The sequence below is a fragment of the Athene cunicularia genome, assembly GCF_003259725.1.
Source record: "Athene cunicularia isolate RWA chromosome 3 unlocalized genomic scaffold, athCun1 chr3_part1, whole genome shotgun sequence".
Classification (NCBI taxonomy): Eukaryota; Metazoa; Chordata; class Aves; order Strigiformes; family Strigidae; genus Athene; species Athene cunicularia.
This window is the reverse complement of record NW_020799097.1, coordinates 80,088,200-80,149,886: the sequence shown is the minus strand read 5'-3', so window position 1 is coordinate 80,149,886 and position 61,687 is coordinate 80,088,200. Positions and strand designations below refer to the sequence as shown.

Sequence of the window (61,687 nt, the reverse complement as noted above, 5' to 3'; positions counted from 1 at the left end):
GCGCCGGCCCGCAGGCGGCCCGGGCCCCCTCACTGCTCCCAGCGTGCGCGGGGCTCTGCACAGCGGCTCGCCGGCGGCCTCTCCAGCCGCCGCTCCAACACACGGGGGCACTGATGGATTTTCGGAAACAGTTCTTGGGAATTACTTTTTTTTTTTTTTAAATAAGGAGGCAAACAGTGTTTTCTCCTTGCCTTGCCTTGTGCTTCCCCTAGCTGGAACAAATGAAAAAATGCAAGCCGACACAGATATCCAGGGTGGAAAATGCCGGCCCAGACTGTTCAGTGTCACAAAAGTGCTTTACTGTGAGGGGACAGTGGTTATACAGAGCACGCCTGCCTGTGCAGCAGATGGATGCAATCCCCGATACAGCTAACATAACCAAACTGACTCCGTTTAGTCGATGCTAAGACCAAGCAGAATATAGCTCTCGGCTCTTACATGGCCCAGTTGAAGGCTTTGCGACCCCGTGGTGCCCTGGCAGGAGTGAGAGGGGCACAGATGTTGCCTAACCTTTGCAGAAGCGCTGGGATATTCTTCTCCAGGCCTCACAGCGCACCAGCCCCTGTAGTTACAGCAACAACCTTGTGACAGCAGGATATTGGGCAAATCCAGGGTCCCCCTCTGCAATTCAGGAAAATGCCATCAGGAGAGGCCACCAACTGCACTGGCATGCAGGGCCTGGTGCTGCAGTCAGGCACGTTGTACAGCTGCATTCATAAACCTTTTAGGCTCCATTTTAAACCCAGTTAGAGCTTGTCCAGCTCCCTTCGGCTCTGCCAGCTGCTCTCAGGGGTATGCAGCAATGGAGCTACAAGGGAGCGGAGCCTGGGCAGTGCATCGACCAGGAGGATGGTCACAGAAATAGCATTCCTGATGTGCCTACCATCACACAGCAGTTTCAAAGATGAGCGAGGAGCCCCTTCTGAGCGCGCCTTCTCACCACACTGTGCTGCGCATGGTGCCCTATACAAGGCAGAGGTACAGGAGCCTTGCCCACATGCTTTGCTGGAAGAAAACCAGGCAGATGCAGCAGATATCCCCCTCTCAGTGCTATCCTGGGGATTACATTTGGGAGCTTCCTTGCTCTTTTGTTATCCCCACTGAGGGCTCCAGTGGCAGATGGGTTGTCCCTCCTGCCTTCTCCTGTTGCCTTTAGTACCTCTGTGGTCGCACAGCTGTCCAGCCATGCCCTCAGCACCACCTGCTCTAACAGAGGGTGTTTCTTGGAAAATAAAAGGGGACAATTGGTATAATAACACCTGTAACTGAAGATGGCACTAGAGAAGGCTGCAGTAGCAGTGCTGGCTAGAGAGGAGAGCCCATCACTCCCCAGTGAATGGGTCTCTGTTTTCTTATTCTCATATTCTGCTCAGTCTGTACAAGCAGATGACATTAGTGGATTTCATATAAATGGGCAAGGTCTGGGGTTTGCAGCATTTGCCTTCCATTTAGAAATTGTTATTTTGCACAGAATGTAATTTTGAGCCAACCTGCACAGTTTCAGCTTGGCAGTTTTGCTTATGAAAAAAGGCTGGTGTTGTTCATTTTAGAGCAACAGTCATTTACATCTTTTCCATCCCAAAGAACTTCTGTCCACAGTTTAGGAAGAGACAGCTATATTGGAGGTACAATGGATACTCTCCGATGGCTTCCCTTCCTGGTACAGAAGGAAGGGTTCACTTTTTGTAGAGCTGAACTTCTGGGGTGCCCATAAACCTGCCACCCTGTCATTAACCCATGTCTCAGCCATCACACATGAAATGCCAGAGCGACAAACACCAGGTCCTGGCATGCAGTCTGTCAGTTCCCATTTTCTGCATTTTTTCACTAAACTGCACTCTTCAGGGCAGGCATCTACTCTTCATATCAGCCTGCAAGATGTCAGCACTTCGTGAATAACACAGTATTGAAGTAGCTGCCTCTACCCGTCCTCTCCATTGTACCATACTGGTTTTAGGTCCTCTATCCCTTGCTGGCATGAACATGAGTGCCCAGCCACCCATGTGCTACAAGGTAAGCTGCACCTTCACACTCCCACCCCAGTTTCTCCTTTGCAGCACAATCCCTCCCATCTGACAGTTTGCACGTACATCCCACAGTGCCTGACGGATTGGCAGCAGTCAGGCTTGGAAAATTACTGGGGACCGTTTGTATAGAAATGCCTGTAACAGAAGCATGTAGAGACACCCAGAAACGCTGATGCTGAAAATCACACATTACCTAAGGCCGATGCAAGCAGCAGTGGTGGCTGTCAGGCATGTTCCCCGTGGCCTGCCACAATCAGTCTTCAGGCTTACAGTGCAGCAAGTACCAGACAACAGAGTGCAGTGTACCTCTAGGCGAGCCACCATCCCAAACCAGCTCCAGACACAGTCAGCACCTCTTGGGGATGATGCTGAGACTGTCCTGGGTGAAGGACAACTCCTCCCTCACCCTTCCAGCTAGAGCCAAGCAGCTCCACTTTTGCCAGACAAGACTCATTGCCTGTCCTCAACACAGCAGCTCTGGATATTCTCAGCGTAGCTGTATAAACACTATTAATTTTTAATCCTAATGAGTTTTGGCTTCGATACCTCATGTCAGAGACTTCCATGGGCTGAGAGTAGCCAGTTATTAAATGATTCCTGCATGAGGAACTACAATATTTATGAAGCTGATACTAACACAAGAATTTCCTCTCTTGCGTATTTTACTAGTTTTTTCCCTTCATTAAAAAAATACAGACAGACACCATTTGAACCATAACACTGAAATTCTAATCATGCTTTTTCATTTGAAAGCACTTTTCCCCTGAGGATATTAGTTGTGCTTCTTAATCCTTATTATTACTCTCCTACAGGTAGCAAACCAGGTGGCCAGGTAGGTCCATAGCTTCAAAACACGGCAAATGACCAATCAGTGCCAAACCCCAGGAGTCCTGATTTCCTCCACTACCTCTGTTTGAAGGGGAGCACCAGAACTTCTCACCAAGGAGGAGGGCAGCCTGGCCTGGGAAACAGTCTTATTTCTGTCCGAAAGAACCACAGCAAAGTCAGCAGCAGAGAGATAACCTGACTTTTATGCAAAAAGTACCAGGTAATGAAAAATGAGCGTGGACGTTATTTTGCAGAATGTGGTCACAAAAAGATACAGGGTAATCACATGGGTAGTTTACACACAGTTTTGACTTGCAGTCTTTTGCCACTGCACCTCTCTGTGGCTCTGGGCAATAAGGGGGGATAGCGGACAGTTTATGTGAAGTAGGAGTGGAAAATTACATGTCAACACATCTTTCAGATTGGCAGACTGGCTTTCAGCCGAAGCAGGAGCTGTCATGATCTGAAATTGGGCTGCTGAGCTATTGCTTCGTGAAGTCTGGAGGAGAGAGAAAACAAGGAAGAGAAATAAGCTGTTTCTCATAGAGAACTGTGTTTTTAAAATATTTTACAGCATAAAATCCAAACCAGCAAGAATATTTTGCCAGGCAGGGAAAAAACACAGGTAAAACTCTGCTTTCACCTAGATCAGTGAAACTCTGACAAATGCTAGGGGTAGCTGTCCCAATCACTTCACAAAACAAGCCATCAGGCTGTTAATAGAAGCCTGGTTAATCCTGCAGATGCGGGTTCTTTGGTTTCATGGGCTATTATCCCTTTTAGGTCTGCACCAGCTGCCCACAGGGTAAGACTGTCATGAGAGAAGGATCAGAGGAGCCGATTCAAATGCTTTGTGGGGCAGGTTAGCCAGCCGTAGTGCACTTGGCTACACAAGTCCCCCAGAACTGCTTGATGTTGTTATCCAGAGCTCTGGGAAATTTGGTCATGGCCAGCATGGGCTGCAACCTGACAAGGAAGCCCTGCAACCCCTCTTCCAGCAGCTCTGAGCACAAATCCTGTTAGTTGTGCAAATTTCACATTTTTCTTGGAGAAACTTGAAGCTTTTTACCATTACAGCTCTGAGTGGCTGTGCCTCCAAGCAGAATTCACAGCAATCTCAGCAGCTCCTCTGAGACTCATTGAAGGTTCACACTTTCCATTAACCTTTTAAGAAGTGAAAAGAGTGATGTATCTCCTTGGGCTGTGTGCTTGGGATGTCCAGGAGCAGGGAGAGACATCTCCTGCTGTGGAGTGTCCTCTGGCTGCTGCAGCTCTGAGCCCTGGACCGGACATCCAGCAAGGCTGGCTCCTCAGAGCCACGTGGCGTGAAAGCATCTCAGCTCCCAGCTTAAAAACTCTTACTGTGCCAAAGAACAAGGTCCCTACTGGTATCAGCCTTTTTTTCTCTCTTTCTTTTCTTCCTGGCTCCTACTCCTTAAGGTTGCAAGGTTGCACACCATTGCTGACAGATCAAGGGGGTCCTAGCAAGGGAACAGATCTTACAGCCAGCAGTAACACGGTGCTTGTCAAGGCACTGCTGCCAGCAACACATATGCAGGCTGCCTACTCAGAGAAAAATCTCAGTTTACATGCCAGCCAAAGAAGCAGCGGGAGAAATGGGAGAGATTCCCCACCTGCAATCTTTTTATCTCCTGCCTGAGTGGCCCCAGTGGCCAGCAGGCTGTCTGATGAGCCTGGGTCGCTGCCCAGCTGCTGCCTGTCCCATGGCCGAGGTGAGGAGCTGGCTCCTACCCATGCAGCACCCCATGGGCAGTGCAGGGCACCCCACACCCAGCTGCACACCATTCCGCCATGGATGTGGGTTTCCCCAGAGGTGAGCACAGCTCCTTATGAGCAGCGGGGGCACGGGTGGAGGTGGCTTCGTGCCAGCGGCAGTGCTTGCCCTGCACCATCCCACTATATCCCTTCTTCCCAAGTGGCCAGTGAATGGGGTGTAAATCCAGATTCAGCTGCTCCCTGAAAATCCACCTGTATTCACTTGCCATGTCTAACCAGCACAGCTCCGTGGCTTTTTGATTGCCCCCACCTCACACACTGCCTTCCCACTTCCCACCAGCTAGCCTCTCCCCGCTCCAGCAAAGTAACCCTTGTTCCCCCATGTCATCCATCAAATCTGCTTGCGTCCCCCTGGTCTGTGCAGGCTGCCAACTTGCCATTCTTTCCTACAGAGCAAAGTGTGTTTCTTCACAGCTGGACAGCAGGCAGACCCAGAAACTGTCACTTCTCATGGATTTCCTGGGTTCAATCCTGCTTCAGAAAACCAGCTCTGGGCTTTCTCATGCCTCTGGGCCCTAGGCCCTTCTAGCTCATTCCTTCATATCTCTCTCTCTCTCTCACAGGAGTCTGCACAGTGTTGGGGACATGCTGATTTACTCCCACAGGGACAGGGCTGGCTCCACCTCTGGGCCCAGCTCCCAGGCTTCCCTCAGCAGAACAAGCAGATTTGGTCCAATGTTTCAGATCATGCTGTAGGGACAGGCACTCTAGCCACGGTGAGGAGGCAGGAGGAGTGCTGAAAGGCAGTTTCCATGTACGTGTCCCCTGCTTTGGTCCCCTTTGCCTTCTCTCACCCCCTGTTTTGCTTTCTTCCTCTCCCTCTCACCAGCTCTGCTTCACAATGTCATCATGGCCACATTTCCACCAGGAACAGGGAGAGAAGCTGGAGAAGGGATGGGAGGTATAATGCTGTGGTAACCTGCAGCCACTTCTCCTTCCCCATGCTTAAAGGGGTTAGTTCAAAACAAAGAAACCCAGTCTGGGGATGTCTGGGTTCTGAACACCTGTCAGAAATATTTCTGAAGTTCTCCTGAAAGAAAGGATAAGCAGGGATCAAGGCAGTTCTCCATGTGGAGGGATCTCACTTCCATAAAAACTCAAGGCAGAACTAGATCATGCTCCAAGTGGCAGAGCCCAACACATTCACTTGCAACATGCAAGGCATTGTCAAGTTCATGGTCTCAGTAACACCTACAGGATGCCACCTCCATGAGCCAAGGCAGGAGGCAGCCTGTGTGCACCCATTCAGGGAGAGACAGGTGATGGAGAAATATCTGAGCCCACACTTTCCTCCAACCTTATCTCAGGCTCATAATGCTGCACAAAGCTGTTCTCTGCTCCTACTCCTTTCCCTCTGGAGCTCTGGGACAGCAATCCGGCCACTGGTCAGGATTACTTTTACTGTTGCTCCTGTTCACGTTCTTTTTTCAGTCCCAGGCACATCTTCCTTTCCCCCTTTCATCCCTGGACCACAGTGCAGCACCCAAGAAGCTGGTACAGCATTTGCCACAAGCAAGGGATTACAAACCTCTGGCATGGACTGGCCACCTCTGAGAGCCAATCCGTCACTGGGGGAACACAAATTTTGGGGAAGAAATGGAGGTACCTGTTCTGCAACCTGCTCCCCATCTCACAGCAGTAAGGCAGTGCTGCTGAAATGATCAGTTCTGAAAGATCAGTGCTTCAGACCATCACCACTGGGCTAGCATTGCCTCTAGTGCTGGGACGGAAGATGTTCCTGTGGCTTTGGGCAGGTTTTTCCAGCATAGGAACCCACATGCCTCACCATTCCCCACATGCAAACCTGGCACCTGCCTGTCATGGGGCCCAGTGTCGGTCCTGAATCTAACACCAGCCTGTACAGTGATGGGTCTCAGTTTCCCAAGAAGTGTTTACTTCTTAATGTTGGGTAATAATAAATACATCGTGGAAAATAATTTAATGCTTGAAAAAACGTCACATATTTTGCACTGAGAGGTCTAAGGAACAAGCCCAGCTGAACTGCATATTCCTGAATCTGATTTTAAATGCCAGAAATTAGTGGCATCTCAGTGTTGACTCTTGGCTGACTTCACTGTCAGTTTGTGAAATCTGTGTAACCTTATCTCATTGTTCCTCCCCCTGGAAACAGTAGCTCTTCAGCACAGAATAAACCTCACCTCAACGTAAATTCCATTTATGGACCATAGTGGCACAACCGTCTTCTCTGAGATCATCCATTGAAGATTGCCACAGCCTTCTACCTTTTTTTCCAAAGCACCTTCAGCACCAGTTCAGAAAAGGCTATGTGTTAAAAGCTCTTCCCCAGCCCACCTAGAGAAGCAGCCTCAAAGGACCTGCTGGCTCCAGCTGAGGATGAGGGGTGAAGGAGGATGCCGTGATGGGGCAGGGGGCAGGAGGAGGGCTATGTGGGGAGCTCCCCAAGAGGGGGCTTTCTTGCCATCAACAGTACCCGATGGTGTGCAGGAGTCCCAGCCTCTTGACAGGGCAGTGCTGTGCCTTGCCAAGGCTCAGTCCCAAATAAAGCCAGTCTCACTGAGGGCTCAGCTCTTAACAGGAAGAATGCTAACCTGCTGAGCTGAGCTTTTAAATTGCTTCCAGAATTGCACAGGAGCAGCAAAAAGAAACTGGGAAATGGTGGTTGGGAAGGTGAAGGGAGGCTTGGAAGAACCATGAGCAGTTGACTGAGGGAAGGCTGACGGCTCCCCCTTCACTCCCCGCTGGCACCTTGGTTTGTCCTCTTTTCTACCCATTTGGGAAGAGTGCTGGCTTGGAGGGTGAGTAGTTGGGCCCCATCCTCTCTGCCTCTCTTCTGGAAGCTGCTGCATTCTCTGCCTCTTTAAGTGAGAGTAGGGGGGACCTCGTGGGGAGCCTTCCTGTGGGGAATGTGATGGGAGTGTGCAGTCTGGACTCAGGGAACAGCATCCCTAATATGGTCTCAGCCACGCTGACTGGCTGGAGGCTCCTGGGGGAGGAATGGAGTCCCTTATAAAAGCACCCAGGTCCTCCCATGAAGGCAAACCTCCCTGGGCTTTTGCAGAGCTAGACTGAGGCTTGCTTGATATGGGAATTTCGTTCGCCCTTTGGAGATTATCCAGGCTTTCTTGGGTTTCACATGGTGCGAGGTGATGGCCTGAGCTGTGTGTGACCTGGTGGATGCCAGCAGAGAAAGCCCCTTTTCAAGCAGCACGTGGCTCCTGTCAGTGTCACTCTGCAGAGGAAACCTGCTGGCACCCCCATGCCATGGGCACTCTGCCTTGCTCCCTGCTCCCGGCTACCACAGCAGCAGCATACACCTCAAAGGGTGCAGATCAGTGCCACCACACCAGCCCCCACCTTGTTTCTTCCCCCCATGTCAGGACCTGCAGCAGCTCTGATTTGTTTCTCCTTCTTCTAAACCTGCCCAAGTGCCCATTCATGAGCTGCTCTGATCACCTTATCCCATCCACATCCTAAGCAGCCTCCTTGGCCTCAGAGGCTGTGCATGGGACCCCTCTTGCCCTACAACGCTGAAGGGAGCTGGATCCTACCCGCGCCAACATGCCCAGCACACAGCGTTTCTCCACTGCCTTACCAGTGGTGGGGAGGCAGCAGCACTGGGGGAGCCAACTCTGACAGCCCCAATGGGGCCGGGGAGAGTGCTGAGCCAGCAGTGGGTCACCTGTGAGCTGGGGTGGCTGGTGCACCCAGGTCCAGCCCCAGCTGTTTCCTATAGCGTGCACATGGTGCATGCTTGGAGGCATGCGTGTGCCAGGTACCTACTGGGATGTCCGCCCCAAAAGTAGCACCACCCCCCCACATGGCCAACATGAACAAGTGGCAGAAAGGACGGTGCTCTTTTAACAAGTCTTCCCTGCCCTGGCACATCAGGTAAAAAAAAAAAAAAAAGAAAAAGAAAAATGAAGCAAAACATTTACTCATTTAGAGAGCGAGTCCCTGCCTTGCCCAGAAATACAAACTCATGAGCTGCCGACTGTGGGGCAGCCACCACCTTGGCAGCAGCAGGAAGCACCACGAACATGCCCGCAATCCTGCTGCAGCTCCCGGTTTAGAACAGGATAGTCAGGGGCAACTGCAGCCCCACTGAAATAGCGCTTCAGAGGGGAGCTAGCTTGAGCAGCCATAGTTTTAAATTAAAAAAAAAAGAGCCTTGAACAAAATGTCACCACCATGAAGGCATTTTCTCAGGTCTCACAGAGGGGTGTTAGGATGGAAACGCATTAAAAGCCTGCAACACCTTTAAATGGGCATAAAATGTGCCATCAGCAGCATGGGATCTATTTTTAACCCTTTGGAGTCTGCAGATGTGCAAATTCCATGTGTACAGGTCTATAAGAGAGACATGTGATCAGCCATTTGGCTATAGGACTGGGAAACGCCAGTGTAGTCAGGGTTCATTTAGCCTCCAACGAGGAGGGAGATTAAAGTCTTACCATGCCCCTTCTTTTGGCTTGGTAGCAACCCCAGCTAACAGCCTGAGCACACACGTATGTGCTAAGCACTATCGGCCGGACACCAGCTTTGCAGTTTTCCTTTTGGAAAGGGTAGTGCTGGGTCTGGGTTTCTAACCTCAGTGTCCTGCCTGGCTCTGCCAGTGGGAGGGAGCTGGCAGTGGTGCTGCCTCAAGGCAAGGCGAAGCAAGACAAGGCACCCGGGAACAGTGAGATACACACTGGACAACCCACTGGTAGCCACTGCCTGCAGGATGGGCTCAGCCTGCCTGTCAGCACCACCTCAAAGCCAGCAGGGCTGGTCAACAGCCATCCTGGCCTGTGGTCTGGCATTGCCCTGTGCCCACCGTCCCTTCAGCATGGGCAGTAAGCAACAGGCACCCACCAACATGGGTCTCATCCATTTCTGTAATGAAACCACCAGCCTGACTTGGTGCGGGGCGGGGGGCATGTGTGTGTATCCGCAGCTCCTCACGTCATCCAGCATTTTGTAGAATCTCCCATCATCTCTTAAGGGCTTCCTTGTCACTTCCTGGGAGAAAACGGAGCTGCTCAGCAAAACACAGTACTGATTTAAAGTACAGAAAAGCAAACACTACAGACATTTCCCTAGGTCTCTCCAGATTTAAATTTTAATACATTTGTCTCCAGACACCTGCTTGTCCCCTCTAGTGCTCTGCCTCCTAAAATGCTCCAGCAAAGCAGCCTCCTCACAAGGACAGCCACCAAAAAGGACAGCCGCTCTCCAAGAGCAGATATAGACCCTGTGGCATCCTTACAAAAAGGATACCTCAAATCTGCCATCACATGGCTTAGCACCAGGATTTCGGTTCTCAGAGAACAGGGAGTAAGTGCAATCCATGCCCAGTGGAAAAAGCCCCAGCTTGAAACACTGCATCCCCCAGGCACCAGAAATTATCTTGAGAATGGTTTTGACAAACGGATGCCCTTGAAAAAAACCTGTGTGCCACTTGTGAGCAGCTCCCCTAGAGAGTGTTGACATCTGTGTATATTGTTTATAATGAATTATCTACTCGGCACGGGAAACCTGTTGGCTCTGGAGAGTGGTGTTAGGCTGACTTTCATCTCCCCAGCTCGCTGGTGTGAATCCAGCCTGAGCCGACTGTGAACCAGACCTCTGCCTGCATGATTCACCGTGGTGCCCTGAGTCCACGGCAGCATTGAGGGGGGAAGGCAGCTGGACCCCCTTGTCCCCACTGTCCCATGCAAAACAAAACATCGGTGTCCAGAAACAACTCTCTAAGTGTCAACCAGGTTGCACATGGAGAATTATGTGCTGCTTTCCCCTCTGAGGGGACTAAGGGCACTGCACAGGGCTGGTTTTGGAGCAGCAAAGGAGTTAGCTGTGCAGCTTGCCAGGTCCTGTCGCAGCACCTACACTCATCTGCCACCCCAGAGAGAAAGAACTGACTGCTGCTGCATCCGCCACTCACCCTGGATCAGGGGTGATGGACAACGTGAGGAAATTCGGGGGATACAGAACTAAGAAAGCTGTGATGAACCTTGTCACTGAAGAAGCTCATATGAGCTACAGACTCACTGAGAGGAAACACAGGTGTTATCCACAAGAAAAATCTGTGCATTTTGCTAGCAGAGGCTGGTGAGGTGGGTGGCTTTACTCCTGATACTGGACACCTGGAGTCTGGGACTCTGGGTTGTATTCCTGACACTCCTACAGCCATGTGGGCATCCCCACCATCTTCAAGCTCCTGCTCCCCCACCCATGCAAGGGCTGAGTGGCGTCTTCTCTGGATGTGAAATATTAGTTCTGTTGTAGTTGTACAGCTGTCTGAACAGCCCTACGTGACTGCTTCAGTACACTGTCCCTGTGGTTCTCTGACTGACTGCCTGCCCCGAGGCCTCTGAGGAGGAAGGTACTCAGCAAAGCTGAGTGAGTGCTGCAGCAACCTGGCCTTGCTAAGATGGGCAGGAAAGAAACTGCCTTCATGTGAAGTCCTTAAGAGTTGATGTCTACCAGAAAGAGGTTAGCTCCAGGAGGCACACAGAAAGGAGCAAGCAGGAATAAAACCAGTACCTTCAGTCACTAAAGTCTCAGAAACAGGCAATTCTGCAACCCCACCAATATGCTTTCCAATGAAGATTACAAACATGCTGGACTTGCCTACCTTGGTATTCATAATTTTACAGCTCCCCCCTAAGGCTCTAAGGAAGATAGAGAAGTATATCTCTTGCAGAAATTGCCCTCCATCCCTCCTCTATCAAACCTCACCATGGAGAGGAGTAAGGTCGCATGAACCCAAGATTCTCCCTGGGCATTGCCTGGGGGACAAGTCTGGCCAAGTGATACAAGTAGAAAGAGCCTTTATTAAATATAATAAACAATGAGCAATTCCATTTCCCAAGATATGGTAGCTGTGGCAGCACAGGGCTTCATGGTCAGCTGAGGCAGAGGGCCACCATGCCTGGCTACTTCAATGCCACCAGAGAATGAAATTGAAAGGCCCCATCTGACATGATCCTCTTGCAGAGGACTTTTGATTACCTGTCTTTTTGCACAGTCATCCCAGATTCTTTGCCTGTCCCATTGAGTCTAAATACTGATCTATGTGCAGGGAACTTTGTGTATGTCTGTGTATGCCATCAAACCGTGTTTTATTAAACATGGGTTACAGGCTGCTCCTGAAGCACACTGACTGCACCACCTTTCCTTCTGCAAAGGCAGTTATGAGCCTCAGGGCCCACAGTAGCTCCAAAGATGAGGATGTATATGTGTCTCACCCTCAGTCCTGGTCTCTCATTTGCCTGGTCATTTGCAGGCAACCCCCATGGAAAAATGACTGTCAGGGAAAAAGATGATCATGCATTCATCCAAACCACCCTTTAAAGCTCTTTGCATCTCCCTCTTTGCCTGTTACCTGTAGAGTGGAGATGGGCAAAACAGGTCAGTGCATTTAGTGGCATCACTGCATATGCCATGCGCCTGTGCCTTATCCCCCCTGTCCTCCGCCTGCTTGATGGAGAGATGTGCACTGCTCTGCACGAGTCACGGATTTGGGCATTTGAAGAAAACACCAAATGGGACTCCCTGCACAGCCCAGCAGCTACGGACAAGGGGACTGGCTGGGTCCTTGCTGAGGACTGAGGGCCCATCTCTGCCCCCCAGAAGGCAGCGGCAGGCAGGGCACAGGGACCCTTTTCCTCCCTGTTCCCAGGAGTAACACAGACGGTGCCAGAGACCCTGTGCCAGGGGTGGACGCTGACACGGTGTCCGGGAGGGCTCCTGCAGCCCGGCATTTGGTAACACGCTCTTTTCCCTGGCTCCAGCTGGAGCCCTGGGGAGGAGGACGCAGCTCTAGAGATGTGCCCGCTCCCTCTCCTGCGTGTCTGAGCCCTGTCAGCACCGAGGCACCCCATGGCCAGAGTCAGCCGGCGGGCAGCGACCCGGAAAGAGCTCTCACATGCAGCAGAGCCCTGGGCAGATGCCAGCGGGGACCCCCACTGAGACTCCGCTTCTCTCCACTAGCAGGGGTTGGCACCAGCTCCAGCAGCTCCACGCCCTCCCTTCAGGCACCATGCATGGGAGGGAACCAGCAGCTTGATTGCAGTTGTGTCTGTGGGCATGCTTCCCTGGGATAAACTCACACTGCCCCTCCACACATCCTAAAACACAGCCCGGGGCTTGGCTAAAATGAACCCTTGCTCTGCTCTTCCCTTCCCACCTTTTGCCCAGCAGACTGAAGTCAACAGCCCCTGCCTCCTGGACTTTTTCACAGTCAGAAAGCCAAATAGCCCATGAGTTCTGTGTTTCAGGAGGTGACAGGCATGTGGAGATCTGCATGCCCTTTCTAACCTCCCTTACTCTTCTAAATTATTCCCTGTGTCCCATAATACGCCATCAGAATCCCTTCCACAATTTGGAAGGCTTATTTAGTGAGTCAGATATAGCACGGCATGACTTTATAAATAGAGAGGGGCATGGTTGGGGACTGTGCAACATGACTCACAAGTCAAACTGCCAGTGAAGAACTTATCAGACATTTGCTTTAAATATTCATTTAGCAATACCAAACCCTGCTCATGGTTACACTTACCATATAAAAACACCATTCCTATATGCAGTCAGTATATTTACAGTAATTTCTCTAAAACTACTCAGAAGTCATTTTGCTGGTTAGAGATAAACCACGGTTGGAAAGGAAAATACCTCCTTGGAGCTCGAACCTTCCCTCACTCCCAGCTCTGCAACTCAGCGCTCCTTCCCAGCACAAAGCCAGTGGGATGACAGTTATGTCATGAAACATTTTCTCCTTAAATGCTTTTTTCCCCATCCATACACATTATTTGTCAAAGCTGCTACTCCTACAGAATACCTGTGGTCCAGACTTGGGCATTACTGCTTTTCAGTTTCTTCTATACCCTTATTTGCTCCACTGGTCCTTAATTCAGACTGATTCTTCCACAGAAAATAGAGAAAAATAGACGTGAATTATGGAATCAGCAATAAAATCTCTACAGAACAGGCAATAGATTAAATGCATATTTCTTACACATTTCAGGAAAATAATATTTTAAAAATCTTTTTCTTCCAGCTGATCATTTCATGGCCTTAAGCCATGACAGGTTCTGGATTTCCATCACTAAAATTAATTATTCCCTCTTTCTCACTTCTTCTTCCTCATGTGATTGCTTTAATTACTATGACTTTGTTTCTTAGTCTGGGACCTGATCATGCAAGCACTTAAACGTTAACCAAATCCGTTGTTCTCTCAGCGGCTTCAGTGAGGATTACTTGCATAAATCAACTCCAGCACATTTGCAAATAATTAAATCGAGGGTTTGTCTAACCCAGCAGAGGGTATCTGAGACTGGATAAATATGCTGAAGCTTTGCTGCAATGCTGAAATAGGCCAAATCTAACCTGCACAAATAATAAAACTTAATATGGAGTGTAATGTCAATATAGAACCCCTGGAAGCCTTCCCCATCATCCCTCTGCCACAGATCATCCCAGACGCCTTCTCCTTCTGTGGCCATGCCTACATGTCCACAGCTCCCAGTATTTGTCCTGTCCTTGCCCAGACCCCCCCTGAACAGACATGAGTTGTCTGCTGACCTTGCAATATTTTCCATGTTATTCTTTCTCTTCCCTTTTTATTTTTAAACAATGATGCACGTTCAGCAGGTGCACTCCCTGGGCTGCCCACAGTTCTGCTGCAGCCTTTGCTGTGGGGAGCTGCAGCCGATAAAGAAACCAAACACCTCCAGTTTGGTCAGAGCTACACCTGGTCTCTGCATCCCAGTCAAGATGTGACAGGAGTTACGTCAGATTGCTTCTCCACACAGGAACATGTGCAGCAGGCACTAAGAAAAAAATAAAGCAGGGTATCAGCAGAGGTTAAGCACCTCAAGGATAAAATAACACCCTTTTTAACTTGGACTTTGGATTTTATCACCAAGTTCCATTTACTGTCATATTTTATTGTCTAAGCAGATCAATCTTCTTTATTAACCTGTCTGCCATTTAATCCCTCACATAAGAACAGGGGGATCATAACCCCTCAACCATGCAATCTTGGCCAGGATGGGCTGGTTTCAGTGGGCTAACAAAAATAAAGGGAAGAGAAAAAAAAAAAAGTAAAAAAAATTTTTTTAAAAAAAATTATTTTTTATAAAGTAAATCTTGGAGTAGTACCTCTAAATTCAATTGCCATGTTTTTCCTAAAACATCCCAAGAGAGATTTCTCATATTCTCCCTGAGTTGACTGGATTGAATACTGTAATCCTCCTAAATTTGCCACTTTTATTAGGTTTGAAGAATAATTTTATCCCATAGGGGTGTTTCAGGCCAAGTATGGTGGTATCACACGCAGAGCAAGGACAGAAACTTTGGGTGTTTCAGGTTGCTGGTGTGACCAGCTCAGGAGGAAGCTCTCAGCAAGGCAATGAACTCTCCAGAGACACAGTCGGAGATCCCTGGCACAACCAGCGACTACTGCAGCCTCTGGCTTGTGGCTGTGCTTGGAAAATATTCAGATTTCAAGACTTTCACCAGTATTTGTGCCAGGAAAATGGGCTGCATGACTTTCAGAGCTAAATTTAGGATTGTGAGTATTTCACATTCTTCAAACACCTTCTATGACAACATCTCAAACCCCTTCATGAACATTAGCTACTCCTCATTATCTTCCTTTGCATTGGAAAACAGAAAAGCCACTGCTGGCAACAAACGGAGACATGAGTGCTGACCTGCTCGTGGTCACAGAGGAAAACCATGATGGGCTTAGATGGGAAAAGAGAAAAGAGAAAGAAAACCAACCTCCTAATGTAAACTGCTTGGTTCCTGCAGTCACAGAAACATGGCACATCACCAGCAGCAGTGCTGCTGGGATTAGGTAGGAACACCACCCTCACTACTTTGAAATGATTGGGGTTAGGTAGCTCTGGCAGCTCTCTGTTGGGGTTTTTTGGGAGGTATGTACAAAAAAATCCTTATGGAAGAAATATCCAGTTCTGCAACCTTTTGAAAAGTGCCTCAATCCCCACACAACCACTCTGAATAACTTGTGGCAAGAGAGCAGAGGGCCTCAGCACCTGGACCAGACATCCTTTTCAGCACAGGGTGTAGTGCAGAGCGTGCAGAGCTCCCCGCTGCACCCTTTAGCTGTACTCCACAGGCGGGTAGCCCAGTGACAGCACTGTTCATTACCAGCAAACTCAAACCGGTTTAGACTCTCATGCCTCTGTTATGTTAACCATTCTTTGTGATTGTGGTTGATAAAGGGAGTTTAAAAATCTTACAGAATCAGATAAAGTTGCCCTGGGAAATCCTGTTGGCTTCTTTCGGGTTGGTCTGCTTCAGACCTCCCCCCCCTTGCAGGGCCCCCCATCCCTCCCTCTGCAGACAGCCATCTCCCCACACTCACAGGCAGGTTTGGGAAGGGCAGGACTGTCCTGTCATCTCCTCCTCAGCACCGCTGGTGGCATTGTGGGTCTTGCACCATGCCAGCAACCAGCCTTTCCTTTGATCTCTGGGTGTCCCCTTCCCAGCGCTGTCCTAGCCAGGGCAACACCAGCAACCTAAGCTCAGTACCAGCTACTGTTAATGGCCATGTAAATTCATTTTATTTTGCACTCAGATGACATGGTATCTGTGTCTGAAGGATCAGGAGGTGTGAGATGAAGGGCCACTATCTCCTGTAACCACCGCAGTGCTGCCCATGGGAGCACCCCTGTCCCTGCCTGCGTGTGCCAGGCACCAGGGCAGCTCTTCCCAGGGGAAAAGGAGAGAGCTGCATCCACACAGAGGTCCCATCACATTCACATACCTGAACCCCTGCCTGCAGCACTCCTGCTTTGGTGAAAGAGGACAACCTAACCAGAAGAGCTACAAGGCTTGACCTCCCTTGCAAATACAATCCAGGTCCTCACACCTCTGTGGGCCAGGGTCGAGGACAGATGCCTGCTGCCACTGGCTTTAGGCGGCTCATCTCTGAGCACGTGTGAGAGCCCTTTTATAAGGTTGTCCTCCCCCTTTTCCTCCAGCAGTGAGATTGCTCAGCTTTAAAGACTTGTTTTCCCAGGAAGGGAGAGAAGCTGCTGGAAGCCGAGTAGCGAGGGCACAGCAGGGCAGGGAGAGCATGTTTGGAGGGTATTACCGGTGGGAGGGGTGTGCCAAGGAAGAAAGCTGCTTCCAGGGATCTATATATATATACAGCTCCCTGAGGTGGGGTTACAGAGAGGCTCATTCCCGGGCTGCCTGCGGCACTCCCTGAACAGCAGCCAGAGCTGCCTCCGAGCCGCACGCTTTAGTTTCAGAGCATGGCCTTGAGCATGGGTGTGGCTGTAGTCCCTGCAGGAACAAGAGGATAAGCTGCCCAGGGTTGCTGCAGCGCTGGAGGTTTGTGCACTGCTGGCCCCAGTTTTGTCCCAGGCACTGTAGTTTCAAGGCTGACAGGATGCCCTGGACAGGGAGAAGGAGACTCCCTGGGCAATAAAAGGTTTCTCCATCATCTGCTCATCTCCATCACATGCAGTGCACAGTCCAGCGGGAGCCAGCAATACTCCCAGCTTTCCCTGCTGCATGGCAATCAGAAGCTGCTTTATTTTTCAGGTCCTGAACAAATAAAAACCAGAGCCTTTGCCAGCTGCAATTATAACTAATTGCGCAGGCTTCAAGCTGGACCCTTTTGGTCTCCTCAAAGGCTGTTCTGCCCCTGAAGGACTGAAGAGGATCCCCAAAGCTGCCAGCAGTTCCCAGGAAAGAGCGGAAGGCTGGGGGTTGCTCCGAACAGCCCCGTCACTAAAGCTGCCCACCTTGACTGGCACTTGTCCCGCGTGGGAGTCCTCCACACCAGCACCGCCTGCAGTTGTCCATCAGGTGATCAACAGGCTACAGTCACCCTCATATGCTCCTTTTTCCAGTCCTAGGGGATGCACCATGAAAATCTATACACCTGAAAAGCTGTTTTAATTATTTTTTAAAGACAAACGCCTGTTTGATTGAAAAAGAAAGAAAGAAACCTAATAGGCAATGTTCCATTTGATTCAATTTTTCTGTGGGTTAATGAAAAAGCGTTGAGCAACTGTGCTTTGAAGGACTTAATTTTAATGCTTCGCCTTCAAAAATAAAAATCATCACAGAACATGTTGCTTTGCAGTTTCCTGTGAAAAACAATGGTAATTTTGAAGTGGCCCCTATTTTGTCCTTTTACTAAATCTCATTGAATAAACATTATTGGCCAAATATATTGAGCCATATCAGGAGATTCACAGTCAACTGAGTACGCAGTGGAGCTGCACTGGTGTCAGCGCTAAGGGGGTGTTCAGGTCCCCCTAGCAAAGTCAGACCCAATAAATGCCATAGGGCAAAGTGCTTTTTGTTTCTGAAGTCTTGGAGCCCCAGGGGAGAAGTGCATTGGGGTGCCAATTCCCTTTCCCAAACAGGGGACACAACCATGACATTTTATGTGAGGTCCTGGGCCATGTTCTGCTCTCTGTGCAATACAGATTATCACATTAGCAAAATCTCTATCAAAATGAAATTAGGAAGCACTTTCAGTGCCCTAATCCTCTCCATGTTTCCCTTAGTTCTTCTGCTCACATGCTCCCTCAAGCCTGTCCCTCAGAACCCAGGTTTTCCCTGTTACTTAGCTTCTTAAATAATTTTGCTAACAGCCCAGACATTTGCAGACCTGGGGAAGTTTACATCAAACCCCAGTCATGGCTGTGTCTTCCGAGCTCATTTAAACAGCCCCACATAATTTTTGTCCTCTCAAGCACTCTTTCTTTCTCCAGATTTTCCATCCCTTGGTGATATTTGCATCCAGGGCAGCTTCTTGCATTGCCCACCGGGTGCAACTGTGGAGCCAAGCTATGGAGGGCTATCCTGAACTGGTCTAGTCCCAGGTGTAGCAGGCTGTGGAGCAAGCAGTGAGGTATGGCCTCAGAGGATGCTCTTGGTGCAGGCAAGAGTCATTCTGCCATTACCCTTCCTCCCATGGCACATCAGTGTCCTGCATCCTTCCTTCTATTTATTTTTGCTTTGCCTCTCTCAAAACAGAGAATGCTGATCCTTGCAACCCTTTGCCTGCTGCCAACAGCAGTGTTACAGGTGCAGGGAGGATAATTAAATTATTGAGAAATGCACAACAAAGACCAAACCCAGACTGCTGTGCACAAGCGAAATTTCCCAAAACACCTTCCCAACAGCAGGGCTTGCCAGCCATGTGAAAAGCCCACTGACCTGTTTCCAAACAATCTGTGTCTTCAGTTGCTGAAAATCCCAAGACCAAATAAAAGGCTGGTTTAAGATTAAAGAATGTGTTTTAGTTTGAAATTAAAACCTGAACAGGTTGGGGTTTGTAGACATAAAAAATTCTTGCATCTCAGTTCATTTATTGAGCAACGAATATGACAAAACAGTCATTTTTTTCCAGCTGTAAAAATGCACTTTTGGGCATTTAACTTCAACAGGATGCAATTGGCACTAAGACTACCAATGCTGTGGATTAGTACAAGACAAAATGCTGCTGTTAGAGACAGCAGACAATGAGATGCCACTGGCAGCATCAGCCTCTCTGCACGAGGCAGTGCCTGTGCAACACCCTGGCTGCTGGAGGATTGCACTCTGCCTGTGAATAGTCTTAAATCCAAGTTTGGCACTGCAAAATCTAGGTCTTCATTCAGAGGGAGCAAGCATCCCCTGCTCTCACTGATTTTGATCAGGCTGAAGGCAGGTGGCTGGCTCAGCATCACTCCCCCCAAAAATCAGCTCCCTTCTGTTGTAGGCTTAAGATCCTAACTAATCATGCGGGTGGAAAAGCTGAGTCTGTGCTGCTACCCCACAGCAAGTGCTGGCTAATCCATAAGGCTGCTTTTCTAAGTTATCTTTTATCTGTGCTTCTAAAGCAGCCTTTTAATCAAATAACAGAAAGAAGTCCTAAAATCCATCTCGTACCACCACTTAAACCACAACTGAACCTGAGATGAGGGGTCAGGTACTGAAGACTTAATGCTAATTAAGCATCTTCCCAAATCTCAACACAGAGCTGTCAGATGAAATATGTGCCACTATGCAGCAACTTGCACATGCAGCAAGTAAAGGCTCATGTTTGGTTTTTAAGAAGCAACCATATTCCTGCTTTCCAGTCCAGCCCCAGCCACTCAGAGAGGGATCTTGGCTCAGAAGCCCCTAGGGCTGCCTGCAGGCCTCCCTGCCCCCAGATACCAGGGAAGGATCAGGCCAGCTTCTCCTGCAGGCTTCTCCTTTGGGATACGGCTACAAAAAAGTGTACTCACGTATGGGTCTCAATTTAATGAAGGTAAAACCAGCCAAAATGCAAAACAAGTGCACCTTTGGCATAGGCACAGCAGATAAAAAAATCCTTCCTGGGCTGGAAGTGTAGCTGAAAATCATCTTTATTTTTTTTTTTTTTTCCCCAGCACTGCTGTCTCCCACAGTACAAGGACACCCTGAAACTTAAGCACTGCTTTCCTGCCAGGGCCCTGTGCCCCAGGAGGAGCCCTCCTCCAAAAGGCTGCCTGCTCCTGCACATGTGCCCTGACCCAGGGAGCTGTGCCAAGCTTAGGGTGGTTGCCTGAAGGAACTGGGCACCTGGCAGGGGAACGGGGGGGTGGGGACACACACTGGAAGCAAAGGGGGGCCCCAGAGCCTCCCACCACAGTAAGAGAGAAGTGAGAAAGGCAGGAGCAGCATCCCCACCTCCCACCCTGCTCTCTCTCCTCATAGGCAAAAAGGGCAGGAAAACAGCTGTGGCAGGGGGAAGCCCCTGGGATTTTCCTCTGGGCTCCCCAGGAGTCCCTGTGTGAAGGATCGGGCCCTGGGAGGGCAGAGGAGGGGGTGGTCCCGTTGCAGGCAGCCCCTCCTGTGTGACCAGGGGCAAGGGCAAGTGTGTCAGGCAGGGTGAGGAAGTGGCCCTGGCTGCCCTCGGCCCCCCAGGGACAGCCGGCCCTTCAGGCGGGTTTCCCATAAGTGGAGTGGAAAGCTCTTTAATTAACCTGCAGCCGCGACCTGCCCTCAGCCCCAGCCTTGCCTCCATCCATCACGCCTTGAAGCTGCACGACCGTGCCAGGGCTACTTTTTTGGCAGGCTGAGCCAAATAAAACCCTTCGCAAGCCAAGGCTCCAGGTAACCCTTTACCCCCCTGGGTCTAGGAGGAGCATGCTGCAGAGCAGCGGGCCCCCCCTTTGCAGTGGCTGTCTGCACCCTCAGCCTCAACACAGAGCTGGCTCCTGCGGCTGGAGATCTGTCCCCTTCCCTGCCCTCCTCCTGCCTGGGGGGGTGCAGCCCCACCACCCACCGCCCTCACTGTTAGATGACACACCCTATGTCAGCGAGTGATGTAAGAACCCAAGGAAATGACAACAAACAACCGCATTAGGGGTGTGACAGAATGACCGATGATTTAATGCTTCTTGAAGTTTTTGTTTCCTTCCACAGGGCATTGGTTTTAAAAACAAACAAAACGAGGTAAAATAAATTAATTTATGTACACTTTACATACACTGTGTCACGTGGAGCTTTGGAGCAACAGTAACCAGAAATTGTTACAAAATAGAAAGTTACATGGCTGTTGCAGGTCCTCTGCAGCCTGCAACCTAGAAGGCTGTCATCCTGAGCGTGGTTGGCAAAGTGATCATGTAAACATGTTTAGAAGCATTTACGGTGGACAATGGATGGGCCAGCTTCATCATACTCCTGCTTTGTGATCCACATCTGCTGGAAGGTGGACAGGGAGGCCAGGATAGAGCCACCGATCCAGACAGAGTACTTGCGCTCAGGTGGGGCAATGATCTAGAAAAAGCCAAGAGAGCCGAGATCCGTAAACAAGCAACCACTGCAGGGGGCAGGCACAGGGGTGTGCACAGCCCGCGCACTGTCTGCAGGAGGGAAAAAGAAGGCTGCTCCTGCATCTGTGTCCTTCATGCTCCAGCCTTACCTTGATCTTCATTGTGCTGGGGGCCAGGGCTGTGATCTCCTTTTGCATGCGGTCAGCAATACCTGGGTACATGGTGGTACCCCCAGACATGACGTTGTTGGCATACAGGTCCTTCCTGATGTCAATGTCGCACTTCATGATGCTGTTGTAGGTGGTCTCATGGATCCCAGCGGATTCCATACCTGGCAGCAGGGAAGGGGAGAAAAGGAGGCACAAGTTAAGCCAAAGTGAGAGCTCTACGGGAGGACTCAGGAGAGAGCCGGAAGAGGAAGACAGAGGGAGGGGGGCACACACACCAATGAAGGAAGGCTGGAAGAGGGTTTCTGGGCAGCGGAAACGTTCGTTGCCAATGGTGATGACCTGCCCATCAGGCAGCTCGTAGCTCTTTTCAAGGGAGGAGGAAGAGGCAGCAGTGGCCATCTCGTTCTCAAAGTCCAGCGCCACATAGCACAGCTTCTCCTTAATGTCACGTACAATCTCACGTTCAGCTGTCAGGGAAGAGTAGAGGTGTCAGCAATTGCAAAGGAGGAACAGGGAACGCCTGCATCTCCTCCATAGGACTGCTGGGACTCCAGACCCCCAACCACACGCAAACTCCCAACAGGGAGAGCGCTCATGGGGCTTGCAGTGGGGCCAGAGGCTGCAGCATCCCTGGAGGTGCAAGGGTTGGAAGTGAGGGGGGAGGGAATAGTGCTTACCTGTGGTGACGAAGGAATAGCCACGCTCAGTCAGGATCTTCATCAGGTAGTCGGTGAGGTCCCGACCGGCCAGATCCAAGCGCATGATGGCATGGGGCAGGGCGTACCCTTCATAGATGGGGACATTGTGTGTCACACCATCGCCAGAGTCCAGCACGATACCTGGGGAAACAAGAAGCAGCCACCTGAGATGCAGCCCACAGAGGGCCCTGCCCCGGCAGGCAGAGAACTTGTCACTGTAGGGGACCAGTCCTGGGCGTCCTTGCTTGGGGAAAAGGGCCAGCGGGACACTCGCACTCACCAGTGGTACGGCCAGAGGCATACAGGGACAGCACAGCCTGGATGGCCACGTACATGGCAGGGACGTTGAAGGTCTCAAACATGATTTGGGTCATCTTTTCACGGTTGGCTTTGGGGTTAAGGGGGGCCTCAGTGAGGAGGGTGGGGTGCTCCTCAGGGGCGACACGCAGCTCATTGTAGAAGGTGTGGTGCCAGATCTTCTCCATGTCGTCCCAGTTTGTGATGATGCCATGTTCAATGGGGTACTTCAGGGTCAGGATACCTCTTTTGCTCTGGGCTTCATCTCCTACATAGGAGTCCTTCTGACCCATACCCACCATGACGCCCTGCAGGGGAGGAAAGTGGGGGCTCAGCGACCTCTCCGTGGGCAGCACCACAGGGTTCCCCAGCAGGCTGGGAGGCAGCGGGACCCCACGACTGTGGCAGGGCTTGGGGGGAGGCTCGGAGGGGGACAGCACCGTACCTGGTGGCGTGGGCGGCCCACGATGCCCTGCCGGGGGCTCGGCAGGCCTGGGGCGGTGAGGGGCCTTCGGCTGCACGGCCGCGACTTCACGCGGCCCCGAATTTTGGGGCTGCAGAGGGAAATACGGTCCTCCTGGACCTGGTGTGTAGTACAGGTGAGCGCCGGGGGGATGAAGGGGAGCCATGGGAGAAGGCGGAGACGTAGATCTGTGGTTTGAACACGCCGCCATCCTACGTGGCAACAGCCTGTGTAAAAGCCATGGCTTTACACGCCGAGTTAAGCCATGTGTTTTTTCTTTGCTGTGATTTAAAAATGGAAACTAAACACAGGGGGTACTTAGACAAATGCCTCAAGAGAAACCCGCTGAAGCATTAATCCCGGTGACCACATGATCCCAGAAGCCTGACGTAGCTGTGAATGCTGGTGCCATTACCGAGTACCCATTGCTGGCCGGTGAGGTCGGCTGGGCAACAGGGCATCCTCCAGCTATCCCTGCAGCTCACTCTTTCCAAAAGGGCCACAGCTTCACAGGCAAGTCATCTCTGATGAGCTGAAGATACTGGGCAAGTGAAGAGGTACAGTTCATCTCCTTCAGCTATGGATCTAAGCAGAGATTCCACGTGGAACACTTGGAAGATTCTATACAGAAATCCTGGTTACTGATGGAAGAAAGAGACACTAACACAAGCAGATTTGCAGCCCTGCCAATGAGTCGATGCACAGAATCATATCAACCTCAAGACCTTCTCTGAAGGCACAACCGGGGTAAAGCCTTTTAAAATTTAGCAGAAGGGAGCCAGGAGAGGAGGAAGAAGAAATGGTAAGCCAGAAGTGCTCATGCTATGAGGAGTCTCCTACAAGTGAAGGCATTTCTGCAGCTGATTTCTTCCACTGCAAGGCAGAGCAGATGGGTCAAAAAAGCAGCAGACAACTTTTCTTCTTCTCTGTTTAATTTCTGCATCCTCCAGTTTGGCAGCATTCCTCTTTACCTCTGGCAGCTCTCAATTTCATTCTGCTATAGATTTTCCCTGACAAGTTATTGTATTAAAATACGCTGGGAATAAAACATTCTATTCTCTCATACTGTTCTTCAACTTCTTGTATTCTTCAGTTCTGTCATCAACAACTTGCATACAAAAATTGGAAGCCCGAAAGCACTTAAAGGCATCGCGGCCATCGAATCTGTTCACAGAACTGCAACACTCTGTTGTGGTTTCCAAAATATGGACAGTTGTGTTGAATCAGAAATGAAGTAACAGAAACCCTAACATTGCTGAAAGATAAACATTCTTAATCCTTCAGTGAAACCTGATGCAAGCATAAACCCACTATACCCCTTGTTTCTTCTAATTTTTTTCTCTGCCCCAATCTCGTTCACAGCAAAATGCCCAATGGCAATGTTAAATTCTTACAGTTCTGTGTGAAAGATTGTTTTCCACAGGTAAGTCTGCTATTTAACTGGACTCATGAAATGAATTTGGTTTTGGTCCCAGGTCAGAACACATTTGAAGTTAGTTTCCAGAACAGAGCTGGGCACAAAGAGGAGCACTATCCATAACACGCAGCTTCCGAAATTGATCACCAATGACAACTGATAAGCCTTCCTGCTACTCTGGTGGCAACAGAGGATAGAATTGTGGACATCCCATACTCTGTGTATTTTCCATTGCTGAGAAAACAACTATTTAAGAAGCAATGTATACTTCCTTATTCAAAAGCAGCTATTCATGCTCCTTAAGCCATTTTAACCAAAACCTGAATCTTTTTGTTCCAAGTCATTTGTTTTTGTTACACTTGGAGACAACCTAGAGCTCTGGCGTGACCTTTGATGTGCAGTGGTAAATGAAGGCATCCTCCCTGTACAGTAACTATGAGACAGGATTTCTGCACCAGAACAGCTTATTGCATCATGAGGCAGAGGACGGAGAAGAGGAATAGCCCCAAATCCCAGCCTCTTCAAGCTTCCCAACAGAATAGTGAACCAGCTCAACATTCCTCGTACAACAACATTAAACATCAGTTTAGACATAGAAGTTATTTTAATGAGGTTTTATTTAAGTAAACTCACTGCCTGTAGCCTTCTGTTTTGGCAATAGTCGGATGGAAAGCCGTTGTACAAATGCCAAATGCCTCCCAACCCAGCAGTAGAATAAAACATTAGTTGCAAAGCCTACACGGCTGATCATTTACCAAGGACCTGGAGAATGCTTTTACACCAGCTGGAATAAACCCGTGCCAGCAGAGAAGCCAGGCACTCTCAGATGGACAGCTAAGGGTGAACAGAAACTGCTGCTCCTGGAGCAAGACTTCCAGGGCTTCCCCTGCCGCTCCTGACAGGATACAGGTGGTTGACAGTCTAAGAAGGAATGAGATATCCCCGAAGTGGCTTACTGCAGACAGTCAATTACAGATTCTTCACACGAAGTTTAAGAGTCTAGTAAAAATTTCAGGTAGAATATATTTCAGCAGGAGGGGGAAATAATTTGGATTATTCCCTTTCTCTCAAAATGTTAAGTTTATCAATAACGTGAAACCACCTTTAAAGTGCCATCTTAACAAGCATGTAGAATTCTTCTAAGCCTTTAAATGACTCACGCCACTCCTTTGCAGCCGCAGCTGAGAGATACACCGACACTTTCCTCTCAGCCACACAAGGCTGCTGAAGAGCAAAGTTCGCTTCTTAGAACAATCTTAGAAGATGACTGCTAGTGCATTTCTTTCCCATATTAGTTAGAACCTCTCCAGATAAATCTATTCTTCCAAACATGTTCAGACTCTCAGCCCAGCTTACTGTATTAGTACAGGGAGCAGGGGAAGCCACGGAAGGGGAGCTGTGCTTTTAAAACTAGAAACTGGATTCTCTTCAACCAATTTAACTTCTGACCTTCTCAGCTGTTGGATCAAGTTGTTGCAGCAGGCATCGAGCCAGACAAGTAAAACATAAGGGCACACAAGTTGCTCTGCATTCACTCTCTGGCTGGCAAGCTACTTGCAAAAGAACGGTGCAGCATGTCAGACTAAAGTAACTTTTATTTAAAGATGAAAATCTGCTGCCAATCAATAATTAAAAGTAAAAAGATAAATGGATTATTTCTTAATTCCCATGTCAGAGATCACTAATTGGGACAGCAGGGGTAGAAATAATTAGTAGCATCAGCTCGTAAGGAAGATCAAGTAAGGAAGCTCATGCTGGACTCCCACACTTCCATAACTGCTTTCGAGGTTCAAGCAGTTGCTGTGAATGACTGCATGGTGAGCCCTTAATTTCATTTTCATATGTGTTCTAGAAATTTGGATGTCACTTAAATGAAAGTTAAATAAATATGAAAATGTTTTGAATAAGTTTAATCTACAGATATAAACTGAAAGAAGGGTGTATTTACTGGACCAGGGGACTTTGAATGAGAACTGTGCTTTATTCCTTTCTGTCACAGACAAGCTGAGTGACCAGTGACAACCCAGTTTGGCTTTTTGTGCCAGTAATCTTTAAGGCAGAATTGAAATGACCTAGTTTCTACAGCAAAAAGCATTGTACAGAGTAATCTTATAGAATTATAATTTGTCTCTTAAGTGAGTCACCCAGCATTCATGTTTTCAGTATGTTCTCTGAACTGAAACCACAGCCCCAGTGAGGTGAGAGCAAAAGTTTCCACCTTCTGCAGTGGGTCCCACATTTCACCCTGTGTATCTGTATCTGAGCTGCAGGCAGGACTCATACTAACGAATATATAAAAGGAAACAGCAAGTTTAGGAAAGGCACAGAAAATGAAATCATTATTTTTCTTTTGCCTGAAAACACACCTCTGCCTCCCCTGACTAAAGTGTCAACATCTATAAATATAAGACCAAGTATATTACTCATATAGATTTTATTACAAAGTTTTAGCAAAAAACCCCAAACAGAATGTAAAAAAGTATACATGAATTTAACAGTTCTTTAGAAAAAATATTTAGAAAAGATAGCAAGAATCATGCTTGTCCCTGAACATAGAGTTCATAGTTTGCCTTTAACACAAATTCGAAGTAAGCGTTATATTTCAGGTTGCCCAGTTCGTTCGCTTGCAGCAAGTCCTTCACCTCCGGTAAATATTCACTTAGCTGAACTCCTACAACACAAAACCTTCTATTACAGCACAGATAAAAGTACTTTGCATTAGCAGTTAAGATCATTTTTAAGTAAACACCTGTGCCTGCCTCAGAGTTAAGTTACTCTTTTGGAATCGAGATCTAATTCTATTATACCAGTCAAGAAATACAATAAAGGTTAAGAGGCCTGTAAAACTGAGCTTTAAAAAAAAAAATCCTACTCAAACAGAGCTTCCCAGTGAATTTATGATTAAACCTAAAATCCAATTCTTCACATATGTTGCCAAATTAAAACAAATTTTAAAAAAGATAAAATAAAGATCAGTCATGTAATAAATACTTATATCATCAGTTACAACATTTCAGTCTGTGGTGTGAGAATCTTATAAAGAGAAAAGAAATTGACAGGATTGAACACACAAAACTAAAATCGTTCTGAAGAACTTAATTTTTGTATTTTTGACATGGAACTTCCTCTGTTCTGAAAAAAGTTCATATGCAGTAATATTTAAAACAGACTGACTCTAAACTGCTTCCACCCCCTCCCATCCCCAGCTCTAACTTTCATGGCCAGAACTTCTCAGTCAGCTTTAACTTGGGGGGATTTCATTATTTTTTTGGCTTTTAGGGAGGGAAAACAAAAGCAAAACACCCCACATAAACTAGAACAGATTAAGATTTTCTGAATGACAAAGAGCTATTACTCCCTTATTTTACAGAAGTATTTAACTCCAGAAGACATATTTACTGTACAACAAGGAACTGCTGAAGATCTGACAGCTGCCCTACTGAGCAAATCATTTGAGGGTACTCAGATCATAACCAAGAAATCTGCTCATCTCTTATCCCCTCAACATTTATAGATAGAATTAGCTCCATATGATTGTAATTATCTAGTGGAATGCATATGGAAGTTTTGATTACTCTGAGAATTTATTAACACTACTTGTTATTTATTAGGGTTCATCTTTAGCAGCTTTTGAAACAACTAAACAGTTTCAAGAAGTTTAATTATATTTAAGCACACTTTACCTTCTTTCAACAGTTTTTGTAATATCTTCACAAATATACTATCTTTAGATGCTTCAATTGGATCATCTTTACCATCTGAACTGGACCATCTGCAAGTAAAAGAATAATTTGTGGCAATAATTGCACAGATTAAATCAAATGAAAACTAACAAAAAATACACAGGAAATTTGATAAATTATCGAAGGTGATTGATACATGTTCACACATAAGTGTTATGTGCTTGGCTGCAGCTCAAAGCAAGAGGTCTTTTCTACCCTGGGTTACTTATTCATTATTCCAAGAGTAAAGCTGCAATAATATTGCAGTGCTATAGTATAGTCTAGTTAGGAGGACAATTGAAATGCTTCCTGTCGTCTAAACTATAAAAGAATGCATTATTTCTTTGCTAAAATAAAAAAATATTATCTATCAAGATAAGAATTACCTATTTAGTAATTATATTTTACAATTGAGATGATGAAAGTATATATTTATTTTCTAGTAGAATAGAGCAAGAGCAGCAATTTGCTTATTTGAAAACAAACAAACAAACAAACAAACAACTACCAAACCAAACAAGCAAACACCAAGAAAAGGAAGGAGGAAAAAAATGGTAAAATCTAAGTTGCAGGCCCATAACAGCGCACACAGACCAAATACAGTTTGTCTCATTTGTGACTAAATGTGAAAGTGAAGACTCATGAATGCAAGTCTCATCTGTGATAAAAAGAGCCCAAGCAGATTTTTCTAAGAGAAAGATATTTTAAATGACAATTTTTCATCCTTGCAGAGCTTTATGGGTTGCAGTTTTAAGTCAACACCAACCTAACTTAATTTTGCTGTGATTCTAACCTTTCAGTTGTTAAAACTTCCTGTTCCATATGTTAAACTGCCAGACAAATCCAGTTGTCCTATCAGTTCTTAAACCAACATGAACCTCCTTGGGCCAATGGGACATCCTTGCAATAGATCTGGACCTGGCTCCCAGAGAAGTTATTACTTCACTGAAACCATGGTTTTACCCTGGATGTCACTCAAAACTACCAAACTTCTAGGATTTCATCTTTAATTCTACTGGAAAGAATGTGAGGGAAGGAGGGAGGGAAAGGGAAGGGGGATATGAAAAAACAAATCACTCTTCAGCAGAGGAGGACAGTGAAGACCCTACCAGAAGGTCAGGAGCATGCTCAGCAAGGCTCTCCATTCTACCCAAGAACCTTACCACCATTTGTAGCTATTAAGCCAGAAAACCAATGCCGTCCTTAAAAGCCGGTACTGTAACGTGCCAAGATGCCTACTTCTGCACACAGATGAAAGTTAACACTACCTCTTTTGAAATAGCGATCAACCTCTTTGTAAGTCTTTGTGAGCCTTGCTGGACTGCAAACTCAACTGGGACATCAAGTTTTCTAAACACTATTCAGTGCCAAAGTGATGTCAAATTGCATCTGGTTAGCTAGCAGAGTGGGCAAAAGCTTGACAGCATTATGTATGATTTGAATGGTTTAAATATGTCAAAAACTCTTTCAGCCCAGGGTAGACAGAACAAACCAGTTACTGGACTTATACCATGTAGGAGTTCTGGATTCTTCTGTCTTGAAAATAAGAGGAACAGAAGAAAGCACTTGGAATAGTGTGAACTTGTTTCTGCGTATTATTTGTGTCATATGTGACAATAACTCTGTCATGCAACTAGGAATTTATTTTCTACAGACTAGTGTCCTCTGGAATCTTTCCTATGCAAAAGCATGAATCCAAATGCTGCTTATTTCCATTTTAATCACAAATGGAACAATGCATTTGGAACATATTACGTCTTCATCTTTTCTTCCTTAGGTCCTCTTGGAACATGGATGGGAGTTAGAAAATCGGATAAATTCTGAAAATTAGAAAGGGAGAAAATGCCATTTGACTTATTTAACCTGGGAGAGAACAGTAACACTGCTTTGATGAGAAGATTCTTCTGACCAGTTGGATTCAGCCTGTATTTGGTGTTGACCATCTGTAAGAGTGGCTCTTTTAAGCAGTATTTAAAGCTTTGATTGCGCTTACAGTCAAGAATGTAGCTTTAACTCAAAAAGGTCATGAACTTGTCAGTATGGTTCAATGGCTAAAAAATAAGTGAAATAAAAGTTTGTAGGAATGACCTCTGCACATGTTGCTCTTAAAAAGCTTCCATCTTGAGATGCCTCAAAGGTAAAATTTAATCTTTTTTTTTTACCTTAGCAAAGAGCTCAAGAATGAAAGTTGCATGGCTACATTTCTGTCTCAGGTGCTGAGAATGCACAGTGGGTTGCCAGTGAGCTGAGTGAACAAAGTACCACAGATTTTTGTTGTTCTTGTTGGGGTTTCACTTTACAAATAAAAAGACACATTCAGATCACATACTTCATACTTTACTGACCTTCTACTATGAAATGAAATTTTTTCAGTGAGCTAGAGAATATGTAATTCTGGAAAAGCTGTCACTAATACTCCCAGTAATTTATACTTATATTGGACTTACCCATCTCTTTGGAGAGCCTTACAGAGAATTTTAAGTTTAAGATCATTTACATCCACTTCCGTTTTTTTTTTTTTGTTTTGTTTTTTTAAAGAAGCAATCACTCAGATTATACCAATGAATTAGATTCTTCAGTTACTGAACATTGTTTTTAACACATGATATTTTAATAGATGACCTGATCAGACTGTTGAAACACCAAAGACTTTTCATCTCCGATTGAAAACACGTCTCAGACTTCCTACATTGCCACATGACTGCTGAAGACCAATACCTCAATTTGAAAACGGGCATATTTTAAAGGACGTGGACAAATACCCATCTGTAGGACACTGCATTCTAGCAAGTTTTATTTTAAAATGTGCTAAATGGTGACTGAAGGCAAGGCTCTTTTTTAAGCATGGCCAAGCTAACTAACATGCATTAGTGTCCACAGTAGGATATATGTTTTATGAATATATTAGTAAATGTCTTCAAAGATACACATTTGTCTTGGAAAGGGCAGTCTCTTCATTGCACAGAAACTTTGAGATTAATTGGTGTCAGAGCCCCTTTTAAAGTATAATATCAGAAAAAAAGACCATCTATTTTTTCCACCTCTCAATGTCCCAAAGCATCACACCTACCTCAAATTACCCTCATAAGAGATTAACAGAAAACCCTGAACCCTTGAATTTAGCCTGGAAGCAAGAGGATGGGTCTTGACTTCATGCTATGCTTTGGCAAGGGAAAAGCCAGGAAAACTAGAGAACAGCTAGTTTTTAGTCTCTACTCTAAACCACCATCTCTAATTTGTGCTGAACAGCTCTACTGAAGTTGTTAGAGGCTCAAATATCTGAGCAAAAAATAATCAGAACTCTCATGTTTTTAGAGTGACATTTTATTTAAGTGTGAAAAAAACAATATAGTTATCTCAGTGTTCAAGAATTGTGGTGACAAAATTTAAGAGGAAAACTAAGAGAGAAACAAATGAGTCCACTCAAGTTCATTTTAATGCAAAATATTATTATGTCATCAAAATGAAGGGGAAAGTTAAGAAAAAGCACTGTTTTTTTTAAAAAACTAAAGAGAACTAACTCAGAGTAACATGCTACTCTAGTAATACACTTTCATCAGCACACAAAATATAATACAGTACTAAACACAGGACAAGTAAACAGATTCATATGTAAAGCAAAAAACCCACTGGTTAATAACAGTAAAGAAACATTATTCAAAAGAAAATTTAATAAAAGAAATGAAAAACCAATTTAAAAATCAATTTAAGTTTTAAAAACATTTTGATTATAAATGTTTTTATAATTATCAAACCAAAGTTATTTAAGACCAAAGTGGCACAATGGTGTTTACAAAGCACTACTACACTGAGGATTTTAACTTGGAGCTCTACCCAGACCAGCAGGAATTGGAAAAATCAGAAAAGAGCTCTCATTTTCAATTGGTAAGGAATACTTTTACTAAAAAATACAACTTTAGCTTTTTAGCAAAGACTGTTGATAATTCAGGCCTGATATGCCTCAGACGTTAGTTTATTCATGATTAGTGGAAAGTTACTCCTGACAAGATACTAGATCATACAACAAGATGCACTGAGAAAGCAGACAGCAAATCTGTAGTCCAATGCTATTTACATGTTAAAAAGCTGGACACTATCCCACATTATCTCATGGCAATCAGAGAAACTGCCAATAGGGAAGAAGCAAGAACTAAATTACTGAAAACAGATGAGCTTTGTCCTGTTTGGAAAAAGCCTGTAGAGAAGCAAGGCTCTAAAAGAGAGACTCTAGACTATAAATGGGAAGTGAAGATGAGGAGTGTCATTTTTCTTAAATGATCTAAACCACATTTGGCATTAAGTCTCCAGTGACTTAGAAACAAACTGAAAAAACACATCAGGAGTTACTTTTAATTACTGTACAGTAAGCTAATATGTTAACTAACTACAGATACACCATCCTAGCTTAAAATTTTTTAAAAGTCTCTGGGTTAGAAATCATTCAAAAACTTTTCCTACCTCATCAATATACTCCAGCAAATCAAGTGCCTTCTTGAAGTCATACTCATTGGCCCTTCTGTTCTCATCACATATGTACATCTATGATAAAATAGATTAATGTAGAGAATTATTTTTAGCCTACAAACTAATGTAACTGATATCACGGACAACTCATTGTGGGAAGACCACCATGTATTTTCCACTTACATGACCTTCTCATGAAAATATGCCTTGATTCAACTGCAAGTATTTTTATAGTAAGGAATATACTTAAGGTTTTAGAGCAGCATTCCACCTACATGACAATGGTCTGTGGACAAATGATATTGGATATAAGGCTGCTAGGTTTCAAATTTAAATGCCATTTAAGGCTGTAACATTCCTGGTCTATTGTAGCCAGAGCTCAGCTCCACAAATAAGTTAAGCAGACATACTGCCTTTCAACTTTTAAAACCAGACAAGTTTGCTATCAATATTTCATTCCCCCAACAAAATTCTAAATTGGTACTTCAAAGAAAAATTAACATTAAGGCTCTTTTATTTACAGTTTCCAAGTTTCATTCTCGCATTGCAAGTAGTAAGTTTGAACATTGGTTTGACAATAGAGAGAATTCAGAAGGAAAACTGTCATGGTGTCAGTGCTTGCCAAGTTATAAGTGACAATTCCTACTCTTCCCTAATCCCACTGATAGCCTCATTTACAGATACAGGTAATGACCAGAACATGGTATTAGCGTTGCTCTAAGAAAATAAGGATAATGAAGCACACTATCAGCTTTTGATTTTCTACAGGATTACAGAAAAGGAATTGCCAAATTGACACCCAGACAGGACCTGATTTGTTTTACAATGTATTTTTGTTACTCACTGAATACTTTGTGTGCATCACTGAATGGTAAAAATATGCTCCCAACAAGGCAGAAATGGTATGGCTAATGGTTCCTGGCTGCCACCAGAAAAGGGGGTGGGAAAAGGAGTCAGCACTATTAGTGATCCCAGCACTGGAGCAGTTCATGTTTTTGTTTCAGTACGGGCTGGATTTTTGTTTTTTGAAAAAGAAAAAAAAGTAGAAAGCCTTCAGGCACCTCTTTGCTACAGGTGACCAAAAGTGTCTTCCTGCTTCTAGTCCACCCTTTTGTGGTTGCAGCATCATTCTCCACTAAAGTTGAATTTTGTTCCTTCTGCCTTCCAAGTTCTGCCCTACTGAGAACGTAACAGAAGGTAAAAATTGTCTCATACCCAAAAACTGGCTTAGACCAATTAAATCGACTTCAGGCACTGATTTACAGCACTCTAAAAGCACATACTCAATCAGAAGAATTCTGAATTAAACCCAGCATTCTGACATTTTGTGCTGGTGGAAACTAAGCAAAGATAAACCAACTCATATATCAGATCTTTAGGTGCTTAGCAAGTCATGTAAGGGATGAAGACAACTGTGATCTTCTCACTCATTTTATCACACAGAGGCAGAAAACATACTGGAACGTGCAACTGTGCAGTGAAGAAAATGAGATACTTACATCAATGAGCTGAGATGCAGACAACACTGGCATATCATTGAGGTTCAACTGTTTCTCTGCCAGTAATTGTTCAGGAAGCGTCTCCTGATGTAACAGAAAGCGTTCCTGCTCCGATATTTCTTGTAGTCATTTAAGGAAATGAATGTTTCACGTTATTAAACTGTAATAATAAATTCCAAATCACAGTATTATTTGGGTCTACAAGTGTTTGCTATGAGGCATTCTACTTGGACACTCGTCTATGCTCCTGAAGCACTGAAATACTTCCACTTCAGTATCGTCATCCTGGTGAACTAGTTCTTACTTTCCATTCAGCTTCCCAGTGTAATGCAGACCGATAAATTTTTTCTCAAAACCACAAAATGAATACATAGGATTGGAGAGAAGCTCTTGCACTATGCAGGAAGGTAAGGTGGTTGCAATGTTCAGGAGCCACCTTTTGGCTGAAGACCTGTGCCACAGACCTGCTTCATCTCATAAATTATTCTGGTTTTGATTGTTTTATTTTCCAGTATGATCTTCTTCAGGGTTAGAAACTCATTAGGCTGAAACAATAAAACTGGACTAATTTCAGCCACACTATGTGAACCTTGCCCTTCCTGCCCAGTTCCATTGCACGGTAGAAAGAGGAAAATAATTCTAAGGAGCATTTTATCTGTTTAAATGGATAAACAAAATGTGGCAGAAATAATTATTCTTTATCAATAGGAAAGTGGTACACACAGAATGTAAGTTTTAAAAGCTATGTCATGTATCATATAGGAACGTGTAGCAGACTAAAGTCCAGACCAAATTTTGAGAGTTCATTGGTCTATTGATACAAAGCTTTGATTTCCTCATTTTTCTACGGTTTTCCTATTTAAAGATGAGATTTTTCACATCAGCATAGTTCTTTTTTTTTTTTTTTCACAGCAGTGGGAAAAACAAATTTAAACTTTTAAGATTTCATGCCATGTTTTACAATTTAAAAGGCAGATAATATATTATTATTACAACCTAAAAATAATTTGTAAAGCCTACTTAGTTATCATAATTATCCCTGGGCTTTTTCAACCAACAAGATTTCTTTTAAGACTGGTACATAACATACATGGATAAATACACAGATAAATAGAAGCAAGCTTGAGTAGTAATATTTTTTTGGAGTAGTATTTCAAAGCTTCCCCCTGGTGGCCAGTATCAGCTTAACCATTAGCACAGAACAGCTTTTTCAGCACTTCTTGATCACTATTTGCAGGTACGTCATTACAGTACAACATAGTTATTGGATTTCTTTGTACAGCCTAAGAGGCCTTCAGAAGAACTCAGAATTGAGAGCTATTCAATAAACAGGTTTTAAGAAATAAAATCTTTTTTACCTTACAACTGAAATATAAAATGCAGCTTCATGAAAATGCATTCCGTGTGAATGGTTTACAAGTTTCAGCCATTTCAGAACTGCCTAGTGACTTCTCAAAATACTGTGAAGCTTGTTATTCATGTCAGTATTTTGCATATTATTAGAAAAGTGGAAAGGTACAATTTTCTCATGCTCATAGCCCTAATTCACAGGTGAAAGTGAATACTGTGGTTACAGCCTTATGCTGTCTTCCTCACCCTTCCTGCAATGAACAAAATCATCAGCCCGTTTATTCTTACCACATTAAGTTAGAGCCCTCAACCTAACACACTAACAATCTGCAAAATTAATATGATTCTAATTTGATAACTTCATTAGTCTATTGTTCACTTTGCTCTGTTTTCATTTCTTACCTTCTATTTTCTCTTGCAGTATGTCTTCTGAGAAGTCAGATGCCAGCGCAGCTAATTTGCTCAAGCCAAGAAGTGTTTTTTTCTTTGCAAAATACCGGGTCTCCATATTCGCCAAAGTTTGCAACGTTCTGTGAGCCTGAAGTTAGTAAAGATGTTAGAAATCAGTTTTGTAAATTAACATCAGGTTAACAGATAAGGATTTAGTCTGAACTGCAGTCCCACGGCTATGTATTGTTTGTAAAACTATAACCCTTTTTTTATAAAAAAGTCATACAACTTGCACATTAAACTCTGCATTACACTCTTCAGGAAGAGACACAGATCTCTACTCCAATTATATGCATTTAAAAAAAAAATTTTCTCAGTACTAATCAATAAAAACTATCTTATGATCAAAGGATAAATTGCAACTTCACATATTATATCTCTGGGATCCTACTCAAGGCTTCACAATAAAAGCCAGGCAAATATGCTTTGACAGAACAATTTCACATGCAGACTGATTTGTTAATTCAGGAATTTGAAAAAACAAATTTGTAAAACTGCTGCAGTAACCAAGCATATAGGGAAGAATGTATTTGTCTATCAGACAAAGGAACAGAAAGTTTCTGAGCACTTACTCAGAAATAAACTATACAGACTGAATGAGTTTTGTATTTTAGAATCCTTGCCCCCTCTTCACAGTGCTTTACTATAACAGAGAAAGCCTCAGTTGACACAAATGGAATATTACAATATTCTCAGGGTGGGGCTGGTTTGTTAGGGTTTTTTTAAGGGGCATACAGTATTATCAACCTGTAATTTCCAGTAGGATAAACGTTTCCATGCTCTGTGTGCTTAATAAATGTGCATATGGATTGAAAGAAACCATTTTTGTTTAGAAATACTTTTATCTGCTAAAATGAAATACATTCATAAGCGTAGCAGAAGGAAGAAAAGACTGACCAGCAGGAAATGGGGGAAGAATAAGTGTGCAGTCTACAAGACAACAAAGGATCAAATTAAAAAACATCACATTAATCTATCCACACGTTTGCTACTAAAGAAACCCCAAATTTTAAACTATTTATGTAAGCGACTAAAACAATATCTTTTTTACTTTTGTGACACCTCCAAATTCCTTTGCTTTAAATAGTTGGTCTTCAAATCTAAGTTTCAGTTTTTCCCTTGCTGGATAATCTGATAATGCTATTGATACTCACTGTAAACTCTCAATTCTATCAAAGTAGTGATCATGTAGCCAAACAAAACTTCCTTGATAAAAAAATATTAGTCACCAACAAGGGATGAAAAGCAGCCCTAATTTCCATTACAGGGTGCAGTGACTTATGATATACCAAGTGGTGCCTGGAGGAGGCTTCTAGTACTCCATTAAGAAATAATCTCTGTCATCTCTCCCCTAACTCATCTAGACATGACTCTTCATCATCAAAATATGGCTTATCTAGATAATTTTCCTACTTGAATGTATACTTGACCTGTTTAATGTGTGATATTTCAGTTTGGTTGTATTTAAGAACCCCTACCTTTTGCAAATCCTGACTGTTGATTTCATGTAACCAGCTCAGATGCTCATGAGCTTGCAAGAAACTGGCCAGCTGTCCATGCTGAGCAATAGGTTGAGATAACAGCTTCCCTCGCTTTCCTTTTTCTAGATACCAGCGAAACAGGAAATCTGAAAAATTCTGAAGATAACAGGAATATGAACACATTTTAAAAGTTACATTTAAATATTTTGTTTGTCTTCTAAATGCTTCATAAAATCCAATTGGTAAGAACCTACTTAGCAAAACAAGACACACAAAAATACAGTGTTGATGAGAAAACTTTATTAAAGAGTCCTGATAGAAACAGTGCTTAAAGAATTCACGAGCTACTCTGCAACACATGCTGGTACACACAGCATCCTTTAATGGAAGTGAAGGAAGTGACAAATGTAAATTCTTCATGTAACCCACAAATATGGAAACAGGTATCACATCAATTCTAGTCTTCTTTTCTTTACCTGTTCCTTTGGCCACCACAGAATTCTGTCCTTACTATTTCCTTTCACATTAAGTTTATTACCTCTGTCACTGTTTTTGAAACGTCCCCTCCTATCTCCAAGCGAACCTAAAACCTTACTTCTCTCAGTCATTGTTAAAATACAATGTCTTTTTAAAAAAGCTAATTTATCCTCAAAAACTTTAATGTGAAATTAGGATTTATGTTTGAGATTTAATGTAGTATTTTCAGAGTAATTTGAGAATAATGCTAAATTTTAATTGCATTAACAATTTAAAAAACAGGTTTGAAGAGATCATCAGTCTGATATTCTATCAATTAGACTTGATCTATTCCGTTCTACATTTGCCACAAGAACTTCTTTCATAAAGTGTTACATTTTTCCTTTAAAATAAAGCAAGTGAAGAGAAAAAAAATAGAGTTTATCCCCTTCTTTGGCAGGAAGTGTGAGTATTTAAGCCTCACTATTGAAAACCTTTAATATAATTTCTGCCCTTTACTGATACTTTTGCTTTTTCTTACTAAAAGAACCTTTCTTAGAAAACCTACATATTGCAGGATTTCTCTTTCCATAGCTGTTGTAGAAAGCTCAACAAGTTGATCTCACTAACTCTCAAATTTGAAACTTTTGTTCCAGTCCCCCCCTCCCTTCAAGTAGTCTCTACTGCCTTCTCCTTAAGCTTTCCAAATTTTCAGCACACACAGTTTTCACACCAGATTTTAACAGACATTGGAAAAAACTGTGCAACAAGGACTTAGCAGGACAATAAAAAAAGACCACAGCAACATCCCTACATCCCTACTCTCCTTAACTACCTTCTTATTTATACATTTACCAATTTAATAATCTCTCTTGGAAATTATCCTTATATTTGTATTATATTACTTCGAAACAACAGTACAGTGACTACAACACCTCGGTAAACAAGTCACAAAATGCTGAAAGATGTTAAGAGTGACATAATGTGTTTGAGGCACAAAAAAGGTCCCATGAAAAGCCCCTGCCCATACAGCTTAGCACCCATGTTTCTGCTGACTTGCTTTGCAGTCTCAGGGTAAAATGCTCCACTGAGATCTGCACAGTGAATGTTAACTTCAATTTTCCATATTACCACCATAAGTATATATGTAAATACATATGCATTAAAAAAAAACAGAAAAAAACCAAAAATAAATCGTAACTTTTGCAACATTTCAGGTGCAAAGTTATTATAAAACAGTATCTAAAGGAAATAGAAAAAAGAGTTACCTGATCTGCAAACTGACTCATGTAACGTTGTAATCTGGCCTGGTTGTCCGTCTGCTCACACATTTGCACCAGGATATCAAAGTCACAGTACTTCTCTGCTAAAGCGGCAGCCATCTGATACTGTCCCAGGGAAACTAAGTAACCAAGAAAAAGAAGTTTGATAAAACAAGCTGATCTTTGACTGTAAGAAGATGACCAAGGGCAGAGAGCAGAAAAACAAAAATAAGTTTCAGGTGTTCACGTCAGGGAGCTACCTGCACATTCCCAAGACAACTGCATACATACCCTGCACACATGCAAGTTCACGTACCTACCACCTCTTTCCCCTAGTACAAAAGAGAAGTTTAAAATACTGAATGGCCAGTATACATCCTACCTTCCCTCAAAGTTAGCATCATCTGCTATTTGTGCTGGGGCAGGGGAGATTCAACCCATGAGTCAGTATATGTAATAATAGGTAAACAAAATGAAAAAGCATTAGGCAAAGGCTTTTGAAAAAAACCAAAACAAGACAATGGGGTTTGTATTAAAAACTGTATTACTTTAAACTCTTTCTTTTAGGTTCAGTTAAATGTGTAAGAGTTAGCAGAATACTCAGTTTTGTTTACAAAGAAATATAAACTTTAGATTAAACATAACAATGTAAAATATATTCACAAGCTAACAGAGCCCATAAATGTCAGCAAAACTGAGAAATATAGTTTAAGGGACTTTTCTTAAGGATGTTTAAGAATGTTAGGAGGCAGTGATTATTAGATTGTTCTGCTTATATAATTCATTTTTAGCCTAAAAAAGTTAAAACTTTGTAAAGTTATTAAAATGTATTTACTCCAAATTATTTCCACTTAAAAAGGGGGCTTTGCTGTCAATTACTCATTAAGACTTCACCACCTCTGACATGTTATAACTACAGGTTTGATTATTAAATAACCAAGATTCAAAAAATTAACTTTTTCCTGATACATTTTTCAGGCATGTAAGTTTCTATCAACCTGCAACAATATAAATTTAGAAATCCATTTATGGGGTACTGTCAGACAAGCAGCACAAGATAAATTCCTGCCAGAAAAATATAACAAATTAGCAAAAGAAAAAAATTCAAGCAGCAACATATCCTATTAGAGAGAGGTATGGGCATGGATGCAGTCCTGATGCAATTCTGTGATCTGTTCTTATTCAAACACATAAGCCATTTATCAGATTTGCATCCCTTCCTCATCAAATGGAACATTTGATCCTTGCATTAAAGGAAAACAGACAGTACTTACGGAGGGGTGATAAGAGTTCCGATCTTTTCTGCACATATTCCATTTCCAGATTGCTGTATCGCTCTTGATCAGCGGGGCGGTCCACAGATTTCAGCTGAGAAACATAGCCATCTAGGAAACAATCCAGTAGTGCCACCAACTGTTCAGCCACAATACTACGGAGGTTACTGTCCACCTGGGGATACACCATCTTCAGAATGATTCCATGCTGATGTATTATTGTTGCACGAAGGCTGCTAGATGCTTGGGAGAACAACACAGTGAACATAAAATAATAACACTATCACCACAGGATTCTATGCTATATATGAAGTATAACATAAACATTACTATGAATAATTGAAAAAACAGAAAGAAAAAAGGTAATAAACATTTTAGTTTTGAAAAACAAAGCAATATTATTAAAAAAAAAAAGAACAACAACCAAACCAAACATCCTCCCATCTACCTTTACATATTAAATTTGGCCAAAACATAGTAAATAAAAAAACCAGAAACAAAACCATCTGAACTACCCAGCTCTACATTGTCAATTATCATTACAAGCTATTTTTCAGAAAAAAATCACTGGCATCTGTAAGAAAAGTAGAGAATACACACAAGGAAAAGGCAACTTCTGTTAACCTGATTTAAATACTTGGAGGTAGTCATCAAGACTTAACACACCAAATTAGCTTGCATGGATCCTGCTTTTCAAAAGGTTTTTATCTTGGGAGCACTAAACAAGTGTGTTTTATACGGAAGAGGCCACATGGAAGCTTAAGCACCAACTGGAAAGTGCTTGTTTCTGCAAACATTTGTTCTGAGTTTTTCATTATATTGAACCACCAAAACAAAACCTATTTAAGGGAGTGGAAAATTATCAGCTCTTTTCAAACAGTTATAGATCACATTTTATAATTAATTATAAAGTTATGCCATAAGTCTGCCAATAGAACTAGTGCATAAGAAATAAAAATTAGCTGTTTCCCAAACTTTGTTTTTGTAGTCAAATTTGCAATGCAAGTTTTAGATTTATCATCAATACTGGACAAAATAAGTGTGTGTTGATTCATTTCATTCCCCAAATGAAACTTTCAACTTCTCCTGTTCTTACTGACAATCTCATCACAGCTTTTAACAGTAAGTTTAAAATTCAGATTGAAATTCACATGCTCCAGAACTCATGAGAAGTACTTTTTGTTTAGGATAGGTAATTAATAAACTAGTAATAATAATTTCTCACCTGTCCATGGAATATATTCAGGTTCTCTTTCTGGGAGCTCTCCTGTTTTATATGAAGAAGCTCTAGATTGACGATACTGACAGGCAGCTTGTAACATGTCCTATTTAAAGGCAAAGACATAAGTATTTTAAAGTCTACCTGCATATACACAGACCATAAAGACATTATCTTTTATAATTCTGAAATATTCTTTCAATATCACTGTTTTTCTACACCTCTTTCTCAGTTGTAAAGAGCACATACTGACGGAGCAAGAAAACGTCAGTGCTCAAGCACAAGCTCTTCACTCTTTGCTACATACTCAGGCTTTCACAACAATGTTTCAACTTCTCAATTCTCTTTAGCTATGCCTCGGGGGGAAAAGGAATGTCCCTAATTCTGCTCAAGACCATCTTGTCCTTCCTAATATATCTGTGCATGTGAAAAGTGAGTTCATTTTTGCTCTCACATCAGTAACTCAGATGTGCTAGACTCAACTTGTTCAGTGCTCTTCAATATTTACCTTCCCCTCCCACAAACATTTTAGTTAATGCAGTTCTATACCTTAATGATATTGTTCACATTGACAACTATCTGGGCCCACTCAACTGACTCAATAGGCATATCTTTCAGGATTTGTTCTTCTTCTTCTAGTAAGCATTCAAAGATGGAATCTATCTGGGACACCTTAAAGATAGAAAGAAAAATTGCACTGAGCACAAATATATCCGTTACCAGCTGATATCAGAATGCTAAATTATGAATTGCATAGAAAAATAAACAAGTATTAGTAGAAAACATATAAATAGCCAAAAATACTAAAAGGTATCAACTACTGAAATGGATCATGAAATCACCAGCTTATATTTCATACAATATTTAGAATACAAGAATTGCCTTATTTCTGGACTTAAATCTGGAAGAAAAAAAAAAAATCTCTTTTTTGAAGGCAACTCCATGAACTTTCATTAAGCATATTCCTCCATATTCTTCTGAAACATTTCACAGTGGAATTTTTGTTAGATTCTATACTGGATAACATACCTGCTTTAAAATGAGAGACTATTTCCATTTCCTTTTATATTGATTTCTCCATTAGCAACTATTGTCCTCTACAGAAAAAAAACCTCCTGAGAATAAGTCTTTTGTGTATAGCTCTTCTCAAGAAGGAAGAAAGAAAGACTAGGTGCTTGAATGGAACGTGGTATAAACTGAGAAGTAGCTTAGATTCGCTAATATTAGAAGACAAAAAATTTCTAAGAGACTGAATTGATACAATTCCATCCAAGACAGCTAATCAAAGCAGCTCTCCTATCTGCAAAGCATCATACTCCTCAGTTCACCCCTTAAAAATGACCCCTTAAAAATTTAGCATATATTTTCTGATGTGCCAGAGAATTTCAGTTGTATTTTTCATTGCTCATCCATGTTGCTTAGTTGGAAAGAACAACTTTACTTCCACTGCATGAAATTTGTCAGAATTCATGTTTCAGCTGCAGATATAAAAAAGCATGTACACTAAAGTGAGGAAAATACTACCACACCATCCTTATTTAAAGGGAAATTGTGTGAAGTTTAATTGATTTTTAAAGGGAAAAGTCTCAAAGTATACATTAAAGCATTACAACTTTTACTATATGCAATACTATACAATGATTCAGAAATAACAGGTTTCTTACCTCTCGAAAGAACACATCTGCAGGGGTAAGACTTGTTGGAACATCACACTCCCTTTTGTTTAATGCGATTAGTATAGCAGCATTCACTAGATCAGGCAGCCTGGAGTGGTGATTCTTGAGAACAATAGCTGCTGCTAGTTTCTCTGCATGCTCACAGAGCAACAATCGAGTTGCCATCTGCACCCCTCTTACTGGAAAACTGCCCAGACGTTCAAATACACCGACCTTTTAATAAAAAAAACCAAACAACACCCCCCCAAGCGCACTTTAAACAGTGTTCTAGAAGAATTACTTGAAGACAAAATAATACTGTGTGTGCTGATACCAAAAAGAACAGTAAAATTTTACCTGTTGAAGAAACTCAATGAAGAAGGAATGTGCTTTTGTCTTATCCTCTAGCTGATGAAGAAGAATGAGAGATGTGTTGCTGAAACCAGCTGCTTCTAAAACGAGAGATATCTTAAATCAGCGCACTCGAGATCTTCATTTCTTGGTAACTCTTTTTTTTGCTTCTGAGGTAAACATATTTCTATAAATTTCTATGGTGTAACTGCACTGGTACCTTTTTTAATATATATGCACACACATTTATATATTACTTCATGCTATTTTTAATGTGGTTTTTGAACTCCATCATACCTGAAGTAAAGCTTTCAGGAGAAATCAAGTATTTTTAGATCACTACAATTATTCTGAAGCATTCACTTCATTACACTGCTAAAACAGCAGCTCACCAGCTTATTCAAGTTTTAGTAAGATTTGGATTCAAATTTTTATCTTTGTTGTGGACTAGCTATTGATAAATTTATTATGCCTTAGACCACAGCTACTACAAAATAAAGTATTAATGGGCATTTAGACATAATTGACTCTGTGCTGCCTGCACAACAACACTGCACAACATAAGTGGTTGCGCAGCATGGCCCTACTTTTCTCTTCCTCAAATGAGTTTGCATATGAAAAGCCAGCCAACCTTTCTGTCCAGACAATCAGGTCCTTAAAAGAGTCAGTAAGGATGATGGAAGTTTTCTTCATGAAGCACGTGACTGGGAAAAGCCAACATGAATTCACCAAGGGCACATCATGCTTGACAAACCTGATCACCCTCTGCAACAAAGCAACCTACTCGGTTGATGTGGGGTAAGCGGTGAACATTGTCTACTTGGATTTCTCCAAGGCTTTTGACACAGTTCTCCACAGCCTCCTCCTAAAGAAACTGATATATTAGGGTCTAGACAAGCGGTCTGTGAAGTGGGTCGGGATCTGGCTGACAGGCCACACCCAGAGGGTGGTGGGAAACAGCTCCTTTTCAAACTGGCAACCTGTCAGAAGTGGGGTCTCCCAGGGATTGATATTGGGCCCAATACTGTTTAACTTCTTCATAAGTGATCTGGATGATGGGATCAAGCGTACCCTGGTGAAGTTTGATGATCATACCAAACTGAGTGTGGAAGTGGACACTTTGGAAGGGAGAGCTATCTTGCAGGGAGACCTGGATAGGCTGGAAGAGTGGGCTAACAAGAACCTTATGAAGTTCAACAACGTAAGGCCTTGCACCTCGAAAAACATCATCCAGGAATGCAGCACAGGCTGGGATCTACCTGGCTGTGGAGCAGCACTGTGGAAAGGGATCTCTACCCTGGGGGTCCTGGTGGACAAGCAGCTCAATATGAGTGAACAGTGTGCTGCTGCGGCAAAGAAAGCCAAGGTGCTGGGTTGCACCAACAAGGGCATCACCAGCAGAGATAAGGAAGTCTTTATCCCACTTTATTCAGCACTTGTCAGGCCACACCTGGAATACTGTGCTCAGTTTTGAATCCCTCTATACAAAAAAAGATGTGGACAGGCTGGAGAGGGTTCAGAGAAGTGTCACTTTGATCAAGGGTCTGGGAAGCCTGCCAGATAAGGAAAGCCTGAGAGAACTGGGTTTGTTCAGCCTTGAGAAAAGAAGGCTTAGGGGAGACCTTACAGATGTTCCAGTATTTAAATGGTGGCTACAAAGAACATGGAGACTCACTTCTTACAAGGAGTCACATGGAAAAGAAGAAGGGTAATGGGTACACATTACTCCTGGGGAGATTCCAACTGGATGCAAGAGAAAAATTTTTCACAATGAGAACAATCAACCATTGGAATAATGTCCCCAGGGAAATGCTGGATTCCCCAACACTGGACACTGTTAAGATTCAGCTGGACAGGGTGATGGGCCATCTTGTCTAGACTGTGCTTCTGCCAGGAAAGGTTGGACCAGATAATCCTTGAGGTCCCTTCCAACCTGGTGTTCTATGATTCTAGGATTCAGGAGTATCCTCACAAGCATCTTACCTCAGCAGAGTTCTCCAGGGCACAAGTTATTTTCCTATTTCAGAATTTTTGTATATTCTGTGTGTTTTAAAACAAAAGACTACCAAGATACCAAAACTCAGAAGAACTACTGCTATAAGCAAAATTACCAAAACTATTTCCAAGAAGTTATCAGTTTTCCCTTCTTGCTTTAGCCAGGAATAAATGAAGATAAGCTGCTGAGTTAAAAATAAAGTTGACTCATAAAATACTAAGGATCTGATGACTGACAATTTCTAACTGGCTGCCATGCAGAAACAACTGCAGGAAGCATCATCCATCTGTAACTATTTACTACATGAACTTTCAAAATAAATCTCTGCTCAGTAACTGGCAACTGCAGCCTAGAGGTCCTGGGGACAGTTTCATATTAACTGTTCAGAAGAGGGGGGGAAGCATGAACAAAGAAGTTTCTTGCTGAAAACATGTCTACTTTAATCCTTTATACACAACAAATACTCCAAAATAAATGTCTCTAGTTCTCTTTTAGGCAGACAAATACCAATGCCCCAGGGGTACAAGCTCACTCTACCCAGGATCCAAGCCTACCACATCTATGCAGCCATGCTGACGAAGTGCTAAGCATGAGCAAATAAGCTCTTTCTCTTACATATCTATTTGTGGAAAATAATTTAGACCTATCCAAGGAATCATGGAAACACTAAAGTGACACCACCTGTTCCTTGCACAAAACACCTTTCTCAGAAATATCTTTTCATTGTGAAAAGTCAAGAGCTAACCACAGGAGACAAGTTTGTCTGGTAGTCTTGTAAGATGCATCTTCTAGCCTTTCTGGAAATATATCTAGTGGTGGTAGAGGGGAAGGGACACCTATGCCTTATTTGCAAAGCTTAAATTATAATTTTATCTAACGTAATATGAACAGTTTTTCATAAAAAAAAAACAAAGCAAACCAAAAAACCAACACAAACCAAAACCCCCAAAATACAACAACCAACAAACACATTATGTTTACCTTCAGGTACAGATTCAGCCCATCTTGGATCAGAGGCAGGGTAGTCATCCATTAAATCCACACTGATTTGGGTCACTGCCCTATCCAGTTCAGCATCAGAATCCAGATCTGTATTACTTGGAAAGAGCTCAACTACCATGCTTTGTGCATTGACTATATCTTTCCTGAAATAAAAGAAACACAAAGTATGTAAAATAAAAATGATAGGATTATAGGAACAAGAATCACTCAATAGGATTTTCTGATATGATTTTTGTGAAGTGCTTTAGATTATAAACATCAAGCATTGTTTGGGCTCTTACACTAATGATGGATAAAAGGCATTCCAATTCTTTTAAAGTAAGTAGACTGCACAATTTAGAAACAAAAAAGCAAAAGACAGGAAGTGTTTCAAGTCACTTTTTATTCCATTACCCCTATTATTATTCTTTAAGAGAAAAGATTCATCATACAAAGCTACGTCTGGATGTAGCTAAGTCACCAAATTTCTATTACCTGCTTTAAAATCCTCTCAAGAGTATATGTAATCACTCCCACAAATGGTAACGGAGCAAAAGTTCTCAGGAAAATGCTTCAGAAAACACATTATTTTTATATCCTATTGTTTCAAAGAATCCTATTCTATTCATGTCAATAAGTAAAAGAACAAGAAGCATCCAAACACTTAAACCTCCAAGGTATGAGGTTGTACTGAAGAACTCTATGTAAGAAGTATGCAACATTCACAAAAAAGCACTGATTTAATTTTGTGACTAAAAAAATTATAGTAGTCTGACTGAGAAGGGATACTGTGATTCCAATATATTATCTGATTTTGGAAATGTTTATGTTTTTCATGAAACTTTCAGTTTGAGTGTTTATATAACCAAAAACAGCAGTGTATCCAGAAATTGCATGAAGGTTTACTAAAGCAAACATTACTTTTAAAAACTGGAATATACTGAATCATCTATTAAACAAGAAAGTCCCATCTTTACTATTCCACAGGACATGTGTTTCTAAGGAATTTATATGGTACTTTATTACCTCCTTCAAACCATAAAGTCCCATCAGCCAGTACATCAAAAAGGGTCAACTAGATCTTTCCATAGAACATCCCATCCGCTATAAAGATCACCAGGTCTGTAAAGTTGACTGTGCTCACTGCACAGCTGGTGGACTTTACACTTCCACTGGGTGCACAGCCTTTCTTTAATTGCTCTGCATCAACTGCTTGGCCATTTGGACAGGCCATTGCTACATCTGTTCCAGGGAAGATTTTTCCATTCCTTTTACCATACTAATTATATGGAAAAAATCTGAATCAATACTATACACAACCTATCAATTTCTTCTAGTTTCATAAATATAACCCATATTTTAATCAAAATAACATTAAACTTTTCATACTATTTCACATTTTTCCTTACTACCTCCTGCTATCTTCTGAGCCTGTTTCCAACCCCCTTGTTCACATTCTCAGTGATAACAACTTCCACATTTGTTATCTGTCCTCTCTTAGTTACTCCAGTCACCTCAGGACTACAGTCATCTGTGATCTTCAGCAGCAGTTCTGTTTAATGACATGTCCATTTCTGAATGCATGTAGATTTTCCTTCTAAATTCTGTGCATGTTTACAGATCTTGTCTTGAGAACCTTTATTATATGTGCCTAATCCCCTTTATAATCTTCTACCTCACAAACAGCTCTATGTCAAAAGCACTCCTACTTCCTGTTATCTTAAATCTGTTCTTTCCAAGTTTTAAGACTCTTTAAGGAGATTGTCCTAAGAAGGTTTGTGGATTGTGTGTGGGTTTTTTAAAATAAATATATATTTAAAACAATCTCCTCTAAAGATAATTAATCTAAGTCTACAGCTCTGTTAATCTTCTTATCTCTCCTTTTCCTCCTTTGTTTACATCACTCATCTTGACATCAAACCTTTCAGAGGCATTGTAAACCTCCCAACAGTCAGGTTGCTTTAACCAGGAAAGTCTGACTAACAGTGTATTTCCTTCCACTCCCCCCATATCAGTCAATCTAAAAAAAGGTATCATCTTGCCACAGAATCTACCATGCTAGTTATTCTTCATGGCCACATAAAAAGTAAGTAAACATATTCCAAAGTATTACTGAAAATAGCTATGCAAATAAAAATAAGGAAAAAAAGAATGTTTTTTAACACCACCACTTACTAAAAGAGTAAAGAAGTCAAAATAATAAAGTCTAAAGTTACATTACTGCCAGTGAAACATCACATAATTTATGCAGAGTAAGCAAAACGTCATTGAGATTATACAAGTCTGCTCCTTTCTAGCATTTATAATTTCTTCACTATCTTAAAATTTATCTAACGCTTTCCTAATAAAGATATGCATGTGTCATTAAAATAGCTTTAATTGAAACCGCACAAGAGTATCTTTACCAAGACAATCTATTACTCAAATATCAGTGTCTTCAAGAGCAAACAAAGCCTCAAAAAAATCAAGTGAAATTTCTACCTGCAGTATTGTAGAAAAGCAGCTTTCAGTAATTTAGTCTTATCTTCTTGAGCTACAATTTCTAGCCTACTGGTTGTGTCAAACGCAGGACTCTGAAAATGCAAAGTAAAAACTTCAGCTGCAAGACAGATATCAATCTTCATTATGAAAAGAATTTTTCTAAGTAGCAACAACATAGATTTAAAACAAAAATCCTACCTGCAAGCAGCTGTGTTTATTAAGCCAAACATAAACCTATACATTACAATGAAAGTCACATGGTGGCTTGACCTCAAGCATTTTAGCAGAATGCATCCAAACCACATAGGAACTTATGTCAGCTTATTTCACCAATCAACCTTTTTATAGTAATTTAAAATGTTTTAACATTCAAAACCGACATCTTGGACAGAATTTAGAAGGTATGAGTACTGTCACCCATGAAAACAATGTAAGTGCAAACAAATCTAACTAGAATTAGTTCAGTAAGAAAAATATAGTTCCATCTGAGCAATCACCATAAAGGTCTTCCACTAAAGTACTAGTTAATAAAAGATGATTTAAAAGGTGATTTAATTGGGATAAGTAATGAAACACATTCTCTAACTTAATTGTAACAATCTTTCTATTCTTCCCTCCCACTACAGGGACATCTCCAGGGCACAACACATTTTAAAACATGTTTGATGTAAATAAGAGCTTAATAAATGCACACTGCAGAAAATAACGATTTTTAGAAGACTGTCTTAAAAATACATAACAGAGCAGAAACTCAGCTACTATACAGCCCTTCTCAGCTTAACCTCCAAGCTTTTCACAGCATGTTAAGAAAAAAGCGTCTATGTGCACAAACAACCATGAAAGACTGAAGAAACTGTCCTGATCAGAAAGTGAGAACAAAGTCTGCATCTCTGCAATAGTGTCATATCAGGCCTAGTGATATACAGTAATACATCTATATGAAAAAAATATAAATTTCATATAAGTCTCAACTTCAAAACAAAGAAATACAAAAAGTTATCCAAACTGGCAGATGTTGTAAAATTCCCTAGGTTTTCAAAACTGTCTTCATTAGAAGTGTTTGAGTCTCTATTTAAAAGCAAACCTTTAAAACTCAAACAAGCTAAGATGTGAAAATTCAAAACTGCCAGAAAAACATTTTACTTCTACCCTGTTTTCAACCAGTCAAGGAAATAATCATTACCTCACTTCTTGGTCCAGCAACAGAAGAGGACAAGGAATCTTCAAGGTCTTCAGGAAGCACAGAAATGTTTTCCCTGGACAAGATGGCAATAAGTCCACTTTTTTTGGTAAAGAAAATTGGGAGACCAGTACAGGAACCTGCTCCTAAAATGCTGTCTCCTAAGAGGAGGGGAGAGGGAAAAAAAATGAAAGCAAGCACATAAATGTACTTTAAGACAAAAATTTAACAGTTTCATAGACAAATTTTGTCATGAACCAAGCAACAGTAATTGACAACTGCACCTGACTTGAAGAAATTGTGCATACTATTTGCTACCCAAGATATAGATTTCCAGATACTGCAAGTTTGTTTTTGTTTTTGTTTTAAAATATCAAGATTCAGGTCATTAAAACAAAAATAATCAAGATTCAAGTCGTTCAAAAAAAAAATAATAATCAAGATTCAGGTCATTCAAAAAAAAAAATAAAAAAAAAAAATCAAGATTCAGGTCGTTCAAATTCTACCTAAAGACTGATGTGCACAACATACTTGAAGACACCTCTGAAGGTCAAGGATGGCATACTTAGAGATATCTGTCACAGGCACCTAGTATGAATTTTAGGCTGAGCCTCAAAGTCAGCTTCAAGAATAAAGAAAAAAAAAAATCCACAGTGAATGTTGGGAAAAGAAAAAAAAAAAAGGCAAAATCACATATAAACAAAAACCCCATCCTTTAATATGACAAGAGTGGGGATCTACTTCATTTTCATCTGAAAAACTGTTAAGCAAGCAATAACTGGATGTCACGTCACCGCTTCCTCCAAACACTCACAAGAAACTCTCAACTTGAGAGATTTAATAAAGAGAAAAAGGAACATAAATATGATTCTCCTCTCAGAAATCTCAGTACTGTAAATACATTCAATTAGAAAACATCAATGAAATGTAATTTTCACACACACACGCCCCCTCCCCGCACATTACCTTGTATGCCAAATATTATTTTCTCCTGTGGTAAAGAAATTCTTCCAGTTCCAGTGGAACAAGCAAACACTTCATCTTCCTTATACAGGTAAGCAGCATGGCTAAAGTAATCTGGGACTACCAGACAGCACAACACTTCTTCTTCTGACTGAAAGTGTTACATACAAACAATATCACATATATAATAAAAACCTCAAACACACACCTAACATTTTAAAGGCTGATCTGTGTTGCCTGAATTTATTTTTTTAACAAGAAGATATGGATGTAACTTATAACCTAAAAAACCAAAAAAATACTTTTAATTTCCCTAAAAGTTAAGGTCCTGGATTTTTTTTTTCTTCCATATCTATTAAATTCTTAATAATTTCACATGGAAAGATAAGTAAACAGATCAATTATTCTACAGTTCTCACACCCTCCTTCCATCTTCAGATTAAATTTTAATATGCCATTATTGACAGGAGAGGTAGAAGAGTGGAAGAAGTTTACCAAAGAAAACTAATGCCCAAGATCATGCTTCCAGAGGAGACAGCACAAATGAGGTACACCAAGTACAACTAATGTGTCCTCCCCTCCCCTCAAGCCAGCTGTCTAGCAAGGACCAAAATATATATCTCAGTTTTTCATCCTGCTACAAGAGTCTCAACAGATTCTGAGATCTGTTCCAAATGGATTGCATGAGTATACCATAAAATTACTCTGTAGAAACTTTCACAGACAGGACAAAAATTAAAACAAATCAGTAATAATCAGATGTTTAAACTTCTACTTGAGGCTTTTTAATCTTATACCTTAAAATGTAAAGCATAGATTTTATATACAATTACTATTAAACATTAGAAGATGCTATTACACATTTTCCTTAGAATGAATATGTACTTCCAAGAACCTTAAGACAGAAAACTGGATTTTCCTTGAGACAAAAAATCAGATAGCTGATTTATCTACAGGAATACTCAGAAACACTGTGCTTTAACTCAGTTTCAGAGCCTTTATTTGCATACCTGAAAAGACGGATTATACTGTGTGACCTCCACAACAACATCATCAGACATCTGGTAGCCTTTATCTTCTACAGTTATCAGAGTGTAGTAGACAAGACATGGATGATCTCCAGGATGCCATGCTGCAGCAAGTATCACCAGTCCATCACTATTCAACAACAGATAGCACACCGTTGAGAGATGATTATTACGTATTTTACTTGCTCAAACTCTACCACTCACAAAACCAGATATTTAAGTACACTCACAAATAAGTATTTTCCCATATTGTGGGGTTTTTTTTAGAAAGACAGACTATACTATTTGTTCTTTCAAGCTGTTTTATTAACAGTATTCATACCATAGTACAAAACTGACCCAAGGCAGCTGTGATTTTATGTGATTAAATGATATACAAGATATACTGAATTCTCTGCAATTACTTGCTGTCTATATAGTATCAAGACAAAACAAATACCCAAATGTGATAAAACTACACTAAAACACTGAAAGGAATTATTCTTAAGTAACGGATTTGTAATGCTAAAGAGGTAACGACAACATGAAGTATAGGGTAACCTAGTTATCTAATATGATGTGCTTATTTTATCAGCAGTGATACTCAAGTAAAATTAAACTGCAATTACATACATCAAGTTTTTGCAAGAAAACAGAACACATTTATCTCATTAATGTCTTACCAGATGCAAATGTATTTCCTTACCGATTCTGTTGCAAATCCATGTATTGTACATTCACTCCTCCTTTAATATCTTCATAGTTACTTTCAGAACCCTAAAAAACAATACATCTGACTTGTAACTATAAAATAGACTATTGATGAAACAAACACACAAACCCTTTCCAAGAGAGCTGGTTCTTACCCAAATTGCATCTGTAATATGTTCTTTCAGGATCCTGTTGATATCCCAGCTCAGAATATAACGTTCTGATGAATCATCAATCTCCCATTTGTTTAGGTTTGAACTTGTTAACATATAAAAGCTTGATCTCTCTTTATCCCAAAGAACGCTAGAAATCTGCATTTAAAAAAGAAAAAGCTGAAAAGGTTAAGCGCAGCCTTAATATTTGGATACAACAATCTATGCCACACTCAGTCAACAACAACAAAAAAAATCACCTCTTCGGTCAATCTATACAAGTTAACATTACAAGATAAGAATATTACAGTAATTTCCAAGAGAAGTCTTATTTTATAGATATAAGAACATCTACAGTAAGTATGTTTCTCATACATTGACAAAACTCAAGCCAATCACCAACCCTTGGCAACCCTAAATCAGAAAAGCAGAATTACAGGTAATGTTAATTTCTTCAAGTAGTAATGAGACTATTACTAGAAAGAGGCAAGACTTTGAAACACTGAGTATTCCCCAAGAAGTATTACCACTTTAAGTCTCCTTTTACTCAAATCTAAAGATCAAATCAGCATTCTCCTTTACAAAGCATACAGATTTATTTTGCTTCTGTATTTCAAATTTCAAAGAAATACAAGTAACAAATGAGTTGAGAATTGTCTTTTTTTTTTTTTTTTGTTATTATACAACCCTACACAGTCTTTCCTTTTTTCTTTCTTAAATACTGATGCTAGAAGTTATAGAAAGAAATTAAAGCAGATTACTATATGAATGTTTTTCAAGCTTACCACAGCATCATGTCCAGGAGACAATATACCCAGAAGAGAAGAAACCTTTCTACCAATTCCAGAAAACATGCCCTGACCCTGAGGCAGGGCATGCTGATGAATCTTGCCAGAACTATCCGGTATCAGTCGAACTAGCTGGCCTCTAGAAGATGATAAAACAAAGCTTCCTCCCTAACAAAAAGAGAAAAACAAATATAATAAAAATATAAAAATCACATTGCTGAAACAATTCTATTGTCACAAAATGCTTTATGTCAGCTCATACGGGTAAATACTAAACAAGAACAAGACACAAGGCATCCACAGTATTGGGAGCTAACACAGAAAATTAAAAAAAAAAGCAAGCAAACATAAAGACTGTTTAAATAGATTTTCCACGTTATTCTCTATGTTTGAATCAGTGTGGTGTACAGCTCACAGTATATTTTTAAAATTTTAAACCATATTTTTGAAAAATATTAAAAGAAAATATATTTGATCAATCTCTACAGGCACTACTACATGTAACATTTATATGTTGATTCATGAATTAACATACAATTTCCATGTGTACATTTAAAACAAAGTGTTTTTAAGCATACTAAATTTTTTTTTTTTAAATAGCATCCTATCCTACAGGACACTAATCTAAATGAACAAATCTTCCTTCTGTTATGTCAACACACACCAAAAAAACCCCACCATCATTTTCATCATAATACTATATGAAAATTTTTCTAAAGGTTAAATATGCCCAGTAACAGGATGACTAATTAAGTAGTTGTCATATACATAACACAGCTTTAGAACACTGATTAATAAAAGGGTTCTGCTCTGAAAAAAAAAAAAATCATATTGATAACAGTGTTTCAACTACAGATGTAATAAGACCTTGCTTTCCTCATCCTGATATCTGATACTTGGGCACAATTCGGCTCTAATAGGGTAGATACATATTAGTGTTTCTTAACATTTGTCATTAAGATCACTGTCTTCTGATTAGGTTTACAAATGTTTATGACATGCTGATGCTCTAATATTTATAATACAGGATATGAACAGCAGATGCTGAAAAGGTCATGAGATAAAGTGTAATTTAATTGATAAGTAGTTCTGAAGATAATACATACTGTAACACATATTGAATTTTGGACGTATTCATTTTGAGAGTTTTCCCCATTTAGGCACATCAAAAGCAGAAAATGGAATTTCTTAGAACAATTCATAATATACATGTTCACCGCTTTCATACAGTAGTCTCTCAAATTCAGTCAATAGTGAGCTGTACCACAAGACATTGAGTGCATGGTCTGCAGATTCAGATGAACTAGTTCTCTGCTTTTGTGACAGCAGCATTTCTACCACTGGAAGTAATCACAGTAGCAATACCGATACTCCTCATAGGCTGAGGTACCAACCAGTCCTGTTAACCTTGTGGTTGAATCCTGCATGCTTCACTAACTTTAACATTATTGTTTATAACTACCATTCATATCTGCTACTTAAGATCATCCCAATTATCAATAATCTCTGAAATTACTCCTCAGGATACTCTGCTTTGATACTTTGCTTTGCAACATTTATTGGAGATTTAGGACTGATAATGTGGAACATGCTTTTTAATTTTTAAATAAGGAATTAAAGCAGTATTTTAATATAAATCATACTGTACCGTACCTTTACTGATGTTAGGAAACTGCACAGAGAGCCTCCAAAGTCTGTAAAAGTCTCTGTATAGGAACCTTCATGTGCAAGATTGGGCCAGTAGCGCACAGAACCTTCACTGGTAGCAACCATTATTGCCAGAGACTTGAAGTGAGAAAATAACAGAACATGCAAGATAATAATAATAAGACTGCAGCTTTAACTAAAACATGTTATTTTACATATCTAGACTGTGGGTTACATACAAAAAAGTAGTAAATACATATGGGTGCACACTGACAAACCTAGAAATGAGTTGCAAAACGATTCTGTAGTGTAACTTAATATGTGCAGGGAATGTTATACTTGCTTATTTTGCTAAGAAAAATATTTTCTACTGGTTCTTATTCCTGATAATTCAGGGTCTGCTACTGAAATTCAAACAGAACTTACAGTTGCAATACAGAAAAGAGCCTGTAGAGAATTCCAGATGCCAAGAGTTATAAGATACTATGAAAGACTTAAAATGCAAACTGTAATTTAATAAAGAAACTGCTCTAGTGTCATTAAGAGAAATACTAAATCTTACTGTGGCTCTTCTCTTTATAAAGACATAAGCCCACAATGTGCCCACATTAGGTTTTCTGATTCAGGAAATCACTCAGATACCAAATTCAAAGCATGAAGCAAGAGACTTTGTTCAAATTGAGATTTAGACAGAACAGATCTGTAGCTGAGAGCTGTTATTGAGCTCCCTGGTGTTTTCTGATTTTTGATTATAGACAGATCTTCACAAAGGAAAGCAGTTGGCTAAAGAACATCATAACAAAGCATCACCACAGACTGCATTGTCCTTTGTGATTCCTGCTCATTATTTAACAATTTGCATTTTAGCAAAATATTTTCTATTGGTAATATTTATACTTCAATCTATTAAATCATAGTATCCATGCATAGCTCACATGCTGAAGAAAGATGAAATTAAAAAAAAAAAAATAATCTTGGTTTAGGTGTATTATTTCCTCTTAAACTTTTTTGGATATGACTAAGTCATAGAGGATTTAGAGTTTTATGAGCTAATCACAAGATATTAAGATTGCTTTTCATCATCTGGAAGTCTAACACAATAACACGTCAAAAGAAAAGATCCTATCACATATTCTCCTTCTTCCTTCCAAAGACAACTGCTTACCCAGTTTTATTAAAGCACCACATATAACAACTGAAAACTATACCCAAGCTGAAAATGAGAACTTCTTTTCTTCACGAATGATAGAACAGACACATTAACATACTTTCAGAAAACTTAACTGATCTTGAAACCTCACCCTCTAAGACAGTATGTTACGAAAATGCACTTAGGAAAATAATCAGTCAAGACAGATTAAATCATCTGTTCTCACAGTGCCAGCTTCCTTATAAAGACCAGCCAAGGCAGGGTGCTGGTGTTTGCTTCTCATTCAAGTGTACCCTGAATGAAATCTGCTGAACAACTTTTTCAGCCAGCATGCATTTAAATTGCACTTGCTTAGAGCGAACATTTGCCCTGCTGCTTATTACCGCAATACTTCTTAGTTTACTGTATTTTTGTTTGTTATGAAAACACACCAAGTAATCCTTAGGAAAACTACTATTTAATCTGATCCTTTAACATGTAAATGGTCATTTGAAAAGACTAGCAGGATTTTATTTCAAACATATTTATTGCAAACTTGCAGTCCTGACCTTTTGAATACATAGTACACCAGCAAATGCAGTTTTCAAATGAGAACTTGATAAAACAGCATATACTCAAAGTTACTCTAGAAGTATATTTAAACACTAAAATTTAGCAGTAGATCACCTGCAGAGAAGGTGCTTCACCTGAGGAACTGAGACAAGATATAGCTGCTAAACTAGAACTCCACTGGAAGTCACTGGGTGGCAGCTGCAGTTCCTTGCACAGAGATAACTGTAAGAAAGAGATGCCACAATAAATACGAGACCAAAAGAACTTATTCCTCTGCCTCAAAATCTTTAGACTTTTTGACCCTGTAAAAATTAATTTTCAACTAGCTCAGACACTGTATAAACAAACCAAAAGAATGTGACAAGACATTTTCAGCAAGGTTGTCACAACCAGCAAAGAGCTAAAAAACACCTACTTGTGTATTTTCAAATATCACTGTTTTTCTTGAGTTATTTCTGAGTGTTTCTCAACTCTACAATATTGAATTACTTCTTTCAGAGGTGCAATTACTTGACCATTCCTTAACAGATTATGCTAACAAGGCAGTAAAACAAAATTAAAACTAGAATTGCTTGAGAAAGCTCACTAGGTACTAACAGATTGGAGAGGGGAAACGCTCCTCCCTCCCCCCACAAAGGTGAACAATCAGAAGAATTTTAATCCCTTGAAGAAATCTCTGCAAGTACCAGAATGCGTATATCTGCCACTCCACTGTAAGTGCAGAATCTGTATAAGTAACTGACATTGCACTAATCGAAAAATATTGATTTTGTAACTGCAGGTTTCCTCTGACCACACTTGCTATTCATTGACATGATGCTGAAAGAAACACTGTCCAGAGGGCAGAAAAATTTCTTGACGTAAGAAACCTAGATGAAACATATGTTCAGCACAGACAAAACTTTTTTTTTTTGACAAGTTGAAAATCAGTCCCAGAATAATGTAAACCAGTCTGTAACATATCAACTAGTTTTTAACTATTAGAAGAAGCTTTATCAAGACTATCTAACATGTGACACACGTATTAAACTGCAAAGAATTAATCTTAGTGTTGGGGAGACAATTAAAAATGAAAAGAGGAATATAAAAACGTTAAGCTCCCTCAAAAGTTTGAGTTTCAGTTACTGTTGTTAGTGTGACTCCATACCAATCCTGCTGCTTTTGGGGGAACCAGACAAACTCCAATTTATAAAGAAAAAAACACAACCTCTGCAACTAGCATAATGTACAGAAATTTTTGCATCTTGATCTTTCAGTTACCTTAGCTACTGGAGACTGACCAATCTTCCAAATAATCAGCCTCTCTTTATGGACTAGCCAGGCCCATCCACTTTCATCCACTTGAACGCTCAGCTGGTCATTAGCTACATAAAAAGTAATTTTTTTTTAAACATTCAGATTTTTAAAACGCTGCAGAGCAACCTTAAAACTGATAAACTTTCATTCTCATATGAAAATAAGAAATATACTTTCTATTAAATTCCATGCTAGAATTTTGATGTATTTGATCAAGATACCAAATTACTACATATAATTTAAAAATCCATTTGACAAACACTCAACTTTTCTGAATGAAAAGCAAGACAATCCTAGAAGATATTTTCATCAATTTACACCAGATTATAATAGATTATTTAATTGCTTGGCAATTTTTAAGATGATTTTTAAGATACATATTTTTTGTTCCTCTTAAATCTACTATAGAAAGAAAACTTATCCACAGGAAAAAAAAATGCTTAGGAGACCAATTTCTTGAACTCATGGAAAGGTTTGTATCATTGGGGCTTTCAGAAGTGATAACAAATGTGGATTAAAAATATATTAAATAAAATTAGAGCATCCACTCTAGGATACAACAGAATCAAAACAAGTGAAAAAGCTGAGAAAGAACTAATTAGCAAAAGTTACTAAAAACAACTACTCTTTATAACCTTGGATTTTATGAGATATTGGTTAAGACAGCACCTGATGGATATTTACATGCATCCATACCCACATGGGCATTATTACAATTATAGTTATGTAGGTAACCACACTGGATTCAAACAAGGCACAAACATTTCCATTTCCACTGTAAAGTCAGCATTTAAATGGCATCAATGTGTTAACACTTCTCTCAGCTATCAATTTTCATAAGAAAAATAACAGATAAAATCAGTTCTTACCATCAGCCTTCTTTAGGGCTTCCATAACCTTAACAGGCAGAGAGGATCCAAAAGCCTTAACGTCATAGTTGACAGTCTCACTTGCTGAGGGATGCTGGATAACTCTGGTAGGAGTTGCCCTTAAACAAACCCAAAATGTTAGTCTTTTGTTGTTTCTTCATCAGTTTCAACAGACATTTAGTTATTATCTATTTAGAAACAGATGCGATGAAACGGGTTTATGTAAAATAAACATGCTCCCTCTGGGAGCACCATCTAAAGCAGTAATTTGGTGGCCTCCTTACAAGTTGTTAGTTGTCAAATTCCTTTATTTTTTCAAGAACTGACTTGAAATATGCATTCCTCCGCCAGCAAAAACATCACTGTTCAACTTCTCTGTACTCTGGTTATCTACAGAATAAGGCTAGCCACAATGCCAGGAGAACCTTAAGAGGTTCTCCCCTGATCCCATGGCCTGTTTCCATCTCCAGCTCTGACACTGCTGCTGGGCACGATGCACTGTGCAACACTGAACACCCGTGGCAGCTTGGATGAGCTAGCACTTCCACTGCTCTTGTTTTACTGGGGAGACTGAAGTCCTTATGCATTTCAGTCATTATTTTTTTCATAATGTAATTTAGAAAATCTGCTTTGCATCTTCCGCCACCTTCTCTCTCTGGAACAGCATAGGTCTGTCTTCTCTTGTGAACATGTTTAAGTGGGTAAATTTCTCTGCTTTTAGAAGATACTGCCCTCTCTATATCTCCTCACGAGTAAAATGACTCCACAGACCTCCCCAGTGTGAAATACCAAAAGATGATGATACACTGCTAGAAGATAAGCCTGACACCCGGTATGGAAAAACACCATATTAAATAGACCTGAAGTAAAAGTTTCCCCAAATCGAAAAAAGGCAGTCTTGTTGTTGAGATAAACAACTAGCTGACCCTGAGAAAAGAGATTCTGAATCCCTGAAATTGATCTGGTGCTCATGTTAAATCTGAGGTTTGATTCATATGGAAGGTAGAAAGAGGGTAAGTGGGCAGGGAGGGGTAGGGAGATGCCTAAACTTTTACTATTTTATCTACTTTTTAAATACAGAGGTTCTTATTATTTTCATATTTTTCCTATATTAGGGATACATCTGAGGAACACTCAAATTCAAATGCTAATGAGATATTTATAACACTGATCATGTGGTATTATATATTTATACTTTTAATGTATAATACCACTTTTAAAGAACCTTAAAAGTGTTCAACTATAAAATGTTTCAGTCAAAATTCGCTACCATGAGAAGTGAGTATATCAAATATCCTACAAATGATTTGAGAACACCTAAAAACCCACAGACTAACAGGCTTACTGCTCCTGTATGAAAATATATGAACAAAATGAGTAAACATAGATTAGTAACTCTCACAGATTTTTTTCTCTTTCATACCGAAAAGTTATGTCTAGAAATTTTATCAAAATATGCTGAAAAAAAGAGTCAGTGTATACAATCCAGGCAATATTAAGTAGTTAAATCTCCCCAAATCTTTCAAGAACATCCCTTAACAAAGATTCCCGAAGAAATCAAGCTGGGAGATATGAGGAAAAGTCTTACTGTAGACCAAACTCTGTATAAAAGAAAGCAATAAGCAAAAATAATACTGAGGAAATAAAGGCTAATTTGTACACCGCAGGAAAGGTTCCATTCTATCGATCTGCACACGTGTCTAAAATCTTCAGCACAGTCATAAACGAAGCCAACTATCAGAGTGGCAGTGCCTTGACAGTGCAATGTTATTTAGGACAAACAGCAAACAGAACATCCGAGTGACTAAATACACAATAAAAGGCGGAACAGAAAACATCGTGACAACTCTACATAGAGCTGCTTGAGTACTAGGATGACCTAGCGCACAGACATCTCAAAAGACGTTGTAGAAAAATCATTGAAAAGAGATTTAAGGACGATGAGATACTGCGTCTCTTACAAACATCCAACAGAAAAACAAATGGTAAAACTGTATTCGTGAAACAGCAATGTTGCAGCCTACAGTGGCTTGAGCATATAAAAACGAGGCAAGGTTTGCCAAGAGAGGCGAAATATTTTGTTAAACCTTCTTGTACAGGTGAGGCACGGGAGCAATATAATCTAAATGCCGACTATTACACCTGACCAAACGCCGCTTTCCTCCCTCCTTTTACTCGGTAAGGCCTGAGGGAAAAGCCTGATGAAGGAAAAGCCTCCGTGCCTGCAGCCGGGTTTCGGCTGTGTTCCTAGGAAGGTCCCCGCAACCCCCGACGGCGGCGCCCGCCACGAAC

At 41.5% G+C, this 61,687-nt stretch overlaps 2 protein-coding genes across 2 annotated transcripts; both read right to left on the bottom strand.

Moving 5' to 3' along the window:
- Positions 1 to 20,981: 20,981 nt before the first annotated feature.
- On the bottom strand, positions 20,982 to 23,072 carry ACTA1 (actin, alpha 1, skeletal muscle). The gene is made up of 6 exons (XM_026844043.1): positions 23,005 to 23,072; positions 22,543 to 22,867; positions 22,242 to 22,403; positions 21,840 to 22,031; positions 21,544 to 21,725; positions 20,982 to 21,398 (listed from the first exon to the last, which is right to left on the bottom strand). The coding sequence occupies exons 2-6, from the start codon at positions 22,859 to 22,861 to the stop codon at positions 21,255 to 21,257; spliced, it is 999 nt and encodes a 332-aa protein (XP_026699844.1). The 5' UTR covers positions 22,862 to 22,867; positions 23,005 to 23,072; the 3' UTR covers positions 20,982 to 21,254.
- Positions 23,073 to 24,814: 1,742 nt separating this feature from the next.
- NUP133 (nucleoporin 133) lies at positions 24,815 to 59,509 on the bottom strand. Its single transcript, XM_026844042.1, has 25 exons — positions 59,396 to 59,509; positions 58,491 to 58,594; positions 57,345 to 57,452; positions 55,535 to 55,666; positions 53,879 to 54,049; positions 53,097 to 53,252; positions 52,937 to 53,007; positions 52,234 to 52,381; positions 51,227 to 51,374; positions 50,264 to 50,421; positions 49,081 to 49,172; positions 46,600 to 46,763; positions 43,629 to 43,723; positions 43,281 to 43,505; positions 42,166 to 42,288; positions 41,623 to 41,722; positions 40,398 to 40,640; positions 39,130 to 39,263; positions 37,403 to 37,561; positions 35,877 to 36,012; positions 34,125 to 34,243; positions 32,619 to 32,700; positions 30,609 to 30,672; positions 28,123 to 28,211; positions 24,815 to 27,110 (listed from the first exon to the last, which is right to left on the bottom strand). Exons 1-25 carry the CDS (start codon positions 59,418 to 59,420, stop codon positions 26,974 to 26,976), a joined length of 3,183 nt encoding a protein of 1,060 aa, XP_026699843.1. The 5' UTR covers positions 59,421 to 59,509; the 3' UTR covers positions 24,815 to 26,973.
- Positions 59,510 to 61,687: the final 2,178 nt, after the last annotated feature.

Excerpts from the sequence above, each read along its gene's own strand:
- NUP133 (XM_026844042.1), bottom strand. The coding sequence starts at position 59,420 with ATGGAAGCCCTAAAGAAGGCTGATG. Across the intron at positions 54,050-55,534 it reads GTTTCCTAACATCAGTAAAG|GGAGGAAGCTTTGTTTTATC; the intron begins GTACGGTACAGT and ends TCTTTTTGTTAG. Across the intron at positions 49,173-50,263 it reads TTGCTGGACCAAGAAGTGAG|AGTCCTGCGTTTGACACAAC; the intron begins GTAATGATTATT and ends TTGCATTTTCAG.
- ACTA1 (XM_026844043.1), bottom strand. The coding sequence starts at position 22,861 with ATGGTGGGTATGGGTCAGAAGGACTCCTATGTAGGAGATGAAGCCCAG. Across the intron at positions 22,032-22,241 it reads CTATTCCTTCGTCACCACAG|CTGAACGTGAGATTGTACGT; the intron begins GTAAGCACTATT and ends CTTCCCTGACAG. Across the intron at positions 21,726-21,839 it reads CTTCCAGCCTTCCTTCATTG|GTATGGAATCCGCTGGGATC; the intron begins GTGTGTGTGCCC and ends CCCTGCTGCCAG.